The 72,089-nt window shown below is 37.0% G+C and overlaps 3 protein-coding genes and 1 long non-coding RNA gene across 8 annotated transcripts; 3 read left to right on the top strand and 1 right to left on the bottom strand.

Annotated features, from left to right (window-relative positions):
• The first annotated feature begins 13,650 nt into the window (after positions 1-13,650).
• On the top strand, positions 13,651-21,913 carry LOC104603934 (uncharacterized). Its single transcript, XR_736293.3, has 4 exons — positions 13,651-15,402; positions 15,506-15,556; positions 15,875-15,911; positions 21,616-21,913. It is a non-coding gene; the product is annotated as an uncharacterized LOC104603934 (long non-coding RNA).
• Positions 21,914-32,871: 10,958 nt separating this feature from the next.
• Positions 32,872-57,593, top strand: LOC104603935 (uncharacterized). Of its 4 annotated transcripts, XR_016083867.1 has the most exons (8): positions 32,872-33,064; positions 33,165-33,379; positions 43,862-43,969; positions 44,065-46,208; positions 46,385-46,445; positions 46,680-46,839; positions 57,248-57,332; positions 57,456-57,593. XR_016083867.1 is itself a non-coding variant. In XM_088900593.1 (7 exons), exons 1-6 carry the CDS (start codon positions 32,941-32,943, stop codon positions 46,836-46,838), a joined length of 2,811 nt encoding a protein of 936 aa, XP_088756719.1. In that variant the 5' UTR covers positions 32,872-32,940; the 3' UTR covers position 46,839; positions 56,805-57,165. The 4 variants fall into 4 exon arrangements, 3 of the variants coding, with proteins under 3 accessions (XP_088756719.1, XP_010266414.1, XP_010266411.1); XM_088900593.1 differs by lacking the exons at positions 57,248-57,332; positions 57,456-57,593 and adding an exon at positions 56,805-57,165; XM_010268112.3 differs by lacking the exons at positions 57,248-57,332; positions 57,456-57,593 and adding an exon at positions 55,448-55,682.
• LOC104603937 (nuclear factor 1 A-type protein (DUF1005)) lies at positions 57,279-64,650 on the bottom strand. Of its 2 annotated transcripts, none has more exons than XM_010268115.3 (4): positions 63,930-64,650; positions 61,093-61,859; positions 59,770-60,462; positions 57,279-57,576 (listed from the first exon to the last, which is right to left on the bottom strand). In XM_010268115.3, the coding sequence occupies exons 2-3, from the start codon at positions 61,701-61,703 to the stop codon at positions 59,778-59,780; spliced, it is 1,296 nt and encodes a 431-aa protein (XP_010266417.1). In that variant the 5' UTR covers positions 61,704-61,859; positions 63,930-64,650; the 3' UTR covers positions 57,279-57,576; positions 59,770-59,777. The 2 variants fall into 2 exon arrangements, with proteins under 2 accessions (XP_010266417.1, XP_010266416.1); XM_010268114.3 differs by lacking the exon at positions 57,279-57,576 and adding an exon at positions 59,102-59,473.
• On the top strand, positions 62,685-63,581 carry LOC104603936 (NDR1/HIN1-like protein 12). Its single transcript, XM_010268113.3, has one exon. The coding sequence runs from the start codon at positions 62,832-62,834 to the stop codon at positions 63,429-63,431; it is 600 nt and encodes a 199-aa protein (XP_010266415.1). The 5' UTR covers positions 62,685-62,831; the 3' UTR covers positions 63,432-63,581.
• Positions 64,651-72,089: the final 7,439 nt, after the last annotated feature.

Genomic DNA, 72,089 nt, shown 5'->3' with positions numbered 1-72,089 from the left:
AATTGCTATTTCTGGAGTGGGTGTAGAAGTTACAAAACCCAGGAACGAGCCCAATGCCTGCCTTGGCGGGCCCACCATACATGGGTTTCCCGGACCCAAAATCCATCTTGTCAAACCCGAAATGTCTAACATGTCAGCAAAAAGGAAGATGTTTAGCATGGTAAAGTGAGGTCAGCCCTTGATCACCATCAAATCGGCCACTGATTTGATGGTGTTTAGCACGGCTGATCACCATTGCCTCCACCAATCCCAAACCCTATATATTCTAGGGATAAGTGGATAATGCTGCCAGAAATGCAGCAGCATTGCCGTAGTAGCCAGCTAGAACATATCACACGATCATCCTCTTTGGGATCGGAAAAACTTTAGTTGTTGGGGGCGAACAACTAAACTTTAGTTGTTAGTGACATTTCTGGAAATGTCACGTTATCATGAGAATAGATAAATTAATAATTATATATTAATTTATTTTAACTAAAAACCACAGAATGAGCATAGGCGTGAATAAGTGAACTGCCCAAAAACTGTCTCAACAACCTATACTGTTGAACCCCAACAACCAAAATTAACCCAGTGGGATCTAGTTGAAATGATAGTGCGGCAATGTCATCTACAGTTACGATGAGGTGCACTTGTGTAAAGGAAGATGCTTTCATAGGGCTGAAACTTGATGTAGGCCGAAGAAAAAAAGACCCATGGGCCATGTCATCTACAGTTACGAGTGTGCGGCCCATTTATTCGTACTCACGATGCACGCACGATACGCGTGGTGGGTCACGAACTCAGATTCAATTTTGATAAGATCGTGTTCACACCAGTGGGATCTAGTTGAAATGATAGTGCGGCAATGTCATCTACAGTTACGATGAGGTGCACTTGTGTAAAGGAAGATGCTTTCATAGGGCTGAAACTTGATGTAGGCCGAAGAAAAAAAGACCCATGGGCCATGTCATCTACAGTTACGAGTGTGCGGCCCATTTATTCGTACTCACGATGCACGCACGATACGCGTGGTGGGTCACGAACTCAGATTCAATTTTGATAAGATCGTGTTCACACCAGTGGGATCTAGTTGAAATGATAGTGCGGCAATGTCATCTACAGTTACGATGAGGTGCACTTGTGTAAAGGAAGATGCTTTCATAGGGCTGAAACTTGATGTAGGCCGAAGAAAAAAAGACCCATGGGCCATGTCATCTACAGTTACGAGTGTGCGGCCCATTTATTCGTACTCACGATGCACGCACGATACGCGTGGTGGGTCACGAACTCAGATTCAATTTTGATAAGATCGTGTTCACACCATCCTCACAATCACTTGCAAACTGTACATTGAAAATACATCCCTCATCCATGAATAAAAATATATAAATAGAAAAATATTTATAATACAAATTGCAAGTAGACCTGTTCATAGGCCGGGCCGGGCTTTTACTCTTCATTAATGGAAATATGTTAGGCCCGAGCTCGAACCCGGCCTGACCAACGGGCTTACAACTTGGGCCCGAGTCCGGCCCTAATAAAAAGCCCAAAACCCGATCCCGAGCCCAAGCCCGACCTAATAAAAAAAATTAGAATTTTTCCCTATTCAATAATCAATATAAATTAGAATTTATTTATATTAAAAAATAATATAAATTCAAAATTTATTTTCATTAAAAAAAGAATATAAAGAAGGGAAAAAGGATGTGGAGAAGAAGGGTCCGGCTGGAAAAATAAGGGAAAGAGGTGAAAAAAAGAGGGGTATACGACTAGGGTTTTTAGGTTTAATTATAGGTCAGGTCGGGCCGGGTTTGGATCGGGCTATTTTAGCAAATCCCGAGCCCGGATCGAATTTATTGCGGACCGGGCTTTTTGGCCCGCGGGCCCATATACCTATTCAAGCCCGTTTGGGAGCCGGGCTAGGCCGTCGAGCCACCCGGCCCATGAACAGGTCTAATTGCAAGTGATTGTAAGTATGGTATGAGCACAGTTTTGCGAGGACTGAATCCGATTTTATGGGTCACAGGAATTGAGCAGCTCCCTTTGCCATATGGATTGCACAGATGGGGTATTTGCTCCTTGCATCATCCCACTAACAGCACTCATGAATTGGACTGGCACCACCGCACACCGTATGGTTCAACCGGATAGCAACGATGAGACCACACATCAGCTGGGTCATCCACATTCATTTTATCAGTCAGATGAAAGTATAATTATATTGTTAAATGTTATTGGAGACTGCACCTAGTACCAACAACCGTCCCAACAGACATTGCACCTAGTACCAACATCTTCGACAAAGAAGTTGTTCTCAATTCATGGCTGCAAAAACTATAGGTTGTATTGGTTGAGCTGAGTTTTTAAATTATAGGTTGACCCTAGGTCAAAAGATTTATGCCTAACCTAAACTTGGATTGGGCTTGGATTAAAGCCTTGGATAGCCCCAATTCAATCCAATCCCAGTCCAATCTAACCCGGGCTCGTCCAAACAAACACATATTTATATGTATTTTATTTATAAAAATATATATATTTAATTATATATACATCTATATATGTATAAAATATGTTTATGTACATTTATAAATTAAATTTGCACATATTTTCAATCTATACTACTATCAAATTAGACCATAAAACTCAACAAAAAATGACTATCCAAAAATGTATTCACGAATCCTTTCAAACCTAACCAATCCACCCAATCTCAAACCTCGCCTGAGATATGTTGGATTAAGCTGAAGTTGGGCCTACAGATGTCAACAGGTTGGGTTTCGTACGGGTTCACCTCAACCTTAAATGGAGAGATATTAAACACACACACACCCCCGAACAATATACTCAATTGGAAATATATAAACTAATATTTCAAAGGCCGATAGGGTCAAGTTAGTGAGGGTTTACCGCCTAAGCCCATGCGCATTGACATCCCTGATTGGGCTTATGGTTGGGCCTGGCCCGAGCCCAAGGTTTTACAACTTTCAGGTTGGGCCTGGGTTTTTACCTCAACCCGAATTAACCTGACTCACCGTTCCCGAGTTGCACCCTAATCTTAATCTTTTCTTCCTTTAAAATGCTTTGCTATCTCCCATCTCAAAACTGTCCTTTCCTCCTAAAATTTCTCTCTTATGTGGCTATGTGTTCAGTTTAGGCCCCGTTTGGTTCACGGGAATAAGGGTTTGGAAGGCTATTATGATTCTAACAATTTAGTTGGGTAGAATCGGAATCTCATTTCCATTCCTGCTGGAATGGCATTCCCCTATTTGAGTGAATGGTCATTTCCTGCCCCTCTCTTAGGAATAAAATCCCATTCCTACTGGAATGGTATTCCCTCATTTGAGGGAATGGCCATTTCCTACCCTTCCCTTGGGAATAAAATCCCATTCCTACTGATTCTAATTTCCATTCTCATTTCTGTCTGAACCAAATAGACTCTGGGAATGGACCATTCCAATTCCAATTCCGGAGGATTTCGATTTCGATTCCGATTCCAACTATAAACCAAATGGACCCTTAGTTTTTTATTCACTATTGCAAAGTACACAAGCTCCTTCTAACCTTTCACACTAAATAAATTTAAATTCAATATATATATATATATTGTATCCTTTAGGCTCAGTTTGGAAAGAATACAAATACAAATGCGTACAGTGCAAAATCAAATAATGAAGTAGAAAACAACTCAGTCTAAATGTTTCAAGCTTACTGCTTGTATAATGAGTCTACAACATAGGAGGAGCATCCTAAACCGGTCAGTTCGCTTTCGGTTTGGTGTTTTTAAAAAACTGAGGGTACCAATTCGGTTTCGGTTAACCAATATAGAAAACCAACAATTAACTGAACCGACTGGTATACATATATTTCTATATGTTTTATATATATTTATGTATATTATATATTTTATATATTTTTATATATTATAAATTAATAAATATGCATTATATATAATATATGATATATTATTTATTATTTAAAATATAATATTTTATATATATTTATATATTTTTATAATATATATTATAAAAATTAAAAAACTAAAAAAACCAATGAATCGAACCGATGATTAATCAAACCGATCAACCGATTAATTGATAAATCTCGATCCGATTTCGGTTATTGATTTTCCAAAAACCAATACTACCGATTTAGTTACAAAATATAACCGAACCATGAGCACCCGTACCTGCAATAGTACCGAATCAGTAACTAATAGTCGATCGATTCAGCAACTTCAGCTCTAATCGAATTACTCCTAAATTATCCTTTGCCATGCAAGAATTAATCTTAACATGCGGAAGTGTGAGCAAGTATATTCCTTGCACATAATAAAGGGGTTGTGAATGAAACACATATATACAATTTTAATAAAGGAGCATACCCCCTATATATGCATCAAAAAACCAAAACAACCCTATACGTTAATTAACCTTTTGGTTTCTTTGTCTTTTCATTAGTTTGTGTCCAATTTTCAAATAATGGGATGGGATGTGATCAAATCAGTCCTGTTAAAGTTAGGTAGTGTTTGGTACATTGTCTGATGTCCATGGGTCAATGGGCTCTACAACATGCCAATATTACATTACAATGAGTTCTGTGACATGCCGATATTACAATAACATGTTTAATATTATTAAAATCTTTAATGATAAATACATCTTATAAAATCTGAAGAAAATTAAATTATTCATGTGACATCTTTAATATGATTAGTTGAATTTTGACATAATATATCATAAAATTTTTAAAATGCACTGTTGGTGGACTCTTATAACATGTATGAATTTTGTCCATCCCATATTGTGTATCCAATTTTGGAAAAAAAGGGTTGGAAGAATAAGATGATTGTGGTTTCAAACTCCTAAGGCTCAGTTTGAAAAGAGTACAGATGCAAATATGTACAGCGTAAATACATACAAAATAATACAGAATATAAGATTTTTCACTTTACATATTTGTATTTTTACTCCTTCCAAACTCAGCCTAATCTGCTATTTTGGACTTGGTTAAAAAATTTTTTTTTGTTCTCTTTGTATATAAAAGTAGACTTTTTGGCTGCCCATACTATAGCTCAATGGGCTAAAACTGTTTATGGGATTTTAGATTTTTTTGGACTGGCCCAGTCAGTTGTAATTTTTTCCTTTGTCTAATGATATCCTTTAGGTTTCAAAACAAATTAAAACATCACATGCGTAATTATCTCATTTTTATAAATGATTGATTTCACCTTTTTCTCTTGGTGGACTTGAAGGGAGAGGGATAAGCAACAACACTGGCGTATACTTAAAAAATAAAATCTTAAAACCGACATTTTGGTTTTTAATGTTTTTAAAAATCTTGGCAGGCAGAACATTTGTTGAGAAGTAGGAACTATAATCATATTTATTTACTGAAATTTCTGTTATGTAAAATATTCAAATAATTTCTACTTAAGATTATTCTGGAATATTTTAACATAATTAACAAAGATATTTAAAACTTTTGCCAAAATAATTAATCTAAGTGAAATGTTAAATTGCCATTTTGGCAATAGCTTAGAACCCAAAATAAAAATACTCCAAGATTCTGTTAAATTTTGAGGAAAATTCAAAACATGGTAACTGGGTTGTTTTTCACCGGTTTTTCTTTTTTTTTCATGGGGGCTACACAACGGGTAGTACATCCCCAACCCTATAACCCCCGAACCCTAGTGAAGGCAGGGCTTTACTTCATTCCTACCATGGTCGGAGAAAAGTGTTTGACCACTTCTTTATTTCTATACTTAAATCTAATATCATAAAACCCTAAATTGTAAATCTTAAACCCTAAAACTTAACTGTAAAATTGCATTTAGTCTGACATAATTCCTTCGGTCAAGGTTTTTAAAATCAGACCGAATAGGGTCTCGTTCTAGGGACTGGTTCTCAGGTCGAATGATCCAATTGTCCCGTTTGAATGGACAGCTCATTTTGACTTAAAAATAAAAAAACAGACAAAAACTATTGTCCAGGTCAATGATTCAATGGTTTGACCGCTCGGGTCATTAGAGTGAAAAGAAACCGACTGCCTGATCGGCTCTTGAGTTTTCAAAACCATACCTCCAACCACATAAAAGCCAATAATTTCTCCTATAGACAAAACATCTACAAATCTACAACAACCAGTAAGGGACCTTACGAAGCAGATAGTTGGCGCCTTGTCTAAGCAAAGACAGTCAAATAAGTGGAAATGAGTTTCAAATGCATTAATGACATATCTTGCTTTACATCACTCTTTTCCAAAATTTCCAACTCACTTGAATCAAGAACGAAGGGCTGTTCAGGATCTCTCCCGAGCCAAGGACGACGAAAAGCAACTCCTCCATGCACGGAAATGGTTGAATAACATCACCAAACTGCTCCAACCTAACGTCGGCATCAGCTTCAATGAGCATGATTCCTTCCCTGGTGCAACTCCACCATAAGTCTACGATTAAGCCCCTCCCTAAATCTACCCGAGAGAGGGTAATAGAACCAGGGGTGGTAATGAGCTGAGTTTTTCATAAGCTATTTGAGCTTGGCTTGGTTTAAATCGAGTTTTGAGCTGAGCTCGAGCCCAGTAAAGTTCGGCTCCTAAGACTCGCAAGCCAAGTATAATAAATAAATATTTTTTTATTACATACATACATACATGCATGTCATGCATGCATACATACATACAAATATATATAAAAAATATTTTTTATTATATATAATCATATTTTTATTTTTTATGTATAATAGTAAATAATTTTTAATTTTTTGTATGTAAAATAAAAATATATATATTTTTATACTTATAATTTTTACTTTTTAGAAAAAAAATTGGCTTGCAGTCGAGTTTGAGCTGAGTCAAGCTCGAATTTGAAAGCTTTGAACAGAGCCGAGTTCGAGCTCAAGTCTCTAGCTCGAATTAAGCTTAAGCCTAACACAGTTCCAACAAGCTGAACTCGAATAACTAAGTATTCAGCTCAACTTGACTCAAATCCACACCTAAGTAGAACACTAGCGCCTTCTCAAGAGCCTCTTGGATGGCTTGAACTAGATCTCACCCACCGCCCATAGAAGGATCATCGCATAAAAAATGAATAAATGGAGATTGAAACCGAAGACCCCTTCTTGGTCATCATCAATGTCCGAGAGCAGCTTGATTTCAAGGGATGTGGACAGAGTGTGGGTTTAGCAGGTGCTATCAACTCAGATTGGTGCATTCGAACGATGAACACTAGAGAGGAGGAATATGCCATGGCCTGAAAAATGCAACGGGTGAGATGCAGATGAAAGAGCTAGAATTACACTGTCGTAGATTGTTGGGCTGGGCTGGGCCTAGGTTTGGTCATTTGGGATAGTTTTATGTATTTACTTGTCAGGACCCGTGCAATGAGGAGGAAGGAACCCGTGCTATGGCATTCCCAGTTGAACTAAGACGGTCCAAGTTCTACTCAAGCATTATTTTTGAGTTATGTACAGTTGGTCTAAGTATAGTTTTAAACACATATCATACCAACTTTTTGTTTTTTTTTTTTTTCAAATACAAACTTTCTTGGGCTTTTAAAGGAAATTTATACGTAGGCTTCCTCTTTTCTCTAAATCTATTTGAACTTCATGTAAATAAGAAAATTGTATATCATTTGCTTTTGGTCCTTATTAAAATAATAAAATTATTTTTATCTATTATTTTTTATTAACTTTTTTATTTTTTAAATAGAATTTAAATGAATCTTAAAAATTAAAATTTGATGATTTGTATAGTAAATGGCTTAGCCTCACCCATTTAATGAAATGCATGGTACCATGCACCATAAGCACATACGGGTCTTGTTCTTTGTATGGGCGAAGAAGGGTGACTGGTTAGATTTAAGGTCAATCTAAGCCCAAACCCTAAATATTAGACCTAATTCCTAAGTGCAAATTGGGCCTAAGGTCAAGCCCAAACTATTCAACCCAAGCCTAGTATGAATTGAAAATTGACATACTCGGGTTGGTCAACTGGTCTCAAGTGGGTTAGCCTAAGGTAAGTTGGGTTTAAGTTGGGGCAAGAGCTACCTAGAGGTTAGTTTTGAGCCTAACACAAAAAAATAGAAAACCCTAAAGTTGGATCTAATGCCTGACCCCTAATTGGGCATGTAGTCAAGCATGATCTTTCCAATCCAACCCTAGCTTGAATTACTCAAGTTCAGATTGAGGTTGGATTGGTCAATTGGGCTGAAGTGGGCCTAAGACTCAATGTACTAAAAAGTTGCATGAGCCCATTTATCATCACTAATTTAAAGCATTAAATAGGAATCTTGTACATGTATCATACATGCATGTTAGGTTTAAGTTAGATAAGATTAATAAAATGTTGCTTGTGTATAATGAGGCTAGGCTCATATTAGTATAAGGTCAAGTTGGGTTTAAGTCGAGATAAAGCTACCTAGTGGCTAGTGCTAAGCCCAACACCAAAAATTGAAAAGCCCAGGGCCAATATAAACTCGGATTGGGCTTGCCCAAGTTACACCCCTAGTCCCTTGCATTATAACTACATAGTATTGTACATGTTACATATGCAAGCCTTGTCTCATGTTATAAGGTAATTTGAAATTGGGTCACAACAACTGCAAGGAGCCTTGAGATATTCCCATTTTATATAAGCTAGTCCAAGTACAACCCTTTTTTTTTAATGAAATCTAAATGGATTTTAAAATTTTCACTAATTTTTATGTTTATATAATTTTTAACGGATCCTTTGTTTTATATACATCTCTTATGTAGTATGTACACTATGCATAGTAAATGTCTAAACTAAAAAAATATTAATTTTAATATTAGAATTAATTAATTAATTAATTTAAAATGCATTACCATAAAGTTATCTAATAAAATAAAAGGAATAAACAAAACATAATACAACATTAGAACAGAGGTTCTTTGTGCAATATATCAAGTCCATGTTTATTATATCTAATGGAATTTAAATCATAATATTATTATAACTTCAATTAATATTTTTTGTATTTAAATTTCTTATTTTTATTAGTGTTTATTAAGTTTGATTTTTAAGTGGAATTGAAATGTTTTTAGTTAACATTTTAAGGAAACCATTTTTCTTTATTTTTTATTAGCTATTATAAGATAAATGTGTTTTACTTTTTACTAAGGTTTGTTAATAGTTATTATTTTTAAATGGAAGTTTAGTGAAGTTTAAATTAATAATTTAGAATAATATTTTTTATTTGTGTTGTTTTATATTTTATTGTTTAACCTCAATCTATTTAAATTCTTTGATTTATTAGCATTTTATTGTATTATGTTGTATTACTATCCCCCCCCAATAATGTCTTATTTACACTCTATCTTAATTGTGTGCCTACTTAATCTTGATAATAGTGTACAACTTTGTTCATGACATGATGTAGTTTGTTCAATCAAATTTTACAATGATTGTTTTTTATATTTTTAAAGCAAAAAAAAAAAGAAAATTACAAAAAAGGAGAAAATAGATATATAACTTTCTTGAAATGAGAGGCATGCGGATATGATGTTCAGTCAAGGGAACTTACTGTTATTAACAAAAGTCAAAAAGCAAGGGATGTTTTAGAAATTGTTAAAAATTCCATGGGAGATTTTAAAAATTTATCAAAAATTAATAATAAATCTAAACTATACAAGGTTCAAAGTATCGGTACGATATGCCTCGTATTAGGCATATTGTGTCGTATCTTTTGGTGTCAAAACACCTATTTATAGGTGTTTCGAGACCCACATCTATTTCAATTAAAAACACTTAGAAATCATCTCTAGAAATCAAGTTTGAAAAAAAAAACTAAAAAAAGCATTGAGCAGTGAGTTTTTAGTACCGATATGCCCCTATTGATACACAGGAGCGTATCGATACTTTGAACCATGATACTATATATAAAAGTGTGAATGCAATGTGAAACTTTTTTTGAAGTAAAATTATCCTTAATTTCTTTGTTTGAGAAAGGGTATAAAAGTCATTTTATTATAGTTTTAGTGTCAGCTTTAATGGCTAGTATAATGGTCATATTTGTGTATTTAATCAATCTCTAATTGTAAGGGTTGAAAATGTAACTTCAATTATTACTTTCCATCTCATTTAATCTCCTCTCATTAAGTCTTATACTTAAGGTATTAAATCTCATTTTTCTCTTATTAAATCCTATATTTTTAAGTTATTTTTCACTAATAAATGCTACTAATTAGATCTATGTTAATATTTTTAACAATATAAAACCATATATTTTAAAACTGACTCAAAAACAAAACCATTCTTTATCCAATTGCTAGATAAACAATTCAACCATCCAAATCAATTTTATGAACCTATGAAGTCATAGTTAGGTAATAAAACTTTTAAGGTAAATTACAAAGGCCCCCCTTGTATTATGGGATTAGTGACAAAGTCCCCCAGTACTTTTTTTTTGCAACAAAGACCCCCTAAACGTTAACCTCCTTAGTTGACGGAAAATATTAAATTACCAAAATACCCCACTAAACTTTTTCTATTTTCTTTTTCATACCCTTTTTCTCTTAAAACCTATTTAACCTCTTGTTTTCCTTCTTTTTTGAATTCCACTTCACATACCACGATTATGGCCTTGATCTTGTCTTGCTTAAGTCTTTTAATTCATCCTTTTTCCCATCTTTGTCGTAAAAGGGGTCCCCTTTATTCAGTTAATGTTTTCCATAAAATGTTTCAAAACAGTTGTTTTTATGCCATTTCACCTAACTTCAGAGTCTGGCAGCTTTAGTCAGGACACCGTTCGTGCAATATAATAACGCACCATGTGTTTTTAAAACATGCACGTGTTTGAAACATGCGAGGTGAATTAAACGCACTCCTCCTGAAGCTGGATTCCTCTCTCCTCCTCTGTTTTTTTGCGAGAAGAGCAGGAAAAGAAAGAATTGAAAAAAGGGAAAGACAACAAAAACACTGAAACCCAACCGAACCCACCAACGAAACCAAAAGAAAATAAAAAGAAGAATGATTTCGTCTGTTAAAAAAATGATGTAAAAACGAACCACCACCAACCCATCCCTTCCATGTCTGTCTTCATCCTCACTTCATCTCCAACTAAAAAATGAAAGCCCCATCTCAATAACTGAACTCATCTCTAACTCTTGTATTTTTTAAACATACGATGAGATGGTGGAGCTCAAAAGAACCACCAAGAGCAGGGGTTCTTTGTCAAGATGAGGCTCTTGAGCAAGAATGGAAAACATGATAAGAGCTTCTACTACAGATATTTCAGATGGGTTCTCTGGGTTTCTTTGTCCCTTTATTTCTTCAGCTCTTACCTCATCAGTAGCTCCAGCAAGACCACCTCGCTTCCTAAAACCACCGTCTCTGTTTCAAAAGACAGCTTTGTCTCTTGAGCCTTGTTTGAAAGCAATACGACTGTTTCGCAACAACACAGAATGAATGAGATACATGCACCTATCTCGAGGTTGGACCATTTTGTTTTGTTTCTCTTCTATTTCTTTGCTTTGGTTACTTAAGCTCATATTTATTTTCTTTGATTTTCTGTAGGATTATTCAACGATTTAAAGGTTTATATCTATGAGCTCCCTTCAAGATACGACACGGACTGGATATCGAACAAGAGATGTAGCAACCATCTCTTTGCAGCGGAGATGGTGATACACACACAATTGCTGGATAGTGATGTACGGACACTCAATCCATGGGAAGCCTATTTCTTCTTCGTTTCGGTTTACGTGTCTTGTAACTTCAGTACCGTTAATGGATTCCCGTCGATCGGTCGCGCGCGGACTCTTCTAGCTTCAGTGGTGCAACTCATCTCATCTAAAATACCATGCTGGAATTGAAGCGGTGGGTCCGATCACGTCTTCGTCGCTTCACACGATTAAGGAGATTGTTTTCACGCCATGGTGAGTCAAAAGGTTCTTTATCTTTTCCTATTATTTTTCTGCAAATGTTTTCTGATTTAATCTTTCAACTTTGTCGCTTCGCACGTTTCAAACATGTGCACGTTTTAAGAACACGTGGTGCGTTGTTGTGTTGTGCGAGCGGTGCCCTGACTGAAGCTGCCTGAATTGAAGTCGGACTCCCAACTTGAATGAAGAAAGACAATGAACGATATAAAAAGGGTAGTTTGGACATTTAAAAAACTTTAAACAGTTGGATGAAATTTTTTCGAAGTTAAATGATAGAACATTAACGGAATGGGGTCTTTGGTCTAAGGACTAAAGTTTAGGGGGGTCTTTGTCACAAAAAAGTATAGGGGGACTTTGTCATTCACCCAAACTTTTAAAATAGAAATAAATAGAGAAATTTATAAAAAAATATAAAAAAATAAGTGTAATAAACAAGAATTATTTTTATTGATAATGAAAATGAAATACATAATTTAGAACTGACAAAAAATGAAATTTAAAAATTAATAATAGATAGTTCAACTTTTGGTTTAAATGTATGTTAACCATTAATGTCATAAATAAATAATATAAATTTATAAATTATAAAAATACAAAAAAAAACATAAATTTTGCAAAAAGATATGCATTCAGACACATGTATGACATATCAAAATTATTTTTACACAAAAATACAAAAAAAAATATAGAAAAATTTGAACACGTCTATAATTCTATATTTAAGTTACTATTAAAAATATGAATAAGATTGTGGAACTTTATTTTGACTAAAATTAAGGTCTTGAAAATCAACCCAGAAATAGAATCGTTTGGCTTTTGTTTTCCGGGTGAGTGGTTCAACCGTCCAATTTGAGCGGGTCAAACTGGTAAGATGTAAAATATAATGTAACATTGTTATGATAGGGTCGTGTGAGACTTTGAGAAGGAGGCGACTGGTTAAAATTGAGAAGTGAGAAAAAAGAAAGAGAGGAAGAAGAAGAGAATGAAGCATTGTTGGAGGTGGTTGTCACCATGTTCATCGGTTGTTGTCCTTGTAGAACCGTTTTGCCTTGAGGAGAAGAAGAAGGAACCGCCGCCGGCAGCTATCTCCATGTTCATCATCATCGCCACTACAACATTGTTTGCCTTCTTCTTACATCTCTATCATCTCTCTAAATATCTCTCAAATCCCAAATTGCTTGCTTCATTTATCTAAATATAAGATTGATGTTTAACCTCTCATCTCTTGCATCGATTTTTTGATTTCTTCATTGGAGTTGCAAATTTTTTGTTGTTACAATTTAAACATAATCATATAAATAAGAAAACTCAAAATCAAAATTGAAAAACTAAAAACCCTAAATAATTTTGGCCATTGGGAATAATTGAACAAGATTATGACATGAAAGTTTCTTTTTCAATTTTATTTTCTAATTTTTATTTTAAAATAAATAAAAATTTGGAATTAGTTTGAAAGCAACTTGAGAACTGTTAATCGGGCTTGAACATTTTAACGGTTAAACAGTCCAAGTCAAACGATTCTTTGGCCATTTCAACTTTTTTTTGCAAAATAGTAGTTTAGGCTCAGTTTGGAAGGAGTACAAATGCAAATATGTACCGTGCAAAACCTTGTATTTTGTATATATTTGTATTTGTACTCCTTCCAAACTGAGCCTTAGGGCCAAAATGGAACCAATGACCTGACCGGTTCCCAATCCAAATGGTTTGACTGTCTGGTCTAGTTCAGTTTTTAAAACATTAACTAAAATATTCATTTTTGAATTTAGTACCTATTTAATTGTAAGTTGAACTATTACTTTTCAACTCATTCAATTCTCTTTATTTAAATCTTTCATTTTTTTGATAAATAAACAAAAGAAGAAAAATACACCAAAAAGATAAAACACTACAAAAAGAAAAGTCTAGGCAAGCATAGTGGCATGTCAATGAAACTTCACAATTCGATCTAATTATCACATATTTGGATGAGGTGTTTACGTAATTATATTTGGATATTGCAAATTGCAACTGATTAATAATAAAAAAATATAAAATATAAATAAATTTAGATATATTATTACTATAATTATCATCATCTAGAATTATCACGTACACACTTGTTAGTAAATAAAAAATAGGAGGTCTCCTACAAAAGTGGGACTTCTCCTTTCTGATTAAAATCACATCAACTATGCTATACATTGAAAATGACTGAATAAAGGAGCATATATTTTGACATCAACTAGTGAAGATGTAATGTAATCCAACTTTATTCTATTGTTTGTCTAAATCTTTTCGTGGATCTTAATAATTTCAGGTTATCTCTTCATTTGAGTCATGTGACAATCTTTATGATTTTTTTTCTTTTGGGTAAGTTATAGACTGCAACCCTGTACTTTTGGGGGAATGAAACTTTAACTCACTGAACTTTTATTTGTGACAAAGATCCACCATGAAGGTTGAGCATCTTGCACTTTGGCTCCACCTTTAGCATTCCATCACTTAATTTTAAAAAAGCTTCTCATGTGACAACCCATTGAAATCACATTCAGAGTTTTCTGCTTTTATCGAAAAAGAAAATTGCTACAATGAGGGTGTGACGACTTAAAACAATGTTCTGCAGTTTCACTTTCAATGTGGGACATCAAAGGGGAGGAAACATCAAAAATATAATTTTTGAAACTCTAAATATCCCCATCACGTACCTATTTTTAGGGGTACAACTAGGGTTTGCTCGGGTTAAGCTTTCGCCAAAATTTGATTAATGAACCTGATTCAAAGGCCAAAGCGCAAAATAGTGTAAAATGCCAACCCGAGTTGCAACCGGACCTGTTTGTGTAGAAACGGACAATACCCGGTGCACTTTATGATTTTTTAAGCGCAAATGTTGGTGTAGCATGTTCATGCAACTGTCGTAAAATGCAGCCAAGCCAAACATCCTCATAGACTTAAATCATAAATCAATAGAAACACAAAGACCTTCATAATACAATAAGGAGATCCATCTTAAGAAAATTTTCAATTTCATTTAATAATGTTTAGAGAATCGCATCGGACCAGCTAGTCTGACTAGTAAAACCATGAATCAGTTCACTGAATGGTTTGGTTAGGCTATAAGGCAGTAAAGCCCTGTTTGGCATCACTCCCCGGGAGTGATTCTGGCGTTTCTTGTGATTCTCGAGATGAGAATCGCGTTTGGTGCAAACCCGTTGCCTGATTCTCATTCAAATCAGGATGAGAAAACTCATCCCGGCATGCGATTCCATGGAGTGAAAAGATCTCACTTCACAGAATCACGGTTCTAGCAAGCCTCCGATTCTCGCCACGGAGCTTTAAGATTTACAAACACTTGTGCGGGTTTCACATGTGAAGGCAGGGGTGTAAGCATAATTTCCCTAACATTAATCTCAACTGGTTGAGAAAACCCTACCGAGCTCTTCTTTCTCTTCTCCCTTCTTTCAACAGTTCTCCCTTCTTCTCCCTAGCATCCCTTCGACTTTGTACTCCAGAAGGATTCCGGTGCCGGTCGCTTCACCAGTTCCAGGTAACCGAGTCAATCTATAGCTTTTATTGTCTGTGTTTCTTGCATCTCTTCTTCTCCCTAGCTACCCTCTGATGCTCGATTTTCTTCTTCCCCTTCCTTATAGATCCAGTGTTCTATGTCAAATTCCTGTTCTCTGGTGCCGATCAAGTTTCAGGTGATTGTGCCAAACACGAATTGATTCAAAAAAATTGGTTGCTGTCAAACACGATTCTATTTCTGAGAAATAGGAATTAGATGATTGTGCCAAACAAGACAGGTGATTCTCAGAATGAAAATTCTCAGAATCCATCATTTTCTAGGATTCTAAAAATGAGAATCCTGATAATTGATGCCAAACTTGACCTAAAATTCCAAGGGAACCAGTGAACTAGTCCCAATTTCGTAAAACTGACCATGTTTTGTTTTTTTGTTATTGAAGGCTACAGCTTTATACTTGGTTGTCTGATTAGGGCGATCTATTTTTTGGTTTCAGGTAACAATTCGCGATCTATGCTCCCAAGGGGCGGAAGGTACCTTGGCTGACTATATTTGCCAAAAATACCTTTTTTTTCCCTCAAATATATATGGAATATAATTTAATATATTTTGAATATGTTTGATTAAATATTAGGGTAAAATATAAAAACCACCCCTGAGGTTTCTGACAACCATAAAAACCTCCCTTATACTTTCATCGTAACAAAAGCCTCCCCTATAGTTTAAAAAAATGCATATACCTCCCTTTATTTGACTTTTCCATGATAAAGACGTTGTAGTTAATAAAATGCCCTTTATCACCGTTATGGCCCTATCATATCTGGCTTAAATTTTCAAAATAAAAATGACAAAAGAGAGAGAAACTGGGTAACCTAGGATGAGCCAACTCACTACCATGTTCAGAAATCGATCCCCCCGTCCCTTGATCCGTTTGACGGAGCCTAGTGAGCAGAATCCTTCGATTAAATCCCTCCCAAAAATCTGACACCAGTTTAGTTGAAACAAACATCTTAAGTAGCAATATCTCCTTTCTCTTTGTCAAGCTTTTTGAATGGATACCTTTCTATCCAATCTGAATATGTGAATGAAGGCCAAGAAAAGCTTTGCGATCAAATCGGATGCATTGCTCGACGCCTGCCCCAAATGGATACCTTTCTCCGTAGCCTCGGTAGATTATTTAATGGTTGGATTCTTAATTTCCTTTTCTTTTCAAAACCCACCAACACAGCAATACCACTATGTCTTTTTCTCTAGTGGCAATCCATTGATCTTCCTTTGTGTTCTGTTCTCAGAAGCTAATGGCCGTAGTTTTGTTTCTTTTGCTACTTTTGAGTACCACAATGACAATGGTGCCATGATTCCTATCCGCATCCACACTGTCCTCGTCTCCACCCATCACTATGAAACTGTCATCAAAGACGAGATTGCAGCTAACTTCAAGGAGCATGCCAATCATCTCTGAGGAATACCTCAATGAAAAACAATACTAACGACACCACAAAGAGAGAGAGAGAGAGAGAAACGTAGGGATACTACTATGTGATTCAATTCTATAGTTCAAAATAGTTAGGGACTTTTTCTATTACAGTCTAAAAGCAGGCTCAGTTTTGGGTTTGTGTTTCTTAACTTACTGTCGTTAATTTTTTATATCTTTGATGGTTTCCTATTTAGGAAAGACCACAGGAACTTAAATCAGTGGTGAGTTTATTACAGATATTGCAACAGTGGAGACAGTTGGAGATAATAATGGCAGTGACGACACTGGTGATGGTTCATCCTCACCATCACAGTCCCCCGGCCGTTTCTGTTCCTAGAGAAAGGGAGTGATAGAAGTATTGGGGTTGAGGGTTGAGGTTTGTACTGGTGGCACTACTTTGAAGCAAAGGTGGGGGGGAGGGAGATCTAATAGAACTATATACGATTCTGCCGTTGGTGGTGGTGGCAGTGCTGCAATAGGAATGACTATAGCGGAGGTTTCAAAGAAAATCGGAGTTCCTCGAAGAGTATAACAAGTTAATGACAGAGAAAATACCAATTTTAGTAAATTTAAAATGGATAACCGTAAGGGTGAATTTGGTATTTAAAAAAAATATATATGCATTACATAGCCTTTCAGTTCGGAAGGATGAGGAAAGGGAGGAAATTGTATGTTTTTTGAAAATTATAGGGGAGGTTTTTATTAAAATGAAAATACAGGGGAGATTTATATGATTGTCAGAAAATTCAAATTCAAGGGAGGTTTTTATATTTTACTCTAATGAGGTGTCACTGGTTGACCCAGTTGAAACAACGACCCACAACCTAAAGACGAAATGGTTCAACCTCCGGATTGGTTCTCTAAACATTGAATTCATCAACTAAACATGCATCTTATACAAGTTATATATTCTGTTTTAGGATCCCTCTCGATCAACATCTCCCCCAGAAATTAGATGTTCTCATTAGTCATTAGCTCATATTTCTTGGCTCCAAATGAAGTGTCAAGTTCATTTCTTAATGATATAATGCATCCTCAAATTATAGTAAGGAAGTAGTACACTTTCCCAATGACCACCTTACTTTGCATAAGATGCCGTTTTTGTATGTCTCAATAATATTGTTCCTATTGAGCTATTGGGAACACACATGTAATAACCAATTAGCATTAACATATGACACAAGGGAATGGATTCCTCTCGTTTCCTTTTCTTTTTATCATGCACAAGTAGAACAAAAGATGGGAGAAACATTTCCCCGTTAACTAATTAGGATAAATGAATATTAATTATATTTGTCATTCTTTAATTGCGAAAAGTTTTAAATTATGCTATGTTGAGAGGCAGGGGTTTTCCTAAAGAAATTATAATATTGCAAGTGATCTCTAGTTTAGTGGGTAATTGAATTTCATAAGATATCCTAGAGATCAGTCTAGAATAACCATGATCAGATCCTTTACAAACAAGCTATCCCAAAGACCCATTAGATAAGCATTTGAGGCCAATGTCTGAGGGGGGAAGTACGTAAGTTGTGGGATATATACTAGTCTTGGAAATCATAAAAGAAAAGTGAACTGATTTGATACTGAAGGTGATGAGACAAGTTGTAAGATATGCTTTCCAGATCTATGCCATGAAATTAAGGGGTTTGTGTTTAATCGGAAATAACAAATCCCCTAAACCCCCTCCCTTCATTTGTTTACTATATTAACAACAGTTTAGAAGTGGAGCCTTAATTAACATGTTGCCTTGCTCTTAAACAATCACAGCACCATTCTCCATGAGCCAATGAAAGAAAAAACATAAACATATGGATATACTTGACTCCAAGAAAGATGGAGAGCAACTATCTGAGAGGAAACTTAACTTAGAAAAAAAAGTAAAACATACAACCATTTTTGGAATGATGGGTTCCACTTATGTTGCCACATCACCCTTCCTTTGATGCCACATCAACCATAACATGGCCATAGTTGATCACAGAGAGTGGTTTAATTTTCTAGGGCTTATGTTGCATGAAAGAACAGTTAATGGTTCCCACACAAATACATATATAATTTGGGTCGGATTAAACAGTATAAAAACTCCACTTAATTATTAATTCTTTGATCTCTGCAAACATGAGCCATGCATTCATAATTCACAACAGGAAACAACTATGAACAAACCCAATTTTAATTTACACAGAGTCAGCTCATGCAATCACCATTGCCTTGAGCTTCCCTATAACTCTTACCTGAACACACTTTTCTGCATATAACTAAACTACAGTAGAACCCTGAAGATTAAACTACTCTCTGGAGTAGACTTATTTTCTATTGAAGAAACCCATCTGCACCTATGCGACGAAGCAATCACTATAAACCATCTTATATCAGTAATATGCATGGCGTAGCTATATATATATATATATATATATAGAGCTAGTCTGACTACTTAAGTCTTCAGACTTGGTGGGTCGTCATGGCCCATGCCAGGGCTATGACCCTGAGTTGTGGGCCGAAAAGCATCAGTCTCCATGTTCTTGTAATGGTTGAACGAGAAGCCATAGACAGGTGGATATCTGGTCTTGGTAGTAGTACTGTCTTTCGGGACCAAAGATGCATGCGGCTCTAGTTTATTCCTTCCCAGAACCACATAGAAGTTTTGAACTAGAAGGATAACCACAACTAGAGTAAACTTTAGGACTGCTTGGGATGATGAAGCCATGAAGGATGGAAAGGAGGGAGGCTTGTTGCAGAGAAAAGTGAATGAAATTAAGGTTGTAACTAAAGGAAGAGATATAACAACTAATAAACCAGACCGGACAGTACTACTGAAGCTCTGGATCACTATATGGAGTTCTACACCTGAATGTAACACAACCCAACTATATATAGTGCTGTTGTATGTTACTTAAAATTAGGCCCCACCTCCAATCATCTTATTAGTTTTTTTAAGTTTCTTAAACAAGAAAAACAAAACACGACTCCTTCTAGACATGGCAGGGTTAGCTGATAAATTTTGTAATAGAGATGAGAGAAAAATAATAGGAGAATATTTTCCATTTTTAGTAGGGATGTCCCTCCTTACTTCTTTTTTGGTTCAAAGAGACTGCCAAGTTTGAAATCTTTTTGGTTGTATACACTAGTAATTAAGCCTGTCCCTCGAGCATTGATTGAAAGGGTTATTTATTTTAGAGATGAACATCAGGTCTGATTAGACAACACAGGAAGAGCATTGTCATTAAAATATCAAATATGTTCTTTTTTATTCAAGTTAGGTTGAAGCAGACCACAACCTGTTACAGATAGATTCTTTGCATTTGATCACTCAAGCTCCTTCCAAATGAGATTTGAGATGCTCTTCCCACTAAGCCATAAGGTTATTTACTTAAATGCAACTTGTTAATTTTGATGTCTCTTAATTATTTTTGTCAATGTTTTTTATCACATGCCATAGTTTGATTGAGGCCAGTGTTGTATGGACATGGACATGGGAGTCAGAATCCGATGCGTGTCCAAGAGTTGGACTCAGCAAGATGAGAAAACATGGATTCTTGGACGTACGTGTAGTCTATGGAAAATGTAAATACTATACTTTTGAATTCTAACATTATATACCTACAAAAATTGGTGCCTTTGTTACTAAAGGCTCAGTTTGGAAGGAGTACAAATACAAATATGTAGAGTGCAAAACCTTATATTGTGTATGTATTTGCGCTAGCTGTACATATTTGTATTTGTACTCTTTCGAAAGGCTCACCATCAGTTTGGGAGAGTCCATGCAATACCAACTGAGACGATCCTTAACATGCAAATTATCCAATATTGCATGATAGAGTGCCAGATATAGTAGCATCTAAGCTTACATTTTGGACCAGACCATCTGGTTAATTACAAACTGGTTCCATAAATGGAGGCCTGTCCAGATCAAATTCAGGTTCAAGGGCATCCGATACAGATAGAGTACATACGTTTTCCTTGGACTCCATTTATTTCACCTTGGAAGAGAACTTTGTGGCCCTTTTACAGCTAAATTTTTTCTTTTTTGCCCCTTCTACATGGAACAACTGCAGCCCAGGACAAAGCAAACTCTGTGATGCAATATTGATCACCACAAATTGGGATGTAAATGTTGCAGCCATGTTTTTGTGCTTTTGCATCATGAGACCCCCATACTTGAAATGAAACATTTCACGAGTGCAACTTTTACAGCGCAAAGTGCATTTTGTGGTACTAGCTCCCATAGCATATATATTGTAGAATTGCTCTAAAAAGAAAAACAATGCATGAATTTTTGAATAGGAAATAACATTTTAATAGGATTAGAAAAAGATAATCAAGATTTTAATTGAACGGATCCATTAACAAACTTAGATTTTAATAGAAAAAGATAATCAAGATCTTCTGAGAAAACCCCATTGGCTCATTTGTGAAGGACTTGGGAGCTTGCAGTCATGTGTTACAGTACTGTTACCTTAGGTCATCAGTCTAGATACAAAGACCTTACTTAGGCTCTCAATGATGATAGGGCCCTCAAAGAGTATTTCTCAAGGATCTGTACTCTCTTTCTCTCTCTCTCTGTGTACCATGAGAGAGAGAACTTTCAGCTTACTACAATTTTTGGTGAAACTAAAAAAAAGTGAGAAAACCCTACTAATCCTGGTTGGCTAGATTCTATTTTCTTATACAAAACCAAACTAAATTACTTGGTTTGGCTTGATGTGGTTTCTGTCATATATAGTTAGCCTGAGTTTGTCATTTGTATCGAACTTGTCAAGATCCATATACAGGAACATGAGCTCTGGAACTGCAGATCGAATCATAGAAACAACAAAGCCAAGCAACATTACAGAGCAGCAGCAGCAGAAGCAGCACTAGATTGATAATTCACCATTGAAGGAATGAGAAATGAACATGCATTCTGAGCCTCAATTGTTAATAAAAGTGCTCCTCTCTCTCTCTCTCTTCCCCATTTGTGTGTGTGTGGGGTCCACTAGTATGGTCGCCATATGAGTTCATATATAGAAGACTGTAACGAGATATTAAAGAATACAATACATGATGACTGATGAGCTAGCTCCTCCATCTATTGTCGGCCTCAAATTATCATGACATCCCAAAATTATATCTGGAACTGGTATTAACGATCCTTTATGTCCAAAAGCCTCTCACTTTTTTGAATTTTTCTCTCCCCTTAGATATATTCAATTCCCTTAGTCGTCCTTTTTTATTCTCTAACATAAAAATTACTTCCACACTTCCGATATTCTCCATCTCCATCAGTACCTTTGATTTGTTTATTGTTTAAAGAAGCTGTATCATGTATAAACAGTACTAATGAGTTAAGGAGATTTTTGTAGGGTAATAATATCCACAAGGTTGGGTAGAATTCCCTTTCTTTTCTCCACCAATCCTAGCTAGGCTCTAATTATTACGCATTCCCATGTCATGTCCTCATGGAAAGAAGAAGGTAATATATTCTATAGTCTATCTAACACTCTATTATTTTATAAGTGCATTATCGAAAATAGATCTAAATTCCCAAGGTCATTGATATGGTTCAAAATGACTGGTGAAAACTCAAGTGGGGATCAAGTCGGACTTATGCATGGCGCCTAACCAAATTCTAGGTCGAGTTGGATTTGGGTTGCAAATTACAAGCTAAATAATGCAGGGTTGGTTCTTAAGGCTGTGTTTGGTTGCAATGCAAATAAATTTGCACTTATGCAAAACCATGACGGCTTAGTTTGGAAGGAGTATAAATGCAAATATGTAGAGTGCAAAACCTTGTATTTTATATTATTTTATATATATTTGTACTGTATATATTTGCATTGTACTCTTTCCAAACTGAGCCGACTGTGTAAATGATTTGAGTGTAAATTCTAACCTATTTTTGTTTCAAATTTAAGCTTATTTTGTTTGATTGCTGTATGAATTAAATAAATTAAGACATGAAGCATAATAAAGTAAAATCCAAAACAAAATTAAACAAGAATTTGCACTTTTTACATTTGCACTCTCATGCATTTGTAATAATACAAATAAAATTGCACTGCAACCAAACACAGCCTATGGTCTCAGCACCCCTATCTACTCTTAAGAATGTATTTGTATTCTCTTCTTCTTGATAAACAAAGACAAAAATGGCAACCCAGCATGAGGCTCTCCCATTGCAGGGTCTGGGATGTATAGGATGAAAATAGCCTTACTCCTATTGATAAACAAATATGATGATCACTGATGAAGCTCAAGGAGGAGGATACCAATAGACGGGTGAGAAACAAGCTCAAAAGCTTTTTAACAAAGCTTACCTCTAACACTGGTGAAGCTCAAGGATCTCCTCCGAAAGGACTTTAGCTCTATCTTGCTCTCTCTAAAAAACAACTATATACAATATATACAAGTGAAAGCACAAGTTGCTTTTCACAAGCCTTGATTCAAAACTTGTTCTTGCTTTCTTACATTTTTTTGAATCAAGCTACTAAGAGCCTCTATTTATAGAGGATTTGAGAGCAAGTAACCATTTTCTAGTCGTTGGAGGAACTTTACTTCTTTAGGAAATGATTCAAATTTCCTCCAACTCAATATAAGGTTTTCCAAATTTAGTAGTGGCCATTGCCATTAGAACCTTCAAACAGTCAAATTTCTTTGTGGTAAGTAATTGCACTATTATGATAGTCAACTACAACATATAAAGGGAGGAATCTTTTTTCTCCTTAGTCGACTAGTAAGCTTGTAAGCTCAATTAATCTAAGTGGTCAATACATGTTTACTGAGTAGTTGACACATCTTCTCAGATTAGGCAACATGCCTCAATTGTCACAATTAGTCAACACATATCTAGAGTAATCGACTACTTATCATAGTTCTAGCTATGCATTCCCTCAGTTGTCACAATTAGTTGATACATATATTTGGAGTAGATGACTATGTATCACAATTCTGGCTATGCATGCCTCAGTTGTCACAATTAGTTGACACATATATCCAGAGTAGTCGACTACTTATCAGTTCTGGCTATGTATGCCTCAGTTGTCACAATTAGTTAACGCATCTATTTGGCTAATCAACTACTTCTTATAGTCAGGTCCAATTTACTTGACAAATAAGCCAAACACTTAGAAACCTTGGCACATTTTACCCATAGCTTTGGAAATACCAACATTGGATTTTAAAAACATTCTCCTAACTTTTATAACATGTTTAAGGTTAGAAAAGCCAAGAAATCAAACCCAATAAGGATTATGGTTTCTAAGGATGTCTAAGTTTAAACTTGTTGAACATATATGGAATGAATCATACAACTGGTTTATGTCAAGATTCTGAAAAGATGAAAACAATTAAATACAACTTGATGTAGACTTCTTGACTCATTTATGATTTGTTGTGGTAGATCAATCTTCAACAGTTCCAAAGCCTTTAAGTTCTTGATTAGCCTTAATGCTTGATTTCTTTGAGCTTCCTTATTAGCTAGAAAGAGGATGATAATGGTGTAAATTCACATTAAAGTACATGCAACAATTCAATAGAGCTTCCATTTCATCAATTATAGCACTTTAGCTTTTTATGCCCATTAAACATAAAGAAGTTTACTAAAGATATTGCACACTCAGATATACCATTAGTACTCTCAATGTGTTTGTATCAACAGCTTTGTTTTTTATCTTAAACCTACATGATTGTATCAACAACCCTTTGTTTAGTTAGTTATTTAAGGTTATTGATTAGGCACAAATATTTTGTATTGCTTTTCTCTTTCAACACTGTTGACACAAAATTTGTGCTAAATTTGGAGAACAAAAAATAATGTAGACAAATTTAAATATTTTATTTTATTTTTTTTGCAGAAATGTAAGTGGAATACAAACTCTTTTTTTCTTCTTGTTTTTTGAGGAACACCCTCTGATTTTCTTGCCACGGACACGACTAAACTTGTATTTGTAGGTTGTAACAAACACAACTCGTAGAGATTGGCGACTTTAATTGTAGAAGGTCCCTTGGTTGTAATTATTCAATGAAGATCTTGATTACAACAATTTGATAGAAGATTTCTTGTTTGAAGTAATTTGATGGGAGTTTTCATTGAGTCAGCCAACCATATCTACCTTTCAACCAAATTGCTAATTAGGCATTATTTCCAATCAATTGGGCCCCACTAAAATTGATTAGAGAAAATCTCTCTAGTTGATTTGAGAGTTTAAGAAAATCTTTCTAATTTCTAATGGTGGGCTGTCTCAATATTCAAGCCTCCACATGGTAGGTGCTCATTGCTCCTATTCAATTTGATTTGTAGTGGGCCCTATACCCAATACACTCTTGGGTTTAGATTTAATGCTCTCTCTCTCTCTCTCTCTCTTGGTTAAATCTTTTTGAGGAATACAATAGGGGGCCTATTTTCTAATTACACTTCACATTGGGTCCCATCCAACATCTTTCTTGAGCCCAATTTTTGTTATTCTTTTCTTGGTGGACCAAATAGCTTATTTTTATTTATTCTTATATTGGGCCCTATTTACTTCACTTCTTGGTCCCAAAATTTACATATCAATATACACTATATAAACCAAGGTCGAGCTTTGTAAATTACAGTTTTTGAGTCTTAAGTTGCGTTTGGTTGCAATGCAAATGTAAATATGTACACTACATATTTACCCATTTTTTGGTTCATAAATGCAAACACGATTCACATTTTAAACCGTTTTTACATTCATCTTGTTTGTTTGAAATTGGTGCAAAAGTGTAGGCCCATCATTAAATGCTCCAACTATCTTATACTTCAATGCATTAACTTTGGTCAAAAAGTTAATTATCAAAAGAACACGAAATTGTATCCAAAAAATAGGTACAGTAATGCTCTCTTCTTAGAGTATAAAACTGTTAGAAAATACATTTTTACTCTGATGATCATTACTTTTTTACGTTTCAAACAAACGCTCGCAAACGCGAACTAGGATACATAAATACTCTGGCTTGGCATTTGTATTGCAAACAACTAGAGCCTTGAATACAAAAGTTTTCCTTGGTCTCCAAGGTTTTCTTCTTTCCTGTTTCTCTCTAGTGAGGTTCGATCTAGAGCCATAGAGTTTAAACTCTTAACATCATCTACTTGTGTAGAGGCTTGGGTCACTAGGCCTTATCAGGTTGCAAAATTTAAGGTTTAGTGTCACTATTGTTAGTTGTTCTCTATATGTTTTCCTTCGTTGGAGATTACCGATCTCACCATTTGGTATCAAGGCCTCTATGGCTTTTGGGTGTAGAGGGCACCACACCAAAGAAAGCTCTACTCAAGGGTTTTCTTGTGGCTATTTCCATGAACAAAAGGTTTTGGATGAAGGCTTTTCAATGAAACAATTAATTGCTATTGTATAGGCAATGAGCATCAAAGGAACTCTTAGACATAGTGTTTTAAAAACTAAAGAGCTTCCATTTCATCAATTATAGAACTTTAGCCTTTTATGCCCATTAAACATAAGGAAGTTTACTAAAGATATTGCACACTCAGATATACCATCAGTATACCATTAGTACTCTCAATGTGTTTGTATCAATAACTTCGTTTTTATCTTAAACCTACATGATTGTATCAACAACCCTTTGTTTAGTTATTTTAGGTTATTGATTAGGCACAAATATTTTGTATTGCTTTTCTATTTCAACACTATTGACACAAATTTTGTGCTAAATTTGGAGAGCAGAAAATAATGCAGACAAATTTAAAAATTTTATTTTATTTTTTTTGCAGAATGTAAGTGGGATACAAACTTTTTTTTTTCTTCTTATTTTTTGAAGAACACCCCTCTGATTCTCTTGCCACGGACACGACTAAACTTGTATTTGTAGCTTGTAACAAACACAATCCATAGAGATTGATGACTTTAATTGGAGGTCGGCCCAATTTCTTGTTAAGGCGATCATGGGTCACTGACTTAAGCTCCCGAGCTGAATAGAACAACAATAGCCCTTACACCAATGTTAAACACTGGCATGTGCTAAGGCAATTGTAATAAGAGACCCATACCCACCCACAATCCTTTCTTTATACCTTTGGTTGGGGGAATTGAAATTTTGTTGTCTTCTTAGAATTTGTTTGATTAAGGGATAACTTGTAGTGTTGAAAGCATTAAAAAGTTGCAAATTGATTAGTTTATTTGTCTATTGGGCCAAGAAATTCATTTGGTTACAGAGGCCTCAACCATTAGCCAAAGTTGTTGTTGTTGTTGTTGTTAAATAAGAATCATATCATTATATTAAATATATCTGGCGATTCTTTGGATAAAAATTCTCAAAATTCATTCTTTCATCAATAGATTCTGAGAACGAGAACCCCCATAATTGATGTTAAATAGGGCCTAATAGAATTTGATTTGCCCTATTGGTTTTTCATTTATATTCTTTTTATTTGGCCTATAATTATTGAAGAGATTCTTCTATATATTTTGAAATTTGAACTATAAAAAATGCATTATATATATATATACATAATTGTCAAGTGATGCCTAGGCAGGCACTTAGGCACAAGGCACCCTTTGATGCTCGCTTCACCTAATTGCCAAGAAGTTTTGTACTATGTATTATAAAATACTCTTTTATTCTTTATTTTTTGACATTATAATTATAAAATAGACACTATTAAACTAAAGTATTCATTTTGTGTGTTTATATGCTAATTTCTTTTTGTCATTTTCTTATTTGTTAGGGTTTAATCAATACAAATATTGCTAAATGCTGTATTGAACCCTCAAAGATTTAAAACCTGAACCAATAAGTAAGGAAGAACTTAAAATTTTGTCTAATCAACACATTTTCTACTACTACTACTACTACTACTTTTCTTCTTTTCTTATAACAGAAATAAGGGTTCAGCCCCTATATTTTTTGAATTTTCTTTTCATTCTTCTTTTTCTTCTCATGAATATGTTGATTTTTTATGCTCTAACATGAACTCTATAGTTTTCTTATAAAAATTATGAATAATTATTAAGGAAATATGACTATGGTACTTGGAGAACTATCTAGGATCTATATATATTTCCTACATAAGAAAATCCATTGCCTAGGCAACTAGTAGGGGTGGCCACGAGCCGAGCTCTTCACGAGCTATTCGAGCTCAGCTCGGCTCGGTTTCAACCGAGCTCAAGCCTAATAATGCTCGGCTCACGAGGCTAGCGAGCCGAGCTCAAATAGCTGCATACATACATACATATAACAATAACAATAATAATAATAATAATAATAATAATAATAATAATAATAATAATAATAGTAATAATAATAATAATAATTATTATTATTATAGAAAATAATATATATAATATTTTATTTTTATATATAATAATAACTAACTATTGTAATTCTTATTTTTTTCAATATCAAATAAAAATATTTTATATATAATTTTTTATTTTTATAAAACATTTTCTCAAATCGAGCTTGGGTCAAACTGAGCTCGAGCTCAAGCTCAAGCCTAGTACTGCCTTGGCAAGTTGAGCTCAAATAGCTAACTATTCGACTCGGCTCGGCTCGAATCCACCCCTAGCGACTAGGCGACAAGGTGCTCCCTATCGCATAGCCTCGTCTTAGCACATTGAAAACTATAAGGTGCCCCCAATTTTACACTTCATGCCTTGAGACTTGAGGCTTATGCCTCATTCTAACAAAGACTTAAGCCTCAATTATGAGGCTTAAACCTTGAAGTAGAATTTGTGTGCCTCACCTCAAAGCGTACGTCTCATACTCAAAGCTTAAGCCTTTTGAAACAATGAGTGGACTGATTGTGTATTTGATTCTATTAACAGTTATGGATGGATGTTTTTTTATCTGAAAAACATCGGTTTAAACGTTATTGGTTTTGACTATTTGGTGGGGTGGGGTGTTTCTAGTAATACCTCGTAAAAGCATATGCTGCCTAAGCAATAATAAATGTTTCTTTTTTTTTTTTTTACCTTTTAGCTGTTTGGTGGGGTGTTTCAAGAAACAACAAACATAAACAGTGTAGTGTGACAGTGTGACATTCTTGCTTTATGTTGGAATTCCATCAAATTGATCTAATGGTCTAGAATGCCTATACATGTTTATAATGGCTGAAATTGAGATCTAATGGTTGATCTAACGAACTAAAAGGCCCATACATCATACATGTCTATAATGGTCCACGGCTTTTGTTGTTATAATATTTTGTTTGTAAGATGCATTCATGATCCAAGACGCATCGGATCACGTCTTAATGCTTCCACGTAAGATCCCATATTAATGGCATGTGAGCTTTCCCCAATCAATGGTTTAATGCATGAAATCCCAATCATTTAGGTTTTTCGATGTTTAATTGATAAACACTGAACCTAAACAATTGTTTCAGCCTAAATAAACGCCCATGTGGTCATGTCTATGTGGTGGTGATGTAGCAATGTTTTTGCAAAAAACGCCACAAGAACCAAACATCCTTCAAGTCACCAAAAATCTAAACCTAGTAGCTGTTTGAGAGGGCTTTCGTGATGCAGCTTTTGACACACGGGAATGCCATAAAGTTTATGATAAAAATCCATAAAGCCAACGTGTAATTTTAGACTTTCCAAACACCTAAACTAAAGTTCAATTATCTAGAGGTGTCAATGGACCGGTTTCAGGTTGGACCCCATCCAACCGAAAGGTGTTATGGACAGAATGGACCGGTCCAAATGGTTGAATGGACTTGGACTGGTCCAAAAATAAATGGTCTATATATGTTGCAAACTAAATTTGGACAGAACCGTTGATCGAAAGGGTCCAGTTCTCACTTGGAGATTTCAGAAATTTGCTCGAAGAGCTTATCTTCTCGTTTGGAGATTTCATAAGTTCGTTAGGGTTCCACTGCTCCCTCCGACGATTGAACAAACAATAGATCAAGTTTTTCTCTCCGGTGATATTTCCCCAGCTCCAGTGGTACTCACGGTGGTATACTCCGTCTCGCCTCTTTCTCTCTCTCTCTAGTGATATATGATGAGGGTGGATTTGGCCCTCCAATGATATTGTGACACATGGCACCTCAGAACAAGTAGGTGACACCGGAAACCACTTTGGCAACAACTTGCCTTAGCCAAGTTGATGGTGTCCCACCTGGCGGCCTGGCACAGGTACGGCTTGGCCCAGGTGCGGCCTGACACAGGCACGAGCTGGTAGCCTAGCACAGGCGTGAGCTGGCAACCTGGCGCAGGCGCGGCCTGGCACATGCACGAGCTGGCAGCCTGGCACAAGCACGAGCTAGTAGCCTGGTGCAGGCATGACCTGGCACAGGCACGACCTGGTAGCCTAGCACAGGCGTGAGCTGGCAACCTGGCGCAGGCGCGGCCTGGCACATGCACGAGCTGGCAGCCTGGCACAAGCGCGAGCTAGTAGCCTGGTGCAGGCATGACCTGGCACAGGCACGACCTGGCCAGGCGCGACCTGGCACAAGCACGACCTGACACAGGCGCGACCTGGCACAGGCACAACCTGGCACAGGCTCGACCTGGCACAAGCACGACCTAGCACAGGCGCGACCTAGCACAAGCACGACCTGGCAACCTGGCCCAGGCACCGACCTGGCGACTTACAAGACGTGCTCGCCGATGAATTCGACATGCATATCCTAACACTCCCACGATCCTTGGGAGTTTGCCCACATGCCGAACGATCTGGAGGGTGGTCAACGTGCATGGCGGTTACCTCCAGGAATCTCAACCTACTTAGACGACCTCGCAGAAATCTCGGATATGGTGCGTGAAGCCCACGCCAAACAATGCCTATATAAAGGCACCAACCCCAAGGGCAAGGAGAAAGCAAGTAAGCAAGTAAGCATATTTTGGCTCTCATACTTTATGATTTTTAGCTCGCAGTCTACTATGAGAGTATTGACTTAAGCATCGGAGTGACCTCGCCAGGTTAGCCACCCCGGGCCCTCTGACATTTGGTTCCTTGTAGGACTCTAAAGAGCAAGGAAGCTCATCACCTGGTCAGCTCGACACCTGCCCGGCACTTGGTCAATTCGGCACCTGCCCGACACCTCACAGGCAGCTCGGCACCTCTCAGGCAGTTTGCCACCAGGTGGCTCACCACCAAGTAGCTCATCAAGGTAGCTCACCACAAGGCAGTTCGCCACCAGGTAACTCACCACCAAACAGCTCATCAAAGTAGTTCACCACCAGGCAATTCACCACTAGATAGCTCGCCACTAGGGAGCTCCACTTCAGCCTCTGAGTCACAGGCCACTTGGGAGCAGACGTCACTGACGAGGTACTTAGCCAAAAAATTTGATACATCACAAAAAAATTGATACGTGACCAAGAACAGTTATATCAATATACTTATCCCACATTTAGTTATTTCTTGATTTTCTTCTCTCATCTCTCTTCTGTCTTTCATGTATTTTTTGTGTTGTGTTCATTTTATTGATTCCAGTTTCCTGGTCATCAAAGATTTTTAGTCATTCTCCATGGACATTTTTAGATGTGCTTGAATGGAAGATAAGAGTTGTTTGGTTCATTCTTGAAATAAAACAAAAAGATATTCTGAATTGGATCAAATTAAATAATAGAGCATGCTCTTAGTTTAGACTTTAGAGGTGTAAATGAATTAAATATTATCTAAATCCAACTTTGATCTACTAATTTTCAGACAAAGTGGAATTTTATTGGCACTTCATAATGGATAGTTTTTAATTCCTCCCAATGTTGATTAATTTAAATTAATATGATCTTTTTCCTGTGTGAAATACTTTTTGTAACTTTTTAGTTTTCATAGGATTTTATGACATATCAGCAAAAAATAAAAAGAAAGTGGGAATGTGAATTTCATTTAGCAATACAATGTTTCAACTATCGTGATTCTTATTTATGAATTTGCTAATGCAGTGCATCTGGTTCTTACTCTCTTGCTAATGCAGGATTCATTTTTGCAATTTCTTATATTTTTTGAATTTTTTAATAATATATTTTGTACAATTTATTATATTTTTGGGTTTTCAGGTACTTTTTGAAATTTCATTTGGTTTGGACCCAATCTGGTTTATTTGCATTTGGACTGGATTGGATCTAGTTTGTATGGGATTTGGTCCAATCCATTTGTAAATGGACCAATGTTGGATTTGATCGGATTGGACCAAATCCAATCCAATTGACACCCGTACAATTAATACAATACTCCCTAAATGCAAAATCCCTCCCACACAGAATGCTAGAGATTGTTTCCATTTATGGCTTCCTAAAAGAGATTTTTCTTAGGGAAAATTCTTGATTAGTACCCTGTATTTTGGGCTTAGTGCCACTTTGGTCCCCGAATTTTAAAATGCAACAATTTAGTACCTGAACTTCAAAATATGACAATCCAGTATCTGTTGTTAACTAGCTGTTAACTAGTTGTTAAGTAGCGTTTGAAAAAAATACAAATGCCCTTCGAGTGTCATCTGATTTTTTTTATCAATCATCCAAACATTGACAAAAAATTAATAATTTCAAATCCTTGCCTCTTTCATTCAAGAAAGTTGGGATCACCGGGATGGCTACTCAAACACGACCTCAACTTTCTTGAATGAAAAAAGCAAAGATTTGGGACTATTAATTTTTTGTCAAAGTTTGAATGGTTGATAAAGAAAATTAGATGACATTTGAAGGGCATTTGTGTCTTTTTCAAATGGTATTTAACGGCTGATTAACTGTTAGTTAACGACATATTTGTCACGCTTTAAAGGGTTAGGTACTGAAATCGCATTTTAAAGTTCAGGGGACGAAAATGGCACTAAGCCCAAATTACAGGATATTAATCGAGAATTTTCCCCTTTTCTTATTTGTCATATATTATTGAAGTTTTGGATGATGCGTCAATTTCTTATCGGTCCAAAACTTAAAACTTACTTGAAGAACAGGCTTCAACCTGAGCGGCTCTGATTTGCCACGTCACCAAAAATTTCGACACTTCTGACACTTGTCCCAGAGAACGAAAATGAAATCAAACAATCATTTTTTTTTTTTTTTTTTTTTCGGGTAAAAAACAATCAAAATTAAGAAGCGAGGAAAAAGGTGATCTGAATGGGTAAAAATCTTTAAAACGGACAGAGTTAGGGTTTTTTTCGAACTTCTCTCCCCCATTGTATGCTGTGCAAATGTTCATCACCTTCTTCCATGGTCACTAATTCCTCTTCCTCTAAGCTTCCATGGATTTGGTGTATCGAAGCCCTTGCAAGCTTCAAGCAAGTAGACATCGCTCTCCTCGGTGGTACGCAATCAAGCAGAGAAAATGAGGGGAAGATAATTCAGTCTTTGTGTTTCTCCTTTTTGCTTGTCTGCAAATTAGATTCATGTCTTGTTTCTTGCAGATTTGATAAGTAGGGTATCGGATTTCTCGGATGAATCGTGCAAGGATGCGCGGGAGAGGGTCGCTTTGAGGTGCTTGGAGCAATGGCTAGATTCAAGCGATGTTTCAGACAAAAGAAATGTGCCTTTGGTTTCAGGGTCCGGTGCTCTGACCATCTTCGGTGACACAGCAAGGCAAATGACATGCGAAAACGTCCTCCATCTTGTTCTAAATGAGGTAAACTTGAAATTTGAGTTCAGCTTAAATTCTGAAGTTATTGATTTTCAGTTTCCTCTCTTATGGATTTGCATTGTTTTAGAAGGATGTGCTTAATTTGTTTAATTCGAGATAACAATGTTCAACACCTCGATAATGGACGACGGGAGAAACAGTATAGTTGTAACAATTACCAAACATTCAATACCTGAAATCCAATTCAATCCTATAAATAGCTATATTGGGTTTATTTGCCCCTATTGTTCTTTATCAACTTCTGGAATGAACAACAGCATTCTTTTCGTAAACAAATAATTCACACTTTTTGATAGAATGCTTTCTCGATATGTGCAAATTGGTCCGAAATTTTAGTCCATTCATGTGCTTGCTGTGAGGTGCATAGAACTCTGTCTATGGGTCACTGCGTTTCCAGGTTTATTGGAATTTTCAGAAAGACTTCCCGTGCATGGTTATATGGTATTGTCGTCTTTTCCTATGTTGTGTAAATTAGGTATATGCAGAATGGATTGCTTGGTGGTGACATGAATTGTCTGAGCTCTTAAAATTGAAGGTGTATGTATAACTTTATTTGTTTGGGAGTTCTTTTCATAGTGTATACTGATATAATTAGACTCCTTTATAGACTAAAGTTAGAGATATGGTTCTGTATCTGATATTTTAAAATTTGGATGTGGCTATTTGTTGGTGAAACAATGGTTCAAATTAGGTAACAGTTTAAGATTGTAATAGAAAGGCTGCACAGTAGAAAGAAGAAAGAAGAGAAAGAATGATTTGCCAGAGAGAAAAACCCTTCACTTTCCAGCCCAGCTGACTTATATTTATACATTACTAAGATTAATTACAAAGATTATTGTGCCCCTATTTAAGTATGAGGTACACAACTTAAAGTAGGAAAATATAGACTAATTACACATCATTAAATAAAGGAGAAAAGAGTAAAAAATCCTCAATAGGCTGACTATTAACACTCCCCCTCAAGCTGGAGATTATGTATGTGTTTGGTATAGCTTCCATTTATTCACTAAATGTTTGTACTTGATTTGTTTGCAAAATCGATAAAAGCAATAATGAAACTGTTTATTGACAATTAGGCCCCACTAGGCGCCATTAGGCACCACATCAACAAAATAGTGACTAAATGCCTACCTGTTAGGGGAAGCGCTAAGATGAAGCTTCCCCCAACAATATGCACGCACATAAATCAAGGCCTGCTTTTGCAAGTCTCTATGCGTACGGATCAGCATGATGGGTGTAATGCTGAAGTGTGCAGTGCCACGGTTCCAAACACTGCCTATATATCACATGGTTGATGGTCCCAGCTTGTTGCATATGTAATCCACTCTTCTTCCACTCAAGCCCTTAGTAAACAGGTCTGCCATTGATCTTCCGAGCTGACATGTGCAGTGCCAATTACTTCGTTAAGAATCTTTACTCCTACAAAATGATAATCAACTTTGTATGTGCTTGGTCCTCTCATGGAATATCAGATTAGATGAAATATAGACAACCTTGGTTGTCACAATCACAATATAGCTTCATGAGGTTGTCCACTGAAAAACCAATCTCTTGTATGTAACAAGTAATATGACCTTATACTCAGCTTCAACACTTTTTCTTGCCACAACAGTTTGTTTCTTACTCTCCTAGGTTACTAAATTTCCAACCAAAAAGGTACAATATCTTGTAGTGGACCTCTATCAGATTCAAAAGTAGAACAAGTACAATATGCATCAATATAGCCTTCTATCTTAAGATTTCCATCAGGTCTATACAATAGTCCACTACTTGGGTCTCCCTTCAAGTACCATGCAATTCTAATAACTACATTCCAATGAGGAACTTGAAGACTTTGCATAAATCGACTTCACCACACTCACTGCAAAGGAAATATTTGGTTGGGTAATAGTCAGATAATTTAGCTTACCCACTAACCTTTTGTATTTTCTAGGATCATCAAATTGCTACTCTGTGTCACTGCTAAGCTTAACACAAGGATTAAAGTATTGAATCTATTGATATAGTCCAATATGCTAGACAAGGCATGTCGAACTTTAACATCACGTAGTTATTTTTTTTAGTTTTTTTTTTTTTTTTTTCTAAAATAGGTTCAGGGGGTTGGTATAAGGCCTGACTATCCCCAAAAAGAGGCCTTACCACGAAACTCCATATATTTTGTGTATTGGTGGGTTACTAATACGATATGTAGCGGTCAATGTGGGCTGATACGTTGTGTTGATCCGTGGCTTAACATTAGGTTCTATAGGTGATTCATCCAGTTAAGCACCCAACAATCCTATCTCCTTTAATTGATGACGAGAATTTTCTTTGACATAGATTGATGCCATGCCTTGACCTTGCAACTTCTATACCCAAAAAGTACTTCAACTTGCTAGGATCTTTTGTTTGGAAGCGGTCTTGTAGGAATATTACAATGCCCTAAGTATCACTACTGGTGATAACAATGCCATTTACATATACCCAATGTTTTAAAACGTGGAGGTGTTCCACTACCTAGAGGCGTGGCACCACCCTGGAGAGGCAAGTGCTTCTTGGGAATATAGAAGACAAAAAGGAGACAAACTGGTAATGGGAATATAACAACTTGTTCTTTATTTTTTTAAACAAGTATAACTTCTTATGATTGTTTTTCTTTATTTTTTTTGGTATGTTTAATTGACATTAGCAATGCAAAACCTTCAGCGAAAGATTAAGGCCATTCAACAAAGATATGCTGGCAATCAAGTAGTAGAGGACATTTTCTTCCCTTCATCCCTTCAATTCTTGTTTAATGGGAATGTAGAATGATTCCATAGCTTCTTGTGAGAAATCTTGTTGAGAAACTTGGCTACGAAATAGGACAGTGGAAGGAAGATTTTGGGAAGCATCAAGATGGAAGAAATCTCTAAAGGTTGAAGCTAAGGATTTCCTCCTTTAGGAGATGAAGATCAAAGGGATACCGGGCATGAAGATCAAGGAGGCTAAGAAGGCTACTTTTTTGCTGGTTGGACTCGAAGTGATCGATTGGCTGAAGGATTTCCTGGTAGCAACAAGCTCCAAAGGTAAGCAACCAAACCATAAGGGTTGTGGTTCAGAAGGGAGAAGGTATGAGGTGGAATGCAGGAAGAATGCCAAAGGTTCTTTTATTGCACTCTTGGAATACTTTGGGGAAGGAAGGAAGCAAATGGTATGTTTCCCTGAAGGAAGAAAGGGTCAAGGTTGGAAGGAAGTTGCAGGGTTGCTTGATAATTTCTTAGTTGGGTTGGAAAACTCCGATACACCAGAAAAGGAAAAAGAAGCAAATAAGAGTCCCAACAAGGTAGAAAGCAAGAAACAAAGTCTCACAGTTGTTGAGAAGGGAAGGGTAAGTTGCTAACTGGTGACAATTGAAGGAAAAGAGGAATGGGAGAGAAAGCTTGTGGTTGAGACTTCAACTCAACCGAAAGATTGGAGGAAAATCGCAAAGGTGATATTGCGAGAATTAAAATTAAAAAGTTCAATTATTATTGCCCCTTTTGATAATTGCAAGGCCCTACTCGATTTGGGAGAATCCAAAGTTGAAATCATGGCTTTAAATTTTCAGTTGAAGCAAGTGCTTTTACAATCTCAAGATGGGCTCCTCTCAAATTCAAAGAGCTTTAGTGTGGAGGATAATGTGATAGTCCGTGTGTTACAACTGCCATTTCATCTCTGGAGAAATGATGTTTTACAGTCATTAGCTATGATTTGTAATGCCAGATTGGATGAGGTCTTTGATTTTGATCTACACTCTATAGTTCTTAAGCTAAGCGGAGTGAAACCTGAAGAAATCCCAAGAAGAGTAGAAGTGGTAATAGATGACATTTCTTACTCTGTCTGGATGGCGACTTCCATTGAAGTGCAGCTTTGGAAGGAGGGTCGCAGGCTGGAAGATGAAGAAACAAAGACATGCTTACTTGGGGTGAAAGGAAGAGATGATAACACTAAAATGACAAAGTAGGTTCTGGGAAATACAAAAGCTAAGAGGCAGAATGCCGGCTTAAGCATAATGGGGAAAGTTGCTGGATAGACTGGGATTTCCTATGCTACAGCGGTGACAGGTGGAGTTAAGGCTAGTACACCTATACGAAAAGTTCAAAATTTAAAAACAAAGAGTTTTGGGTTGGCAGAAAAACAGGTTGTGGACCGGTCTTATAATGTGGGCCAGGCTGCAGGGGTGGATTGTGAAATGGACCAGGCAGAAGCATGCAACCTCTCTACTAGTCACGTGGGTGATAAAGGAGGGGGTAATCGGGAAGGCCCACTTGAGCCTATTGGGCCAAAAGAACAAAACGCTTTGGGCCCATCTTTAAAAGGGTCGTGTGCCACTTTAAAAGGGCACGTGACTATGAAAAGTGGGGCATTGATGGACACCAAATTAGGTCCATCATCGTCCTCCTCAAGACTTAAGCGCAGCAATAGGGAAGAAAGGATGTTTTCTTTTGATGAATAAGAAACGATGTTTTCGAACTGGTAATGCGTTGCAAGTAAAGGAAGATAGGCTGCCTTGCTGGAATGCCGCAGCCCCAAGTTCAAGAAGCCTCCATTGGATGCTCCATTGATGAAATCTCCAGGGAAAAAGAGCGTAAGATGCTTAGATTCTGATATGTTTGAGGTAGGCAGATCGATAGAGGAAGAGAGGTACTCAGACAGTGAAACAGATGACACTAGCAGTCTTGGGAGTGTAGAGCCACCACAATTAAGGGACGTCTTCGATGAAGACAACTCTTTTACTGAGATTCTTTTCATCGAAGGAGAAGATTTGGATTCTGTACAAGAATAGTTGGAGTTTTCTCAACCTCGTTCGCCCTAGAAGGTGACAGTCAAGTTTGTTAAATTTACAGAAGAGAGTTAGGGCACACCTAACCCAAAAACTTCTCCCAGTTCTACAGAGCAGCTTAGTCCTGATAGCAGCCCAGAGAAATAGGGTTCGTTCTTGCTATGGCACACTAAGTCACTAGTTTTGGAACAACAATCTAAGGTGGATTTGGATGCCACGGTTAACAGGGTATTGATGGAACATGATACTCCTCTACAGGCATCACAGGGAGAAGGATCAGCCCTAGATTCAATGCTTTCTTCTGGGTTTCCAGCTCCACCCTCTTCTTTTCCAACCTGTCCAAGTACACTTGTCAATTCGGTTTTGGTTACTAATATGGGTTCTCTGCCTATAACAGGTATCCTGGTTCCTCAACAGGAAGGAGCAACTATGGAGGGGAGGTGGTGAGAAGGGACATTGTTTGTGTAGGTAAGGGGGGAGAGCTTGACCTGAAAAAGAAACAAGAGGATGAAGTAGAGAGGATATGGGATCAAATTTGTGCCCATCTTGAATTGTTCAAGCAAATAGAGGAGTTACAGGAAGGAAATCCAAGTAAAGAGGAGATCTAAAAGGGGGAACCTGAGAGGGGAGGCGTTGAGGGGGGAGGTCTGTTATTAAAAATGTTAAAGGAAGAGGAATTAGAAAGGATCTAAGAACAAATCAGTACCCTTCTTGAGGATTATAAGAATGCATAAGAACTTCGGGAGGAAAACCTAGCAAAGATTGAGGACCTGAGAGAGCCTAGAGTGAGTGCTAGCAAACCTGAGATGGAAAAAACTGGAGGAAAAAGAACAGATCAGAGCTAGAGAGATTGCTTTCAGACATAGAGGGAGATATTGAATTCAATGGAAGGGGGGAAAGAAGGAAGGTCCCTAAGTTGGGAACTATACCTTTGAGGGGCTGTCATCACATAATTACCATGAAAATTTTCAATTGGAATGTGAGGGGATTAGATAGTGCAAGGAAGAGAAGGTTGATCAAGGACCTTTTGGGAAGAGAAAAACCAGACATTGTGATGTTACAGTAGACTAGACTAGTAGAGTTTGACAAGAGATGGGTTAGAAGTTTTTTTTTTTTTTTTTTTCTGATCAATAACTGGAATTCATTAGATTAAAAGAATTTAGTTACAACACTCCAGAGAGAGATAAACAGTCCAAAACATTTGATCCCTTCCCACCCCCTGCTTTGCCAAAGCATCATTAAATGCATTTGTTGTTCTCTTGACCCATTGAAACTTGATTTCCAGTCCTCTAGTTAGCCATTTAATCTCCCTCCTCAGTCCTCTCATTAGCAAATTTCCAAAGTCCACTACCTTTTTGTAACCAACTTAAGACCAGTTTTGATTCTCCTTCAATGACTAACTTTTGTATATTTAGTTCCTTAGACTTCCTTATACCCTTCAGTACTGCATAGACCTCAGCTTTAAGAGAGTCTCCAACCCCAATGGGACCTGGATACAAAGCGAGAACCTTCCCATCCTCATCTCTGAAAACCCTTCCTACACCTGATGGACATGGATTTCCCTCACTACTTCCATCAAAGTTTAGCTTTATTAGTCCACTTCTTGGTGGTGACCACACAGGACAAACTAAAGAGCGGACAAGAGCAGAATTTGGCACCTCTAGCCAGCTATTCAGCAACATATCCATCAGAATATCAACAAACAGGTCCAAGGATTTCAGCCAGTGTACCACCCTCACTGTTACTACTTCAATAAAGCTTTCTTTACTTCTTCCAACATCAGAAAAAAATCTGGTGTTCCTTTCCTCCCAAAGAGTCCAGCAAACAACAGCCCTCACACATCTCTACACTATCCTTCCCTTTTGTTTGGCCAACCAAAGAACGATGGGCTAAACAAACTTTGAATGTTTGGCGGTGGGGTCCACTTGCAACCATAGTTGTCAATGTGATGCCTAGGCGACAAGGCATCCTTGGAGGCTCACCTTGCCTAATCACCAAGTAGTTTTCTATAGCGTGTTATAAAAAACTTTTATATTCTTAATTTTTTGAGGTTATAATTATAAAATAGACATTTTTAAACTAAAATATTCATTTTGTGTGCTTATATACTAATTTCCTTTTATTATTTTCTTATTTTTTAGGGTTTAATCAACACAAACATTGCTAAATGCTGTATCAAACCCTCAAGGACTTCAAAACCTGAACCAATAAGTATGGAAGAACATAAAATGCTGCCCAATCAACACATTTTCTTCTTTTTCTTTACTAATTTTGTGTGTTTATATACTAATTTCTTCTTCTTCTTCCACCTTTTCTTTTCTTCTTTTCCTATAACAGAAATAGGGGTTCAGCCCTTATATTTTTTGAATTTTCTTTTCTTTCTTCTTTTTCTTCTCATGAATATGTTGATTTTCTATACTTTTAATATGAAGTTTATACTTTTATTATGAAAATTATGGATATTTATTAAGGAAATATGGCAATGGAACCTAGGGAACTACCCTAGGATACATGTTTTTACTTAAAAAATCCATCGCCCAAGGGACAAGGCGCCCCTGTTGCCTAGCCTTGCCTTGGCGCCTTGAAAAATATGTTTGCAACCAAAAGAGGAAAGAAACCATTCCTAAAGATTAGCAGCAAATGGGCAAGAAACTAATAAGTGGTAGGAGCTTTCACCATTAGCCTTGCAAAGAATGCACCAATTCGGAGACAAGCACCAAAAAGGCCTTTTTCTTTGGAGTACGTCACAAGTATTACATCTTTCGAGGAAGGCTTCCCAACAAAAGGCTCCAATCCTTGGAGGAATTGGTTCTCCCTAAACATCCTTATTTAGAAATTTGTGCAAATCGACTGGATGAAGGCAGTAGGGACTTGAAGGAGGCACAAGAGATGGTTCCAGAGGGAGTTAGGGTCCACAGTCTCTTATCTCTCTTAGAGGGATCCGACCAATGATTTAAAAGGCATGCCTAGGCGCACAGGCGATAGCACATTTTAGGGTAGGCGCCTCGCCCAGGTCCTAGGCGCAACCCTTTCAAAAGGTGCACGCCTATTGCGCCTCAACCCAGGTGTGCCCCTTTTGAAAATTTGACGCTTTTTTGAGTCTGGCGGCTGGACCGGGGGCTTTGCCCCCAGATCCTCGTGCCACACCCCTCAAGGCAAGCCCAAACAAGTCCACGTTAAGGTCTTAAAAATTCTTAGTTTTCACACAAAAAATAATGATTTTATAGTTTTAATTGCTTTTTAAGAAGATATTTTATAGTTTTAATTGCTTTTTAACTCCAACTTCCAATGAAATTTCATCCCCTCCCAAATAGCATTTGGGTTAGTGTCACTACCAATTCTCCACCAACTCAATAAACCCACGGAGAGACAGCCACATGCTCTCAAATCTAAAGGAGTGGGCCCTTTAGTACTAAGATCCTCTCTCGTTAAGGTACTAGGCCAATGATTTGATGTTACCCTAGGCAATGCTCTAGAAATAACAGTCCCCTAGTGCTCCTTCCAATCTGTTGTGAGTACAAATCTATGCAACTTAGAGCATATAGGGTTTTCTTGGAGATTGGATCAAGTAAACAGACCATGTAGCAGAGGAACCTCTTTCAACTCAAAATTGTTTGTAAAGCTGTTAAACCTTCTCATGCTAATGCTACTGCCTCTCCTCACCCTATTAGTCTCCTATGTGAATCTAATGACATTAAAAGCTCTTCCTAAACATCAAGGGCCTTCCCAGAGTCCCCTAATGTCTCCCAATTCCTCCCAAAGTTCACTTCTTTCTCTATAACCAGTTTGACCATACACATTGGTTAATACCCACTCAAATCCATCTACCCTGTGTCTAAACTTGATAGAAACAATAAACTTGCCAATCAGCTCCTCCACTCCCTCAAAAACCTCTTCTTTCCACACTGTCACTGAACCTCTTGACCTTCCCCCACGAAGGACAAATAGCCCAGTTGATGCCCATTACTTTCCACACCGATCTAGTCCATCTCCTATCAAACTCCATCAGCTTAGACTCTTGAATCGGCACCATGTCCGGATCCTCTCTTCTTATTACTTATTTTTATTAAAGGCCTTTTCCTAGCTCTCCCTAACCCCCTAACATTCCAATTGAGAATCTTTATCACCACTGTCTAAAAAAACCCTTACCTGTCCTCTTTTCAGTTGATCCCTCTTCTTCTACCCTTTCTCTCACTGAACTCCTTATCTTCTTCTACATCTTGCCTTAGCCTTTTTGACTCACTCAACTTCCTCTTCCTTGGTTTACTCTCTACCTTTCCTTTCTTCAAAAATACCTTTAACTCATTTGGATCCTTTATTTCACAGCCCATTTGCTCAGCAAACTGTGCAACCAAGTCCTCCTTATCAGTTTCATTTGATCCTCCTCCCTCGTCTTCTTCATTACTCACCTCTTTCTCTACCTCCCCTGTCTGCATATTTCCAACTGCGCTCTCATTCTCTACCTCTTTCTCTACCTCCCCTTTATTTCACAGCCCTAATGCAGTAAGAAGATTTAGAAAACAGAAAAACAATCAAAAGAGACAAATTTCACATGTTTTTGCCAGATTGAAGATGGCAGTATACGGAGTGAGATTAAAAAAGAAAGGGAGAAAGATAAAGAAAGTTACCCAAATGAGACAAGAGATTTCTATATTAGACAGTAGATGAGAAAATGGATGAAGTTTAAGTGAAACTTTTCATCAGCTGGATTGTTTGGTTCCAGGATGTCTTTCACATGTATCTTCTGGCAGGATTTGGGTTTCTGGGATATTCAGTCTATTGTGTGCTTTAGTTTGTTTTAGGGGTTGGTGGGAGGGACCTTGTTGTTGTGATTTTTGTATTTGGATATGGGTTTGTTTCCTTAGGAGCTTTGGTATGTCTATAAGTTTTTTCTCTGTTTTTAGGGGTTTTGTTAGGGTGTGTCTGTTGTTTTTGGGTCTGCTATTGCTGGGTGATTCCTTGTCACCCTGCTATTCCTTTTCCTTTCTCTCTAATAAAGTTTACCTTTTTTTTTTTTTGAAACTGTGTAAAGTATTTCATTAATATCAAAATGCCAAAATGCAATAAAGCCCCTGTACAATGAGAAACTGAACAGAGGATGTGCAATCCTGCCCAATACAGCCAAACCCCCAAAACACAAAACTATTCACTCCTTACAAAATGTAAATCAAAATCGAAAAAAGAAAAAGAATGTCTGTTTCTAAATAAAGGGTAATTTTCCAATCATGAGTGAACCATCCCCAGAATTTTGTTAAGGACCTCTTCCTTTGAGGTCTGACTCCCTTCGAAGATTCTACCATTTCTTTCACCCCACACTGCCTAGAACACTGCTGAGAGGAGGATGCTCTATGCTACCTTTCCAGCCCTGCTTAATCCTCCTAGGAACCATGCTCCTATGAATCCCTTCACATCAGCTGGAAAGCATAACTTAACACCAAACAATTCCAGCAGTCTTAGCCAAACCCAGTGAGTAAACTCACAGTATGTCCATCTCTCCTGAATACTCTTTTTTATTATTTTATGGGAGGACTTTCCAATATATTTTTTTTGGATCAATATCTTTCTAATATTTCCTAGTAATTATTTTATCATTTACCAGACTTTTACCATTCACTCAATTAAATCTATTTTTTCTTTTTCTTTAAGAGGTCACTTTTCTCATATTGATTGTTATTATCTATCATCAGTCCTCAAAATCCAGCTTGGTAAAGTCCAGGTTAGAGATGTTGAAGCAGGAAGTTCAAGAGTTTATTTCCCAGAAAAGTGCTAGCTTGCCTAAATGTGTTCTGGAAAAGGTAATATTATCTTTGTTATTTCTGTATTCAATGGAAAGAGAAGTACTTGTTTGCAGATCAACCAGAGATTCTTACGTGGTATTGTTTGCAATCAGCTGAAGGATGCAATAGTTGAAAGTACTCATCCATTAGCTGCATCCTTGAGGACAAGGAGTGGATTGGACAAAGAAAATATTGATGCGAAGATGCACACTAGTAGTGATGTTATGAACCAGGCGCCAAGAGAGAGCTCAGTTGAAATGGGAGAGGAAAAAGCAGTGACATGTTCAGGTGAAAAGGATAAGGGTAGGATTCATTTGGGTGGTGGTGATCTTAATGAAGATGCAAAGCAGAATGACAATGATGATGTTGCAATCGAGTCACCAAAAGAAAGCTTAATTGAAATGGCCAATGGAAAACTGTTGACATGCTTGGATGAAAAGGATGAGAAAAGAATTCATTGCGATGACAATGATTTCAATGAAGCTACAAAGGGTCATGACACTAGTGATGATGCAATCCAGGCACTAAAAGAGAACTCAGTTGAAATGGCAAAGGAAAAGGTCTCAACATGTTTAACCGAAAAGCCAATTTGCTTTAATGATGTCAACTATCGTGCAACTAAGAGACCTAAATTGAGTATAAAGGCCAGTGAAGACCAGTCACTAGATCCAAGGCCAGGCTCTCTGTCACCCAAAATTAGGAACGAAACATTACATGACAATGCTTTGGATAGTATAATTGGTGGAAAGGGGGAGAGTGCACTCTCTAGAGAAGGGCAAGCACCCTGTTCTGACAAAAGCAGAATTTGTGTGGATGGTGAAGATTGTCATGCCAATACTAACAGCCTTAAGGAATCCAAAGATGGTCAAATCAAGTCTATTGAGCAGAACTCAGGTTCTTTGTATGAAAATGAACATGTACAAAAAGATCCTCCCGGTAAATTTTTAATATCAGCGGAGAAAGGTATATTAGAAAAAGAAACTCAAGTGCATGGTATGGTACAAACTGTAATTTTCCAGGATGATTGTGAGAATGCTTCCCTACAGAAGCAAAGTAGTGATAATGATGAAAACACACACGATCTGTCCCCGGGTAATAAAATTCCTCTAGAAGCATGTCTGAATGGTTCCCACCAAATTAATGTTGTAACCAAAGATGAAAATCTGAATCATGTTGAAACACATAGTTGCAGTGATGCCAATCATGATAAAGTTGCTTTATTTGATTTGAAGGACAAAATAGTCATAGCAATGAAGAAATATAGATTTTTGAGTTTTCAAAGCACGTCCAATCATGATTCTCAGGCCACATTAGATCGGATAGAACAGAGACGTTGTAATAAGTGTAACAGGGGTGGCCAATTATTGATTTGTTGTGCCACTAATTGCCAATTGGCTGTCCATGAGTGTTGTTTGGGCTCCCCAGCAAGTTTTGACAATAATGGTAATTTCTACTGTCCCTTTTGCTTTTATGCAGAAGCAATTGTTGCATATCATGATGCCAAGAAAAAAATTTCCCTGGCAAGGAAGTCTTTTGCTGCCTTTACAGGTGAGAAGAATGAACAACAGCTGAAGAAACAATTTGAAAATATTCATTATGAGGAAACCCAATCAAGAAGATTTGGAGAAGTGGGCTTTCCTCGTAATATTCCTGACAATAAGCATCAGACAGAGATAATTCATAAGCAATCTGTGCAAGCAATGGAACATCAAGAAGCAGCAAATGATTCTATTGAATATAAAAATGGATATATTCCCTGTGAAGGAGGAAAGGCACCTCCTGTCCATGAGAAAAATGATATTTTCCTAACTGAAGGAGACGATTCAAAACAAGTTGATGACAATCACAATAATTTAGTGATGGAATGTCATCTGACCAAAAGTTATTCTAATGCATGCAGTGGTAATGACTTACAAGTGAGAGATGGAGAAGCATTTGCAATGAATGAGATATCTGATATTTCCTTGACCAAAGAAAAGGCAGTTGTGATTGAAAAACATCAATCTGTAGATTGGAGAGAAGAAAATAATAAACAGGTTGAAGCTGATTTGAAGCATAAATCTAAAAATTCACCCTGTAGACGCAGGGAGATGGTGCCATTAAGTCAGAGACTTGCTGGAGTACGAACTAGAAGACAAGTTTTACAAGGTAAATTCTCTTCTCGACCAAATATTACCACAAAAGAAACTTCTGAAGCTGAAGAAGATGATATTTCCTCTAATGACTCCAGCAGAGATCAGAAGCCAATTAGCCCCAAGTAAGTAGCAGTCTGCTCTCTGATTCCACCCAAACTGCGTGCATTTCCATATGCAGAAACCCTAAAGGGTTAACAATTATAATGCTTGAATTATAATTGTGCTAATTTGCAGGCTTTCTTCTTTAAGCTTGTAAGTAGCAGCTGCCACTAAGCTTTTTATTTGTGCTGATTTGCAGATTTCCTTCTTTAAGGAGAACGAAAAATCCTTGGACAGCTGAAGAGGAGGAAATACTGCTGGTATGAATTCATGGATACCAACTTTGGTTGCATGATCATTTTGTTGTTTTCTGTCAGACCTGGTTGGATGACTAATATTTTTTAGGAGGCTTTGGAAAGACTATTGGTTTATGAAAACATAGTGTGGTTAGCCAGCTGGGTGTATGGTTGTATCATCCAGATTTTGGCATATCCTTTTTCCTTGTGTTTTGGCTAATTGTCAGTTTATCTCAGTGAGTGCTTTCAATTTTGCAGGAAGGAGTTAAGCGATTTTCAAGTACTGATGGGAAAGGTTTTCCATGGAAAAAGATCCTGGAATTTGGCTGCCATGTCTTTCATAAAACTCGTACCCCAGTTGACCTTAAGGATAAATATAGGAACATTTGGACAAAGGGAGGCCCAAGAGTGAGATAAGGTAACTGAACTCCATTCACATCTTTAGTGGTGAGAAGAGGTGAAGGCTTTCTTAACCTCTAAAGTTTTCTTTTCTGCTAATTTCATGCATGCCTGTTGTATCTCTTTAAAATGTAGATATCTCCTTGTTGGTAATAATAAAAAATGTAGATATCTTTAACTTTTGTTCTTTTTTTTTTCACTTTTTCATGATTATTTTGTTTTTTGTATTAATTAATTAATTTATTATTGGGGGGGGGTCTATAGTTCACATTTGTTCTTGATGGTGTTGCTATTTTAAGCAACTGATATTGTCTTCTTATAAGTGTGGTTGACTGTGAGCGGTCTTATAAGAATCTCAGTTCCCAAAGGTACATCTACCCATTAAAGAACATTGAAGGCTTTTACAGGTTTACTCAATGTTGGTCCCGGCTATATGGATTCTTGGTAGGGGTGAACTTGATGCGAACCTCACCCAACCTTTGGCAGGGGTGAGGTTCTATACCTAGATTTCTTAGTCATTCACATATTCTGCATGGTTTAAAGTATCAGTAACACAAAGAGTATCAGATATTCAATTTTAATATATGTGACAGGATACGTTTTGAACACTAGACTGGAGTCTTTTTTATCAATAATTGGAGTCTTGGATGATATAAATAGGGTATATACATAGAAGATTTTATAGTTTATGAATATGTATCTTAATCCCTAGAAAATAATATTATTTTTTGTTAATGTTTATAATTTATAAATTTTAATAATCAATTAATTTTCTTAAATTTTTTGATAGACATCCTCCAAGAAGAGACAATGTCTAAAGTTTAAAATCCAAAGCTTATGCAATTATGACAACTAGGTAAAGCATGATGTAATTCCCACGAAAATCCCCATCCCCGTGATCTCTATTCCTCGTGATTTATAATGTTAACCATTTTGTTTTTTTTTTTATTTAAAAAAATAAAATTAAAATAATTAAAACTTACAATCCTATTAGAAAAGATTCAACCATATTTTTAAAAATATTAATATATAGATGTATGAGTACATATATACATATATAACGTATGCATACATATATACATATATATTAGTGGGGATCCCACGGGGCAGGGATCGGTGTCCCCGCGGAGCGGGGAGTGCTCTCCCCGTCCCTGCCCCGTCCCTGCTAACGGGGATGAAAATTTCCCCATCCCCGTCCCCGCGGGGGAAAATCATCCCCATCCCCACCCCATTCGGGGCGGATCCCCATGGGGATCGGGGAAATGGGGAAAATTGCCATCCCTACCTAGATTCTGGTCAATGTTTTGAAACGTAGAGGTGTGACACGTAGTTTAGATGCAATAGGTATGGTCCTCACAGGGAGGCATACACGTAAGTCTTGTGTGGATGTTTTACACGTGGGGGACATGTACCCCCTGTCATGAGGTTAGACTTTGGTAGCGGAATAAACCAGTGGTGTCCTAGCCTGGGTGGCTGGGACAAGCATTCTGTGTTATAACGGCCAAGTGTAGTCCCTTTGATGGCTCCACCTAGGTCAGTGGCACTAGATTATGACCTCATTGCACATGGGCGAGGTGACTTTATTAACTTAGGTTGTTCCATGGAAGGCATCTTTTACATGCCAAAGCCAAAGGGTGCTGTTTTGACAATGACTATGCTAAGCAATTGTTGGGCCTTGAACACACCTAAGCTCTATGGCAAGGGATAGCTTGCTTTGTCTAGACATGGGGTTGGCAATGATGGGGCACGGATATGGTTATGTCCATGAGGTGACTTCTTCTCATGCACAAGATGTAGTGCCAGTCCATGCATTATCCCCATGAGTGTGTGTGTATGTCCATGAGGATCCACAGTAGCCATTAACTAGGGCTGCCTTGTGAGGGGATGTGTGGTCTTCTGGAATGCCAAGGATAGTCACCCGAGGTGGTTGTCTACCCCTCCTCAAAGAGGACACTTAGCTTTTTTTGACTTTGAGTGAAAATACATCAAGGATGCCGAAAAATCAAAATGTAGAATTTATGATAATGCAACTCAACATAGGCCACCAAGCATAGGTAGACTAAGTTTGTTTTACACCATGACAGGCTCCCCCACACAATCCATTGTTGTACTCGACATGGCTAGGCCAGTGAATGGGCATCTGTTTTTGCCATATCCATGTGTACTTCAAAATTTAGCTGCTCCTATTGCAGTCAAGGTTATTTAATCAACGTAGGACTCGCTCATGTTGGCTGTGTTTGGGATGAAACATTTCCCCACACTGGCCTACTTGGACTTCACCCTCTGAGGCTAGGGTTACTCAAACAGTGTTGTGGCTATGATGTGTGATGGCCCTCGAAACATGTGTGTCTTTATTGCTTTGTAGAGGTTATTCATCTTTGTTTGCCATCAAGGCCTAATCCATGTGACAATAGCTTTTTGATGGTGCTATTGAATATGCCGGACTGGTCTTTATCTGTTGTTGACATCCATGTCTTGAGAAATCATTTCACCATGATGGTATGCCGGATTTTACTCTTTGTATTGGGGTTACTCAAACCACACTATGGCTATGACCACTGTGTTTTGTGTCCCTTGAGAGACTACAACCACCTTTGTGTTGGGCTATGATTCGCTTCAAAGGGGGCCAATTTTACTTTTGCTTCAAGGTCTTGACTGCATTCTGTACTATGTCTTGGCAACTTTTACCCATAGTTCTGTATCATGCACTGGTTGAAATGTTGTTGACGTCCTTGCACATGGACGTTCTACCTATGTACTAAGCATGTCTACCAATGCATGATCATGTTCCTTTGCTGCCATACACCAATTAAATGTACCCACATTCCTATTATTCCAATATTTATGGTTTCGATCTTCGGATCCTTTTGGAGCTAATGTCACCATCTTGGTAATATTCTTTGGCCAGTCATCAACACAAACCCATTTTGGACCATCATCCCCACTCCAATGGTGTCTTTGCAAGGTTATAGAACAATGACTCATCTGTTATAAAACCATGATCTAGGAGCCATGCATTACATACTCTTCCACTCAAATCACTACAATATGCCTTCCGAGTGAAAATGATTCATATATTTGCCCTCACACAAGCAGAATGAAAATGGCTCATATGTCTAATTGTCTATTGATAGGGCCATTGGAATTGGGATTCAAGATAGAGCCTCTTGCCAGGCTAGTTCTTCATGCCTACTTGAACCTAGGGGTGGCAATTTTTCGATCCAACCTGTTAACCTGCCCAACCCACCCATTAATTATTGGGTTGGGCTGTATCCATTTAGTTTTGGATCACTAGTGAGTGGGTTAGCCTAATAAAAAGATATTTAATGGGTTGGGTCATGGTTATCCAACAGGTAACCCATTAATTTGCTATTTCAGGTTTTCTACCCCCCCCCCCTCTGGTTCATTACTTTGAACCAAGTGACAGAGTTTTCTTATTAAAGCAAGACCAGATACCAAGCAATGAAAAGAAGCAAAAAACAGAGGGGAGAAGTACACCTTGATTTTTTTCCATTTTTGCATCAAAACATTAAATTTCCTGTAACGGAAAGTTTCCAATCTGGCCACAACATACAAGGGCCAATATCTCAGTAAATCCAGCCTGATTGTCAAGTATCCTGTCTATGTACCTGTCAATGTTAAGCCTATGTGCTTTCTTAAATCTATTGATTCCAAGAATGGCAAGACCAAAGCCTAGTCTGATCAAATGCACAATGAATATTCCTAACCAGAAAATATCCCTCCAATGTCTCAGTCTCAATGGTTCAGAGTCCTTGCAAAGGACATCGCTTGACTTCCATCATCACTAATCACACTATGCCCAACATTCTGAAATTAAATATATGCTTCATTGTAACAATCATTGTCCTACAAAACCTCATGTTTGAAAGCTCAAATTTTTATTAGAATGTTTTTTAATCAGATTTAATAATTTTTTTTTAAGTTAATTTGAAGAAGACAAAGTATTGCTACTTGGAAAAGGCAGCTGAAAATTGGGGAGCAGGGAACATGGGAATGAATTTGATGTTGTGTGGTGGCGATTGTAGCAAAATTATTGGCATCAGAGGAGGAACTTTCAGCACCACTCATGGCATGTCTATTAGTTAATAGTTGCAGTCATGCCGAAAAAACACACCTTAGTTAATAGTTGCAGTCACGTCGAAAGAGCAAACCTTAGTTAATAGTTGTAATTTCCTTAAATTTTATTTATTTTTTCATTTTCTTTTTTATAATTTGTGTTATATTTTTCAGTAATTTTTGGTTTGCTTTTCATTTTCTAAGTTTGTTTATGATTTCTGTTATACATTTCTCTAATTTCTGTTAGTTTTTTTTTCATTTTCTGTGTTTTATATATTTTTTTTGTATTTTTCTTGCAGTTTTTTGTTTTTTTATTTTATATGTTTGTTTGTAATTTTATTATGCTTCCTGTAATTTTTGTTCTTTTGCATTTTTTGTGTTTTCTATAATTTTGTATTTTCTGCAATTTATTTTATATTTTATGTAATTTATGTATGTATAGGATTAATGGGGCAGACAGGTTGGGTTGGGTCAAGGCTGGTTGGGGTTGAGCCCAACCCATTTAATTTTCTCTAAACGGGTCATTAATGGGTCAGTGGGTTGGACGGGTTGGGTTGATGCTCAACCCAAACCCGTCCAGTTGCCACCTCGACTCGAACCCAATGAGTGAGTGTAAATGGATCACACCCCACATTTGTTATTGCTGATGATGTGCTGCTTTAGACTGGTTGTATGCTGTTACCCTCGAAGTGGCTTTGTTGTTTGGATTGAGTGCCACCTGTGTCTCTAATACCATCTGTCACAAGGTTAGGCATTGGTAGTGAAAGAAGACCATGTGACGTCCAAGCTTGGGTGGCCAGAACAAGCCTTTGTGTTGTAAGGACCAAGTGTAGGCCCATTGATGGCTCCATCAAGGTCAGCGGCACTGGATCATTATGTCATTGCACATGGATGGGGTGACTTCTCTAGCTCAGGTTGTTCCATGGGAGGCACCACTTGTGGGCCCAAAGGGGGATAGTTCCAATGATGAGCTAAACTACCAATGGGCCTAGAATACACCCAAACTCTGGGACAGGGGATAGCTTGATCTGCCTGGACGTGGAGTTGACAAAGCTGGGGCACGAATATGGCCAACCCTCATGCCAAGCCTCCCTTTTATGCACAAGGTGTAGTACCAACCCATGCACTGTCCCCATGAGCATGTGTATGCCCATGAAGAACCCTGGTAGTCATGTTGCCATTAACTAGGGCCACCTTGTGAGGGGATGTGTGATCTTTGTGAGTGCCATGGGTAGGCACACGAGGAGATCTATCACCCCTCCTCAAAGAGGACACTAAGCTTTTCAAACTTTGTGTGAAGAATAGCCAAAAAGTCATATTGCAGAATTTATGATAATGCCACTCAATGCAGCCTACAAAGCATAGATAGACTGAGCCTATTTTTGACTGTGACAGCTTGACGGGTGTATGGAGCCACAAAATACATACTATGGAATTTTCATAATACTTATATTAAACAAATTTGAAGGGTTTTCATCCTTTGATTATGTTTTTTTGGTAATCATTTTCTGGATTATGTTAATATATAATGGGGAAACACGATAAAATGGTTACCCCACATATATCTATAGCATTTTATTATAAAAAAGTGGCATAAATACAAAAGCATAAGAGGTGTAAGCCTCTTGTATAAAGTGTAAAGGAAGCGTACACCTCATATTCCTCTAGAAATAATGACAGTTTTGAATATAGGAATTAATGACAGTTTATTTGAGTGAGAGATGGAACACCCACTATGTTGATATTGGTAGGGTTGCAAGTTGGGTCGTGTTATCCTGAACCCAACCAGAAAAAAGTTGGTTGTGTTGAAGTTTGGATTAGAGTTAGGGTTTAAAAGTGTGAAGTTGACGTAATTTTTGGTTGGGTTAGGGTTGAGGCCTTGACCAACCTGAGCCCAACTTAGCTTCATATTCATATGTAAACATATATTTATGTTAAGTACTATGTATTTATCTATATGTTTGTATGTATATTTGTATGTCTACAGGTTTAAGTTTATCGACACTTTTTTAAAAGCATGATAACTCTGTTCTTCTACATATAGTAATGCTAAAACTGAATTGATCTCAGCCATTGAGTTTCGAAATAAGAGCATTTGGAAAAAGGAAGTAGAGAAGTTTGGCCAACTGGAGGGTTAACTCGGGTTGGGTCTGGATTGATCTCAACCTCACCTAACCTGACCCAACTTGCACCCTTAGGTATTGGGTCTATATTGTTAGATATATTATGTGAGTATGGGCAAATACTATGATATGGGTGGAATGGAGTTTTGGTCATTCCACCTGTGCCACATGCTGAAAGCCTCAAAAAGTGACACCGGTCAATTTGACTTGGATTGGGCTGGACAGTTGGGCCGTAAAACCTGGGAACCAAAAGTCATTCCAGTTTTTTAGTATTCCACCAAAATGTGGTGGAACCATTGAAAATCGACCAGCTTCCACCAACACAGCCAGTTTTCACAATTAATCTATGGTTTTTTTTGATAATTACAATTAATCTATGATGTATGCATATTGTGGTCATATGTATGCATATTGATTAAATATGCATATATTATAAATAATATGTTAGTTGTAAGACCCGAACCCTGACTTGTGTCAAAAATCAAGGAACTAGCCATCTAGCCACCTCTTACACGTGTTATAAATTTCAAAACCGTTTGACCTATGGCCCAATAAGCATTTCAGTATTGTGTCACCTTGATCAACTTGTACCTGTGTTTCATTCTTTTCAATTTGACATTTTACCATAAAAGAAGAGGTCATTGTTTAGCAAAGCATGATCATCATGATCATGATGATGATCATCATCATCTAAGCTTTGTCCCAACCATAGAGGGTTTGTAAGCTTGCCCTGACTTCATGTCCAGGCCATAAAAAATCAGAATATTATAAATAGGATCCTATAATAATAATGTATACAAACAATAGTTGTACAAATATTTTAATCTTTGAATCCTTAAAAAGTATAGTTAACAAATCTTTAAAATTTTAATGTCTTTTCATCTTTTTACTATGCACCCTGCACAAGTGCATAACACGTACCCTTCTATTAGTATGCAATAAAGAAAATGCTAAAGTTTAACTTCGTTAGTTTTTTGGTGAAATAACTCTGTTGAATAATTAGCATTGATTATGAAATAAACAATTACATATGCTTGGTTCTAAGCATAGAAACCTGAAATGAACAATCGTACACCATTGTTTACTATTTGATATTGAACTCTGAAGAAGCATACATCAGTGCATTATTTATTTATTTATTTGGGTAGACAATATTCGACTTTTTACAACAGAGGCATTAAAAATTGATCTATGAAAGCAGTGGAAAGGTGGAAGGGGAAGAAAAGAAAATGAATAGAACAAACAACCTCGTTTAATTTTTAATTCCACAAGTTCATAGACTTGGTACATTTACTAAGATAGTAATTATTTTTTCATAAATAGCTAAGCTAGTAAAATATTATCTGAAACCTACCTGTGTCAAAAAATAGTAGAACTATAGTAAGGACTAATTAGGCCATCCAAAGCAAGTTTCAACTTTCAAGCAATTTGTAAGGACTTTTTTTGCAATTATTTTATATGATGTTTTGCAAAGACTGGTAGAGCAGAGTTGAGAGATTCTGTCTAGGCATTTTCTTTTAGGAGCAAGGCTAATGCAAGCATTATTAAGGTCTTTCAACATTCTCCTTAACTCAAGGAATTGTAACATTGCATCCACAACATCTCAATATTCTTCAAACTGCTCTTAGTTCAACTTTAGTAAAATATTACCAGGTTACAAAGGCAATTTCACAGAAAAGGAGAGGAGTAAAGAAGAGTTTGTGTATTGGCCAGAGTGATCCACTGGATTAGAACATTGGACTCTTTCACAGTTTTCATCTGATGAAATTTGGAGAAGCTGTGAAGTGATGGCTAGATGAAGCAAAGGGTTAATTCAGGTTTGGTCGCCTCGTCCAAAATGCTTTTCGAAGTTAAACTTCGATGGAAGCAATCAAGGTAATTCTGGTCCTAGTATAAGAGGAGTAACGAGAAATACCAAAGGTAATGTTATTACTTTATACTTCGGCTCATTGGGGATGGGTCATTTTGCTAGAGATGAATTGATTGCTGCAATACAAGACATACAGATTGCAAGTGAGCTAAGTCTCTCAAATGTAGTGATTAAAGGGGACCAAAAACTGGTGGTGGGATGGTTGACAGAACCATATTCTATAATTTGGTGATATATGAATGAGATCAAGAAATTTAAATGGCTTACCAGAAACATGAATGTGAAGAAATAGTGGGTGAGAAGATCAGCTAATTGAATGGTGGATGTTTTAGCTAGGGGTGATTGGCTGAATAAAAATTGTCTGTATTGGGTTCAAATGTAATATGCTTTTTTGGGAGAGGTGGCGTCTCGTGCCTCCTTAAGGGATGTTTGTAAAGCTTTCAGTTATTAATAAACTTTGTTTTTACTCATTAAAAAAGGCAATTTAGGCTTATTTCAGTTATTTTGCCAAAAGTTATCTGAAAACCTCTCAGCACATACAAATTTACATTAACCAGGAAGGCAGGAACAATCAAATTCAACACCATTCACATGGAGATCCCTTGCGGAAGCAAAACCGGGACCAACTGCGAGTCTGCGACGACAACACCCTTGTGACCTCCAATAAAAGTGCTCCAGGCCACATTTTTTATTTTAAATGTAATAGGCTAGACATGAGGAAAAAAATAAAAATAAAAAACAGATGATGAGTCGATCAAACGAACAGAATGCAATAGAGACTGGTTTTGTTTATGAATGTTCTCCAACACTTGAAAACAAAAAATTAGAACAATCAACTCTTGGAAACAAAAACTGGAACTACTCCCTTCAAAAGTGTGCTTATGCACATTCGTGCCTCTTCAAGCCATTGTTAGTTCAAATGTGCATAATCTTCTCTTCAAATTTAGAATTTATTTACGGAAAAAATAAAGACTATCCAATTACCAGTACATGTTCAATGAATAAGTGTTCCATTGCATACTAAATTAACTGTGGAAGAATAGAATGGATTGGACGAGTGTTGAGGGTACTAGCGGAATAGAGTATCAGAAAATATCTTTCAAAACAGTCTCATATGCATACATCTCTGCCACTGTTCTCCATTATCAAAACACTAGGATCATTTTTTTTTCCGTTAAAATATAGCAGGAAAGTTCATAGACTTCATTTGAATGTCATCTTAACCTTACGAAAATCTCCATACATCAAATAGTAGGATTTCTTTAATTAGGCTTTAGTTCAACCCCTGGTCACTTATACAGAGTAAAAAACTCAGGCCCACTCGAGCAATAAGAAGACAAAGTTTTCCTGTTCTGACACCAACTTGTAAATTGAAATAAGTAAAATAAAACAAAATTTAGAAGAAATAAGAGGTCAAAGAGAAGAAGAATGTTACTTAGAGATGTTGAGTTGGATGAGTTAATTTTAGTTGTCCACCCTCAACAATATAAAACTTTGCTTTAAAAGTAGAGTTACATGCTGGACCATGCTTTAAACTAAGGTAGAAAATAGCCTACTTCTACGGAGATATTTTGAACCCAAAATATGAGAGCACAAAGCCTAAAGATCATTATTCAGAAAAACTAACTTGGCTAGGAGGGATTTATTAATTCTCTCTCTCTCCTTGAAGCTAGAGCCCTTTCGGTGCTACTTATCCCACCAAAATTTTCTTTGGTGATTATTGATGTGGATTAATCAAGTTTAACCTCATTCATAGTCATCAAAGCTTTACATTTTTATTTTATTTTGTAATTGATATATTCTTTTTTTATATATCGGAGTTTCTTTAACATATCCATGCATATTCTTAATTTTTCCACTATATTCATGCATGTTAAAAAATTGCCTTTTCAAATCCCTATGCTGTGTTTCAAGATTTAGAACATTGACCTTGGAATAGCTGATATTACTTCGAGAGGGCTCCATAAAAAGAAAGTTAAGATCACAAATGTTTGAGCAATAGTAGAAAGGAAAAGAAGCAGCAGCTCAGCATAGCTCTCCAGTGTTTGACATAAGGCTGATGACCGGCTAAATTACCACATGGCTTACCTAGCAATTTCTTCTATTTTATAGGCAGTTTGAATTTCCATACCATCCTTGGACGTGAAAAAAAATGGGTGTCGTTCAACCTAATAAGCCTATCTTTTTTTTTTTTTTTGATCAATAATAGGCCTATCTTTTTATAATAACACTAACAACAAATGGTAGTAAATTTGAATTTAACCTTATGTTATTAGCTTATATCTGACCGATCTTTTGTGTTTAGCCCTTTGTTGTTGATTCTTTTAAGAAATGGCTTCTTTTGTTTCATCAAGCAGCAAAATAATGGACCATTTTGGTTCAAGAAGATTGCTATCACGAAGAGCAGCATATTTGAAATGTTCTTGTGTACAACAAGAGAAGGTTTGGTTTGCTTTTATCGATCAATAAAACAAGTTCCATTTACAAGCTGAAGTCTCTCGGGGTAGAGAAATTACATGTTTCCACTCCAACATTCCTTGACCCAATTTTCCTTACATTTGACAGGAGACAAAAGCATCACACCAATCGTAACTAGATCAAGACAGAGCTGCCTCTCCATTAGAACTTAGAAGTTAGAACCAGTTTCTTATATTATGTACGACCTTCATGATTTTTGTCTCTGCAACTGCAAGAATTTTTCACCAAATGGAATCTATGAGCAAATAGGTAAAAAGGAAGAAAAGGAAAAAAAAAAGCAAAAACAGATGAAAATTGAAATCACAGGCATAAAGTTGACATTCATACTCTAAGTATAACACGCTAAGGTACTTCCAAATGTTTCATGTAACATCAACTTGTCCAGATAGATTTATCAAGAAAAGGACGAAGAAAAAAAAAAAAGAAAAGAAAGCTTGCTCAGATAGATAACTATTGATGTACGTAGAGAAAGAAAATCATCGCTTTGAATTGAAATATCCACAACATTTCAAATGATGATTAATATGGTTTGCTCATGTTTAACATGAGCTCGTTACTAAACTTTGGAACAGAGTACTACCGTATATGTAATCAACCTATCTGTCATGAAAGAACTATGATTTACATTTGTGTATAAAACTAAAAATGCACATAAACCCAAAGGTTCAAAACATCGACTTGTGCAATGTAAATCGTATAGCGTATTTTCCAACTTGGAATTTCAACTTTCGTTTTACTTGTTTTCTGGCAATAACTACCAAAATTTATGATATGGCCATTACTTACTAAAACAATCAAACCATGCATTTTTTTTTTTTTTTTTTTTTTGAGAATCAGCGACTTCAAAAGCCGATATGTATGGTACTGTATGACATGTGTCAGACATGTTAAACCTTGCATGAACCCATTATTGCAAGTTTTCATGCACGATGCATCCAAATTTAGTGCAAAATATTTATTGTACGTTTATAATTTATACATAAGCACCAAAGCCTTCAAATATATTTATTTTATTTATTTGATACAAAGAAATATTCAAATCAAGTTCACTAAATATGATATTTCTTATACGTCTGTACAAGCATTGATATAATTTTTTGTATCATACTAAGTATAGAAGAAATGAGTTTGGCTTAAAAAACCAAAAAAAAAAGAAAGAAATGAGTTTCAAAATAAATCCATAGCAGTCTGTATCGATCTGTTAAACCTAAACCGTATTGGCCTGCTTGGTTTAGATAGAGAACATGTAGAGTGGGCCTAGCATTTCAGGATTTAGAGAGTATACCAAGTCCTTCAGGTTGAGGCTTCTCATGGAGCACACCCTACAACACATCCCAACTGTGAATTGGATTGGGAACATTTTCCGTACTTATCATGGGGAGATGTTCGCTGTGCACGCATGCAGTGTGCCAAATTCAGAGATAATGTTCTGAAATCTGAATACGAATAATATGCCAAAATGATCATAGAAAGCAATAGTTAACGGGCAGAGATAGGGGAATCATTCAAGGAAACCCAGGATAGTTTGAAGCGTGGATTGCCTAACGTTCAACCTGTCTAACCTTCTCAATCTGGACAGTACTGAGGTAGGGTCGGTATTGGATTAGTCAATGCCAATGCCAAGTTGATAAGAGGTAAGGCCCAGTCATCCCCAACCCATTGCCTGTGTCTCAATGTATGACCAAACCTAGAGAGCCTCATCATTAGTACTTTAAACAATCTAGAGTTAACTATTAACTGAAGTATTTCTAGTTGGTTTGTCGTCCTTTTAATTAGTTTCTTGACAAATTAAGAACCATATCCGTATGCTTGGTGAAAAACCAAAGCTCAAATAGCTCGTTCAGCCAAAAAAAAAAAAAAAAAAGGCTTTACAGTAAAGCTTAGTTCAGTAATAGTAATATGCTTGTTTGGGAGGACTGAAGTGGAATGGCTTCTGACTTTCTGAGCTGGACCCACACAACCAGCCTATAAGATATGTGAGTCCGGATCTGCTCCTCAGATCATGTTCCAGCCGTACATTGGGAATATCTCTGGTTCTTGTATATATTATTATTCACGGAATATGTTCCCAATGATGTGTCTGTGAGGTCGGTGTAAGGAACGCTCTGAAGAAAAAATTCCAGGGAGTTCAAATCAGCTGTTAGCAAGTAATTTGAAAGGTTGTCTACCTCACCCTGTATCAATCAATAGCTTATCAAGAGCGCTTGAAAGCAGCTGAACCAATTAGGTGAAGGTTCAGCTCACCCCTCCCAAAGCATTTTCTTACGTCCTTGCAAATCGCAACGACAGTGCTTGGCATGGAGAGATGAAGATGGGGTGCTATGTCCCAAAACTATGTTAAAAGCAAGCAACTCAAGTTCTTATGCAAGAATGTGGGGAATAAAATATAGGAATGAATCACCTTTCATTTCATTGTAAATGATGGCGGGTCCCCCTCTTAGACTTCCTACGGAATGGCCTGCAAGCTTCGACGCTGAGATCGACAGCTGCGGCGAGCGCCATAAAGATGGCCGCATCCTCAACACATGTCACATGCCGCATGGCAAGTTGCACCAACGGCTTACTACTCTTCCCTTCTCCTTGCACCCTACAATTCATCACAAAACCCCCCACAATGGGTGCCAGGGATGCGAAGTCCCCACTGCTTCTTGGACTTGGCACTGGCGTTGCCGACGGTGTCTGCCTATCTGTGTCTATGACAAACACCCCACCTTTGTCAGCACTAATCAATTTCTCCGAGACAAGTAGGCCACCCCCCTCCTGACCTTCGGAGAGGAGGTGAAAACGACAGCATATTGAATCTCTAATGCCTCCTCGCTCACGCCATGCTTCAAGTTTGCCCCAAGGTTGCCAGCTCTCGGGCATACAGGCATCTGGACGGACAATTAGCCAGGCCCCAGGGTTGGACCGTGCAACACGATCGCAGCCGGTTGATGGTACAAAGGGGGTTGCCATAAAGGCAGCAGCAACTGCTGAGCCAGAGAGATCATAAATCATCACCTTCCATCCTTTCCTTTCTCTCCTCTCAGCCTCTTCGTCCATCCCATTTCTGGTGCTTGACCAGTAATTGCTCATCGGGTCCAGCTGAGATGCCCTGTTATTTCAACAACAAACGAAAAGCATAAATCCGTCTGAGACCCATGACATTAGTGATGTTACTGTTGTCAAAGTGAAACTTCAAGGACTACATTAGCATAAATTTCAAAGTTCAAAGTCCAGAAAAGCACAATAATACAAGGTAATGTACTACTTGTGACAACTGATCTGTGCTCTCACCATGAAGAACGGTGGCTCCTTCACAATACATATTCATTGATTAAACTAGTGGACCACCTCGACCACCATGGCCTCAAAACAACTAACCAAACAAATTAATCTTCAAAATATTCTCATATAAATCCCCAATTACTTGAAGGACTTGGCTCATTGACCAATATTCTAACATACTGAATGGTCCAGGGAAGCCCATGATAGCAGCACATTCAATAACCTAGTTTAGATAACCATTTAGACAGTATGATGGAGGAACCGATTATGAAGATGGTAATGGTATTGGTGAAGAAACCACCAATTTATGCAGATTATAGTTGACACTTCTATATGCTTATCTGGATTTTTATGTGCCATTTGTTTCTTCTTCCCAGTTTGAATTAGGTGATTTTGATATGTTTTCTGATGATAATGCTACTTGTGAGAAGGGAAAAGATCAATAGCTAATTCTTACCTCCTGTCACGACTGAACTTGCAACTGAAAATGGGCTGCTTGACAGCTCCCCTAAGTTGAACTATTTGGGGGCTCAGTGTTGTCTCATCTTCAAACTGGAAAACGTATCTGGGATCTGGATCCAACTTCACTCTTAGATGCAGCTCGGCTCTTGGTTTACCATCTGCCTGCTTGTTTTTCCCAATTCTAGTCCACCCATGGTGAAGTAACAATGACTTCCCTTCCCCCCACTGAGGACTGACCTGCAACTTAAATGTCCCAATCTGCTGCTTCTTGCTGCTGACACCACAATGGAATCCCTGCCACCCTGTAAAAACAGCAATCTCTAAATAGGCATTAGATGGATGGAAACAGCCTGGTGCTAACAGTGCTCTAACATCAGATTCTTCAAGATAGAAGCTTGTAGCAATGCTATGAGGGTCAGGTGTGGCCTCGGCGGATGAGATTAACGGAACTGATGCAGTCTGAACAGGAAAGCCTCGTAGACGTATCTCACATGAACATGGAGAAGAGGATGCATGGATTCCAGATTGCCCTGCCTTAGCAGCTGACGCTGTGATTCTCAGCCCCAGGGATCCAATTGACAGCCTCACAAAAGCTTGGGGATCCATACAGGTCACAAGTCTTTCTCCATTAATAAGAAATTATCCCCTAAATTGCTTGAGGACCTGCTACAAAGGTAGTCAGCTAACAATCAGGGGGAAGAGGAACGAGCTGTGCATCAGGACCAACTAAGCATCTCAGCTGCTCATCCAGGACTTGAAGACCTGACGGTTTCATCTTACTTATTTTAGTTTTCATCCAAAAGAAGATAAAATAAATAAGAGTCCATTTTGTGCCTAAGAAAAGCCCTTTCTCCATCAATGAGAAGGGAAGCAATCTGTTAAATAAGATCAAAGATTACACAAGAAATGCACGGCATTTGTGTAGGTAGAAATCCATTTCTAAGCACCCCTCCATGCTAAAAGAGAAAGTAAAGATCTAGCTGCGGGGTCTACAAATTGGAAGCAATCCAAATGTTGCCTTTTCTGGATTGGAATTTTTTTTTGATAAATTTTCTGGATTGAATTTATTGAACCATATAATTTTAAAAGTATAAATACTTTTGGCTCGTTGAGCAACATTTACCAGTAATAGTATAAGAATGTTACAGATTTGCGTTTACACAAGGAGTAAATCCATTTCTCTCTTGTCACCTGTACATTTTTCTCAAAATGTTTCAGTTTTTTTTCCCAAATCAACTGATTGGTTCTTGATTGTTATCAAAGTTTTTGTCAGGAGTTGTCTCTACTGCCCAATCTTTCCAATTGGAAGATGGAACACTTGCCCAACATGGGAAGTGCACAAGATCTCGAGTATGGAGATATCTACCGAAAGATTACTTATTCTACAACCCAACTTAAGTGGTAAGAACATAATCAGATATACAAAGAAGAAAAGAAAAAGGAAAGAAGTGGTATATTATATATAGCAGTGCAAGTTTGGTATTTTCTTTACGCCATGATAAAGTGAGTGAGATTCCTAAAATAGACCCTTTTCTCATAAAAGAATGCAGTCGCTTTCACACAAGGCAAGGAAGATACCAAAACCTCCCCCACCAATTAGAATTTAGAACCCAAGGTAACTCTCTTGCCAAGCTCCCAAGATCTAAATCCGGTGCTGCAACATAAAATTGAAAAACCTACACACTCCCCGAATGTTGTCTTTTGCAGGACTCTCACCACCACCACCACTCCCCAATGCAGCAGCGAAAGCTATTGCATAGACGCACAAGTCCCGTTATCTGGTTTATTGCCATCATCTGCACCATTGTAGCCATTGCAGTGATAGTCACAGGCCTGGTTGTGTTCATCGGCTATTTGATCATCCGACCAAGGGTACCCTCCATAAGCGTCACACAAGCTCATATGGAGAAGCTAGGCTACCACGAGACTGGACAAATGGATACCCAGATCAGTATCACCATCAAGGCAGAGAATGACAACGCCAAGGCTCATGCAACCTTCTCAGACTTGAGCTTGTTTCTCTCTTTCAATGGGATCAAAATAGCTCAATTGACAGCTGGCCCCTTTGATGTACCCAAGAACAGCTCTCTTGATCTTCCTTACTTCGTCCAGTCGTCGTCAATCCCATTAGCCCCGGAGGGGATGGAGGAAGTCGATGCGTCATTGAAGCGGAACAAGATATCATTTGATCTGAAAGGCGATGTGAGGGCCCGGTGGAGGGTAGGAGTTCTAGGGTCTGTTAAGTTCTGGGGTCACATGGCCTGCCAACTGCACTTCTTTCCATCGAACGGGAGCAGTCTAAACCCACCACATTGTAGCTCCAGGTCTCAGTAATTCAAGGATTCAATTATGTTTTCCTATTTAATTGTTTTTATTGCTTATTATAGGTCATATTTTTCTCCTGTATACTTTCTTCTTTCCAATGTTCTTCTTGTTCTCTTGTCATCTGGGATTCTAGAACCATAGCTTGCAGAGAAGATACACAAGAATTGTAAATAACAAGAAGAAGCAAATAAACTCGTTTTTGGTTTTTATATTCTGTATAGAATATTTGGGATCAAAAGCAGCACAAAATGAGTGGTTTCTCACTCACCATGGAAGACAAAACACAGTTTTTCTTTAATTTTTTTAGTCAAAATTTCTCTGAGTTCATCCATCAATCACTCAACTTGCATAGAAATAATCAAGAAAAGCTAAAATAAAAAGCAAAAGGCAAGTGCAATAATTAAAGTAACCCATTATGCATAAACTGTACACTGAGAGAATGAAAGGGGGAAAGCAGGGAAAAGAATTTATATAAAACATATAAAGAGTAAAGGAGCAGAGGCGGACCTTTACATGAAGCTTAAGCTTTCTCTCTAATCAACACCACCAACGCCACCCCGGCGCAAACTAGAAAACCTAGAGCTCAAATCGCTAGATACACAGCAGAAGCTTCCTCCAGAAAAGAAGAAAAGACGATGAAAAGAAGCAATTCTCGAGGAAGACAGTTAAGGAAGTGGAAAGAAAAAGAACTGCGTTTTTTTGGCAAAATCCACTGGAGATGATAGAATTGCAGCTTAAATCCTGCAAAAGAAACCTCTAAAGTCTAAAAGATCGAAAAGAGAACAACTTTCACGTGGACACAGTTTAGCCTCACAAAAGCCAAAATCTGAGCCGAGAAACAGTTGAAGATCTCGAACAATTCAACCCAAACCAACTGATAAATCCTAGGCTCTCTCACACCGACTGTACCTCCGGTCACCGGAATCCTCCTAGAAACACTACAAAGCTTCGCATTCACGGAAGACAAAAGAGGAATGCAGAAAGCAAGCGAGTAAGCGAGAGAGAGAAGGAAGGAGACGACTGACGACAACGACAGAAAAGCCTGAAATGTGAAATAAAAGAAGGAAGAGATAACAAAAAATTATAGAAGAAAATAATTTTTTATTAATTAATTAATTAAAAATAAAAAACAGAAAAAATGGAAGAACAGAGAGAGGGAGAGAGGGGTCCCGGAAATCGAATACAGCTGTAATCGAGCATTCGAGCTTCTCAATTCTCATCCCACGTTAAAGATTTCACAGAGGAAAGGGGTTTTGCTGACTTCATCGCCGATGAGGTGGGGCCCGAACCTGTGGGGAGTCTGCAGATTATTCCGATCTGACGGCTATCATTGATTATCCCCCTCTCTCTCTCTCTGAGTCTGAGATGAGATCCCATGACAATTTGGCGGCTCGGTTGACTGAGGGTGACCGGCTGTGTCCGGTTGGATTGACGCTTGCCGGTTGCCGGTAGTTGAAAATCAAAATCTAATTAATTATTCGGTTTCCCCCGTTGAGTCTAGACCAAAATGGAAATCTGTCTCAATCAGATTGGTCTCGACCGTCCAGTTTAATTAATTGGCTAGATTTATAACGTAATGATGTGGTATTTCATGTAATATTACGATGATGCCCTCCTGGCAGGTCTACCCCTACCCCCCGCTTTAAAAGGGGATATGGTTTTGGTGGAATTTACAGAATTACTGTGATGTGATGCCAGCGCTGTAATGATCTTTCTCTGAGCCGGCCGGGTTGGACAAACCATAAAATGGACCGATTTATCCGGTACCATAGTCGAACCCGTTCATTAATGGACAATAACCCGCACAGATCACGGTGATATCTAGTGAAGGCAGCTTCCCATGTTCGACCCAAATAATAGTGGGCCCGAACTCCGAAGTCCCCACCCGAGGCATGGAGATGAAAAGAGCTAAGAGGGCCCCATGTACAGTTCGGGTCATGTTGTCACTCGTCGGTCACTCTCGATTAATTAAAGTATATACATGGGGTTGCGTCGGGTCTGGAGCTCATGAGTCGTGACCCAACAGGTACCCATATCTTTTGATGTGTCTATACATGAAGGACCGGGACCCACATTGAAATGGGGCCAACGGTGCAAACTCAATGCGATCAAATTACGTTTTACCATCCGACTATCCGAGTGCCAAATAGCTTCTTCTTTATAAGCTCTAAAATGAACTTTATTTCTTCGATGAAAATGCTGCATTAGATGAGACCCATCGGGTATGGTGTAGGTCCGGATGCTCCAAAAGGCGACCCAATTGTTCATGTTAATTTTGATAAATAACACATGATTTTGCTAACACGTTTATGATTCTAATTTATTGATGAATTGTTTTTCTTTTTCATAGCATAGTCGAACTCGTTATTATCTGAATATATTGTTTTTTTTTTCTTTTTTGCCATATCTCTCATCCACACTAACTAGTCATGGTTCTAAATTTCGAAAATTTTTAACATTTTGGTTTCAGAGAAAAAAGAATAGTAACTTTTGGAGCAAAAAAACATTCTATTTATTTATTTATATTGTTCTTATTCATTATGTTAATATAATATCCTTGGTTCATTCTCTAAAGACTTTAATTTTAATATAATATCCAATTTTCCTAGTAAGAATTAAGTATATGGCTTAAATCCTAAATTTCTGAAAAAAAAAAATTGTAGTTTTTTCCAAAATAAATCAATCCAACATTTATAATGCATCGTTTGGTTAGAGTCCCTAAAACTCAAATTTAACAGACATTTAAAACCATGTGACTTATTTGATTGGAAGAAGGCTATTGCTTGGCTTACTAATCCAATGGTTCAGTTGTCTTAGCTGAAAGCAATGGAGGAAATAATTTAACTATATGCATGGTCTGTTTGGATAAATTTTAGCCTTGATCTTTGCGCTGTAAAATAAAAAATTGAGGCAAAAGTGTTTCGAGTGTTTGGTAAGAATAATTTTAAAAACATTATAACCTAAGGTCAAAATATTATTAAGCTCCAATGCACAGAGCCTAAAATTGGAGCTTTGTGCTGTCTTTAGAAGCACATATTCTAAATGCAATCCAACTCAATGTAGAAACTAATTACAACAGTGTCGGAAGAATTCATTCATGAAAATACTTGGATGAAAGATGCATGGCAAGTAGCTTAGATTCATGGGCACACATACACATATATAGAGAGAGAGAAAGAGAGAAAGAGATTTTCTATTCAATTATATGACCAGGGGTCTAGCAGAGTCAAGTCAAATACTTGGTTATTCAAGCTCGGTTCGGGCTCGACTACAAAACCAAGTTTTTTTTTCTAAAAAATAAAAATTATACATATAAAAATATTTTTTTATTTTACATACAACAAAATAAGAATTGTAAAAATTATTTATTATTATACATATAAAAAATAAAAAATATACATATAAAAAAGTGTTTTTATTTTACATACACAAAATAAGAGTTATAAAAATTATTTACTATTATACATAAAAAATAAAAAACATTATATATATAATAAAAATTATTTATTTTAAATATATTTATATATTTATATGTACATGTATGCATGTGTTTATATATAATAAAAAATTATTTATTTATTATACTGGGCTCACGAGCCTCACAAGTCAAATTTGATTGGGCTCGAACTCAGTTCAATAAACAAACAAGTCGAGCTTTTCATGAGCCAAACTTGAATAACTTGTAAAAAGCTCAGCTCATGACCACCCCTGTATATGACAAATCTGAATATTTCAACTTAAAATCAAGACAGGTTGGCAATGTATGGAGCATTAGAGAACAAGGGTGGATTGTCTTAATATTTAACTTTTTAGCTTATGAGGTAGCTAGTGTACAAACCTAAGTTGGTACTGCACCAGTTAGGATTCGATTGTATATACAGTTATCAATTTTCAGAGAGAGAGAGAGATATTATAAAAATAAGTAGGTGAGTGATTTTTGGGAGGTTTGGTAAGCGATTTCATCAATTGAGAGAAGTCAATCTCCAAATTATTAGAGAGAGAGAGATTAATGTAAACGAAGTTGGTGAGTGATTTGAGGGGTTCCTATAATTTTGACTAGTGGCCGAGGCTCTCCCCCAATGGTAAGAACCTTTACTATATTTATAGTGACTAGGGTCAGTCTTCACATGCACATGCATAGGGCTGTCAATGGAATCTGAAACCCAATCCAAATTCCATTGTTTCAGGTTTGGATGATTTATAAATTTATATCATAGGATTGGATTTCAATTTTGAAAATTTTACCTGTTCTACAATGGGATCAGATTCAATTCCCTCAGATCATCCATTAATTAAGAGGGTCACATGACATCACTTATCTGGTTCTCATCCAAAAATTCAAGGGCTAGCTTACACCATTCTAATTAATAAACAGTGAAACCCTGCAATCCGTGTGGAACGTGTGTCCCACTAGTTCAGGCTTCAGAAATCAGACAGCAATACTTTTGATGAGTCTGTACCACCTGGGATCCGCCATGAACAACTGAAAAAGCCAAAATCATCAATTGTTAATTTCTGTACGCCATGGCCCAACTGATAGGTGGCAGATCTACACAAGTATGTATTGGTGTAATCGCTTTATATAATGTGATAGTTGGAGAGGAAAGTTTGTTCCCTCTGGAATGTTTTTCTTCAACTACAGGAAAAGAAGGTGGTGGGAGGTGACACAGAAAGAGGCTTCATTGCGTCACTCTCATCCAAATGTCCCTACAGACTTGTGGGAGACAAGTTCGTTCAAAAGCAAAAGCAAAAGCAATATTTGAGTATCAGTAAAATGTTTATGCATGGAAGATATTTGATGGAAGTAGTGAATAGAAGTAGCTACAGGCTTACACATCATAATATTACACATCTGAGGGATGAGAGATCATCATCCAAAACACACACATAGCTGCAGTTTGGAGTCTTAAAAGTACTTCTTTGATATGGTGTTTGTTGTCAGATTAAAGTCATTTGCAAAGTTGACATTGTGTAACTTTTTCAAATGGTTCAACCATTGGGCTGACCCAATAGCACATGAAAATATATTCTAGACTACATAAAATATCATTATAGTTGTCAAGGCATTGCTTGGGCAGTAAGGCCCCTTAGTGGAATGCCTAGTCTGAACACCATGACCTATATAAGGAAGGTGTCTGGCTAGTCTAGTGACCAGGTCTCCGTCTAGGTGTGATGAGGTGTCCATCTAGGCAATAAGAATCACAAGACTACAACTTTATAGTAATGCTTACTATGATGGTTGCATTTCATTACTTTACTTTATGTATAAATCTATCTCATTGCCGATGAACTAAGAGTTTGTTTGGTTTCTAGTTGAAATTAGCATAGGAATCGTTCCCATAGTTTGTTTCGTTTAGACAGGAATGGGATGAAAATTGGAGTCATCTGGAAAGGGATTTCATTCCCAAGTGAGGGGTAGGGAATGACTATTCCCTCAAATGGGAGAATGTCATTCCATTAGGAGTGGAACGGATTCCATTTCTTCTAATCAAATAGTTGGAATCAGAATGACCCATTCTAAACCCCTATTTCCGCGAACCAAGCGAGCCTGACAGTTACCTTGAATGGTCACTCAGCATCCCTCTAAAAGAAGAGGCACTACTAAGGGTGTAAATGGATCGGATTCGAATCAAATCATGCAACATCTCAATTCGAATCCGATTAGAAAATCTGATATCCGAATTCAATTTGATATTCGATAGATATTGAAAATCAACATTCGAATTTGATTAAATATTCAAATATTAGATTCAATTTCGATCGCTTAATTATTTAAGGTAATTAATAAATATTTTATTTATATAAAATATACAAATATATAAATTATTTATATAATTTAAATATTATATATAAAATTTATGTAAATATTTTATATATTATATATAACAATTAAATATTCAATCGAATTTGGGTATTGATCGAATCGAATCAGGTCATATTTGAATTCGATTCATTTATTATTAAATCTCGAATTTTCAAATACCATTGGCACCTCTAAGCACCAGCACGAGATCAAACTCATTTATGCTGCACCCACTCATATGCATTGATCCAGCTCTATCTCCACCCCATGAGCCTCGTAAGGTGTATTAACTATATGTTATATAATACCAAAAAAAAACATTATATTGTAAGAGTTGTAAGAAGAGAAAGAAAAGGAAATGATAGAATTTGGGGCGTTGTCATTGGTTCAACAGCCGACTACAGCTAATCAGAATTCTAATCAAGGAGGCCAATTTAGTTACTGAAACAGTAGGTTAAAAACTTTCACAACTAGAGTTAGACGATTTTCATGATTTCAATCCTCATGCATGGAAGAAGGGTCAATTAGTAGGGTACTGGGTACCTTGTATTGATGTGGTGCACCAATCTGAATGGGTACCCATAGTGTGGGCCAGGCTAAGGCGGTGGTCTGAGGAGCTTTTCAATACTTTCAAACCTAATAAGAACTTCTCACTTTCTTCCAACCACCACTTATCGTTCCTCAATACTTTCAAAGCTTCTTAGACCACCCGTGTAGCCTGGTCTACATCCAGAATGGTACAAAAATTAAGTAGAACTTTGATCCCTCGATCTAATAATGGCCTTATAATGTCGGTGTATCACATATTTTTGCACATTTTATCAAGGAATTGTTCAACTCAAAATAAAGTCAATTTTGCAGTTAGAGGTCAAAGCAGAAATTTCTCGGTAGTAGGGCATCAGGCATGTAATTACAGGGTAGTTGCAAGGGCCAAGAGAGGAAATATTCCTCTCTGTTTTCTTGCAGTGCAAATATGAATTGGATATAAATTTTGTACCTGTTTCAGTTTTACATCCTTTTATTTGTAACAATGATTTGCACTATTACACGATACAAACTTTTATTTGTATTCTCTGGCGATGCAAATTTGGCACATTGTTTTCTAACTTTCTTATCTCAATTCTCTCTCATATAAAGTAAAGTGTGGAACACATCATATATTTTCTTCTTCACTCCCAAATAAATAACTTTTCTCCTACCCCACTTCTCTTTCATATAATGTGTGAAGATCATATCATTATATTTTTTTCACACAAGACAAAGTTAAATATGAAGCAAAATTAAATCAGAATTTATACAGCCCATGCATTTACACCAGTGCAAACGAAATTTGCACCACAAACAAACTGAATTCAAGAGAAAATGATAAAAATAAATAAAACAAATTGAGTGGTTGCAGTAATCCACTTAAGTTGACCTTTAACTTGACCAGATAATCTCTTACCCTTAGATATTAATTATAAAAACTTTAGTTAAATCATAAAATAAGCAAGAATTAATATGTTTGGTGGAAATGTCTAGCACGCAAAACCAGTAACAAAAATAAATAAATAAATGGAAAAGAACAAAAAGGATTCATTCAAACGAACGTGGCTACAGAAACCTACTAGATTCGAGCTCACCTGACTGGTCCATGCATTGATACTATTCTATTCAAGAATTTTAATTTTTAGTAAGTTGCTAGAAATGGTTCAATCTTCAATGAGACTTTCTGTTCTTCGTTTGCTTTATTTTTTTATATTTTCTAAAATATTGAATATCATCCCTTCATGTTATAGTCTTCAATTAACAATAAAAAAAGGAATATATAAACCATTAGACCAAGACATCAATAACCAAGAAAGATTTGGTGGTAATCCATTAGCTTAGAAACTTTAAATTAAAACCCATTCGAGCTGAATCTACCACATGCTCATTCAGCTACTGTTAGAAAAATCAGTTATTTGGTTGAGAATTGAGATAGTTAATTCAGATTTCAGATAAATAATTGCTTATGTTTCGGTCTCTGAAAGGCTGAGGCTTAGAAACTTGTTAACTAATAGTTGGGATCTGGCATGAGAACCAATTAAGATTTGGTCCACCTTAATAAATTAAAATAATAATAATAATAATCAGGGCTACATTCGTATGTATCCTCCTGTATTGAAGCAATGCTCATGTGATTTGGTCAAGCCGTTTTCTATTAATTCCAGGAAATTAAATCTGTGGACAATTCCCTCCATCGGAAGTTACTCCTATCTTCCCACATGAATCACATTGGTTTTCTCCTTCCTGTCAACTATGATTTGGACACCAGAATCCTTATACAATCAACCCCATATGGACTGTGGCAAAGCCCATAAGAGCAATGATTATTAGAAATTTAGAATTAAGGCCCCGTTTGGTTTGCAGGAATAGAGGTCTGTAATCGGAATCAGAATTGGCTATTCCAGTTCCAACTATTTCGTTGGGAGGAATTAGAATCCCATTCTCATTCTTGTTGGAATAGCATTTCCCCATTTGAGAGAGTGGTCATTCCCTATCCCTCTCATATTGATTTCAATTCTCATTCTTATTCTTGTCTGAACCAAACATGCTATGGGAATAGACCATTCAAATTCTGATTCTGAAGGATTTCGATTCTGATAACAATTCCGATTCCGATTGTGAACCAAACAAATCCTAAGAAATGTTATTAATCATAATAATGAGATAATTTATAAGTTAGTGAAAATTTGATATTATGAATCTTAGGGTTATAAACAGATTGAATTAAATCAGATATACCTAGATTCAAATTTGATTTTTTAATATTTGATTTGAATTCAAATTGAATTTGGATTGCTAGTGGATATTGATCATTAATTGGTATGATTGTGTTAAGG

Source organism: Nelumbo nucifera, chromosome 3 (assembly GCF_055504915.1).
Source record: "Nelumbo nucifera cultivar China Antique chromosome 3, China Antique-T2T, whole genome shotgun sequence".
Classification (NCBI taxonomy): domain Eukaryota; kingdom Viridiplantae; phylum Streptophyta; class Magnoliopsida; order Proteales; family Nelumbonaceae; genus Nelumbo; species Nelumbo nucifera.
This window is presented reverse-complemented; position numbering and strand designations above follow the sequence as displayed.

What these genes read in the sequence shown, in the direction of transcription:
- LOC104603937 (XM_010268115.3), bottom strand. Translation starts at nt 61,703, where the DNA reads ATGGATCCCCAAGCTTTTGTGAGGCTGTCAATTGGATCCCTGGGGCTG. An exon ending in AAGTTCAGTCGTGACAGGAG is followed by an intron (nt 60,463 to 61,092) that starts GTAAGAATTAGC and finishes TTGAAATAACAG; the next exon opens with GGCATCTCAGCTGGACCCGA.
- LOC104603936 (XM_010268113.3), top strand. Translation starts at nt 62,832, where the DNA reads ATGCAGCAGCGAAAGCTATTGCATAGACGCACAAGTCCCGTTATCTGG.
- LOC104603935 (XM_088900593.1), top strand. Translation starts at nt 32,941, where the DNA reads ATGCTGTGCAAATGTTCATCACCTTCTTCCATGGTCACTAATTCCTCT. An exon ending in CTAAATGTGTTCTGGAAAAG is followed by an intron (nt 43,970 to 44,064) that starts GTAATATTATCT and finishes GTTTGCAATCAG; the next exon opens with CTGAAGGATGCAATAGTTGA. An exon ending in CAGAAGCCAATTAGCCCCAA is followed by an intron (nt 46,209 to 46,384) that starts GTAAGTAGCAGT and finishes GCTGATTTGCAG; the next exon opens with ATTTCCTTCTTTAAGGAGAA.